Below are 72,089 nucleotides of genomic sequence, written 5' to 3'. Positions count from 1 at the left end.
GAATGCGTCATGTCAATCACATCATTCTTCTAATGATGTGATCCCGTTAATCAAATAAGAACTCTTTTGTTCATGGTTAGGAAACATAACCATCTTCGATTAACGAGCTAGTCAAGTAGAGGCATACTAGTGACACTCTGTTTGCCTATGTATTCACACATGTATTATGTTTTCGGTTAATACAATTTTAGCATGAATAATAAACATTTATCATGATATAAGGAAATAAATAATAACTTTATTATTGCCTCTAGGGCATATTTCCTTCAGTATCCCACTTGCACTAGAGTCAATAATCTAGTTCACATCGCCATGTGATTCAACACTAATAGTTCACATCACCATGTGATTAACACCCATAGTTCACATTGTCATGTGACCTATACCCAAAGGGTTTACTAGAGTCAGTAATCTAGTTCACATCGTTTATGTGATTAACACCCAAAGAGTACTAAGGTGTGATCATGTTTTGCTTGTGAGATAATTTTAGTCAACGGGTCTGTCACATACAGATCCGTAAGTATTTTGCGAATTCTATGTCTACAATGCTCTGCACGGAGCTACTCTAGCTAATTGCTCCCACTTTCAATATGTATCTAGATCGAGACTTAGAGTCATCCAGATCTGTGTCAAAACTTGCATCGACGTAACTTTTTACGACGAACCTTTTTGTCACCTCCATAATTGAGAAATATTTCCTTATTCCACTAAGGATAATTTTGACCGCTGTCCTGTGATCTACTCTTAGATCACTATTGTACTCCCTTGCTTAACACAGTGTCGGGTATACAACAGATCTGGTACACAGCATGGCATACTTTATAGAACCTATGGCTGAGGCATAGGGAATGACTTTCATTCTCTTTCTATCTTCTGTCGTGGTTGGGCTTTTAGTCTTAGTCAATTTCACACCTTGTAACACAGCCAAGAACTCTTTCTTTGACCGTTCCAATTTTTGAACTACTTCGAAATATTGTCAAGGTATGTACTCATTGAAAAAAACTTATCAAGCGTCTTGATCTATCTCTATAGATCTTGATGCTTAATATGTAAGCAGCTTCACCGAGGTCTTTCTTTGAAAAACTTCTTTCAAAACACTCCTTTATGCTTTGCAGAATAATTCTACATTATTTCTGATCAACAATATGTCATTCACATATACTTATCAGAAATGTTGTAGTGCTCCCACTCACTTTTTTGTAAATACAGGCTTCACCGCAAGTCTGTATAAAACTATATGCTTTGATCATCTCATCAAAGCGCATATTCCAACTCCGAGATGCTTGCACCAGTCCATAGATGGATCGCTGGAGCTTGCACATTTTGTTAGCACCTTTAGGATTGACAAAACCTTCTGGTTGTATCATATACAACTCTTCTTTAATAAATCCATTAAGGAATGCAGTTTTGTTTATTCATTTGCCGGATTTCATAAAATGCGGCAATTGCTAACATGATTCGGACAGACTGAAGCATAGATACGAGTGAGAAACTCTCATCGTAGTCAACACCTTGAACTTGTCGAAAACCTTTTGCGACAATTCTAGCTTTGTAGATAGTAACTCTACTATCAACGTCCGTCTTCCTCTTGAAGATCCATTTAATCTCAATGGCTCGCCGATCATTGGGCAAGTCAATCAAAGTCCATACTTTGTTCTCATACATGGATCTCATCTCAGATTTCATGGCCTCAAGCCATTTCGCGGAATCTGGGCTCATCATCGCTTCCTCATAGTTCGTAGGCTCGTCATGGTCAAGTAACATGACCTCCAGAATTGGATTACCGTACCACTCTGGTGCGAATCTCACTCTGTTTTTCCTACGAGGTTCGGTAGTAACTTGATCTGAAGTTACATGATCATCATCATTAGCTTCCTCACTAATCGGTCTAGTAGTCACAGGAACAGATTTCTGTGATGAACTAATTTCCAATAAGGGAGCAGGTATAGCTACCTCATCAAGTTCTACTTTCCTCCCACTCACTTCTTTCGAGAGAAATTCCTTCTCTAGAAAGGATCCATTCAAAGCAACGAATATCTTGCCTTCGGATCTGTGATAGAAGTATCCTATGAAGACGCACTTCTCCGATTTGGGTTTGAGCTTATCAGATTGAAACTTTTTCACATAAGCATTGCAACCTCAAACTTTAAGAAACGACAGCTTAGGTTTCTTGCCAAACCATAGTTCATACGGTGTCGTTTCAACGGATTTAGATGGTGCCCTATTTAACGTGAATGCAGCTGTCTCTAATGCATAACCCCAAAACGATAGTGGTAGATCGGTAAGAGACATCATAGATCGCACCATATCTAATAAAGTACGGTTATGACGTTCGGACACACCATTACATTGTGGTGTTCCAGGTGGCGTGAGTAGTGAAACTATTTCACATTGTTTTTAATTGAAGGCCAAACTCGTAACTCAAATACTCTTCTCTACGATCAGATTGTAGAAACTTTATTTTCTTGTTACGATGATTTTTCACTTCACTCTGAAATTCTTTGAACTTTTCAAATGTTTCAGACTTATGTTTCATCAAGTAGATATACTCATATCTGCTCAAATCATCTGTGAAGATCAGAAAATAATGATACTTGTCGCGAGCCTCAATATTCATCGGACCACATACATCAGTATGTATGATTTCCAACAAATCTGTTGCTCGCTCCATTGTTCCAAAGAACAGAGTCTTAGTCATCTTGCCCATGAGGCATGGTTCGCAAGCATCAACTGATTCATAATCAAGTGATTCCAAAAGCCCATCAGCATTGAGTTTCTTCATGCGCTTTACACCAATATGACCTAAACGGTAGTGCGACAAATAAGTTGCACTATCATTATTAACTTTGCATCTTTTGGTTTCAATATTATGATTATGTGTATCACTACGATCGAGATCCAACGAACTATTTTCATTGGGTGTGTAACCATATAAGGTTTTATTCATGTAAACAGAACAACAATTTATTCTCTTACTTAAATGAATAACCGTATTACAATAAACATGATCAAATCATATTCATGCTCAACGCAAACACCAAATAACACTTATTTAGGTTCAACACTAATCCCGAAATTATAGGGAGTGTGCGATGATGATCATATCAATCTTGGAACCACTTCCAACAGACATTGTCACTTCACCCTTAACTAGTCTCTGTTTATTCTGCAACTCCCGTTTCGAGTTACTAATCTTAGAAATTGAACTAGTATCAAATACCGAGGGGTTGCTATAAACACTAGTAAAGTACACATCAATAACATGTATATCAAATATACTTATGTTCACTTTGCCATCCTTCTTATCCGCCAATCACTTGGGGTAGTTCCGCTTCCAGTGACCAGTCCCTTTGCAGTAGAAGCACTTAGTCTTAGGCTTAGGACCAGACTTGGGCTTCTTCACTTGAGCAGCAACTTGCTTGCTGTTCTTCTTGAAGTTCCCCTTCTTCCATCTGCCCTTTTCTTGAAACTAGTGGTCTTGTCTACCATCAACACTTGATATTTTTCTCGATTTCTACCTTCGTCAATTTCAGCATTACGAAGAGCTTGGGAATCATTTCCATTATCCCTTGCATATTATAGTTCATCACGAAGTTCTACTAACTTGGTGATGGTGACTAGAGAATTCTGTTAATCACTATCTTATCTGGAAGATTAACTCCCACTTGATTCAAGCGATTGTAGTACCCAGACAATCTGAGCACATTCTCACTAGTTGAGGGATTCTCCTCCATCTTTTAGCTATAGAACTTGTTGGAGACTTCATATCTCTCAACTCGGGTATTTGCTTGAAATATTAACTTCAACTCCTGGAACATATCATATGGTCCATGACGTTCAAAACGTCTTTGAAGTCCTGATTCTAAGCCGTTTAAGCATGGTGCACTAAACTATCAAGTAGTCATCATATTGAGCTAGCCAAACGTTCATAACGTCTGCATCTGCTCCTGCAATAGGTTTGTCACCTAGCGGTGCATCAAGGACATAATTCTTCTGTGCAGCAATGAGGATAAACCTTAGATCACGGATCCAATCCGCATCATTGCTACTAACATCTTTCAACACAATTTCCTCTAGGAACATATCAAAAATAAAACAGGGGAGCTAAACGTGAGCTATTGATCTACAACATAGATATGCTAATACTACCAGGACTAAGTTCATGATAAATTAAAGTTCAATTAATCATATTACTTAAGAACTCCCACTTAGACAGACATCCCTCTAATCCTCTAAGTGATCACGTGATCCAAATCAACTAAATCATGTCTGATCATCACGTGAGATGAAGTAGTTTCATTGGTGAACATCACTGTGTTGATCATATCTACTATATGATTCACGCTCGACCTTTCGGTGTCCGTGTTTCGAGGCCATATTTGTATATGCTTGGCTCGTCAAGTATAACCTGAGTATTCTGCGTGTGCAACTGTTTTGCACCCGTTGTATTTGAACGTAGAGCCTATCACACCCGATCATCACGTGGTGTCTCAGCACGAAGAACTTTCGCAATGGTGCATACTCAGGGAGAACACTTCTTGATAATTAGTGAGAGATCATCTTAAAATGCTACCGTCAATCAAAGCAAGATAAGATGCATAAAAGATAAACATCACATGCAATCAATATAAGTGATATGATATGGCCATCATCATCTTGTGCTTGTGATCTCCATCTTCGAAGCACCGTCGTGATCACCATCGTCACCGCCGCGACACCTTGATCACCATCATAGCATCGTTGTCGTCTCACCAATCTTATGCTTCCACGACTATCGCTACCGCTTATTGATAAAGTAAAGCATTACAGCGCAATTGCATTGCATACAATAAAGCGACAACCATATGGCTCCTGCCAGTTGCCGATAACTTGGTTACAAAACATGATCATCTCATACAATAAAATTTAGCATCATGTCTTGACCATATCACATCACAACATGCCCTGCAAAAACAAGTTAGACGTCCTCTACTTTGTTGTTGCAAGTTTTACGTGGCTGCTACGGGCTTAAGTAAGAACCAATCTTACCTACACATCAAAACCACAACGATAGTTTGTCAAGTTGGTGCTGTTTTAACCTTCGCAAGGACCGGGCGTAGCCACACTCGGTTCAACTAAAGTTGGAGAAACTGTCACCCGCTAGCCACCTTTGTGCAAAGCACGTCGGGAGAACCGGTCTCGCGTAAGCGTACGCATAATGTCGGTCCGGGCCGCTTCGTCCAACAATACCGCCGAACCAAAGTATGACATGCTGGTAAGCAGTATGAGTTATATCGCCCACAACTCACTTGGGTTCTACTCGTGCATATAACATCAACACATAAAACCTAGGCTCTGATACCACTGTTGGGGAACGTAGTAATTTCAAAAAAATTCCTACGCACACGCAAGATCATGGTGATGCATAGCAACGAGAGGAGAGTGTGATCTACGTACCTTGTAGACCGACAGCGGAAGCGTTATGACAACGCGGTTGATGTAGTCGTACGTCTTCACGGCCCGACCGATCAAGCACCGAAACTACGGCACCTCCGAATTCTAGCACACGTTCAGCTCGATGATGATCCCCGGACTCCGATCCAGCAAAGTGTCGGGGAAGAGTTCCGTCAGCACGACGGCGTGGTGACGATCTTGATGTTCAACTATCGCAGGGCTTCGCCTAAGCACCACTACAATATTATCGAGGTATATGGTGGAAGGGGGCACCGCACACGGCTAAGAATATGATCACGTGGATCAACTTGTGTGTCTATGGGGTGCCCCTGCCCCCGTATATAAAGGAGTGGAGGAGGGGAGGGCCGGCCCTCTCTATGGCGCGCCCTAGGGGAGTCCTACTCCCACCGGGAGTAGGATTCCCCATTTCCTAGTCCAACTAGGAGTCCTTCCATGTAGTAGGAGTAGGAGACAAGGAAGGGGAAGAGGGAAGAGAAGGAAGGAGGGGGCGCAGCCCCTTCCCCTAGTCCAATTCGGACTAGGCCTTGGGGGGGCGCGCGGCCTACCTCTCCCTCTCCCCTAAAGCCCAATAAGGCCCATATACTTCTTCTCCCGTATTCCCGTAACTCCCCGGTACTCCGAAAAATACCCGAACCACTCGGAACCTTTCCGATGTCCGAATATAGTCGTCCAATATATCGATCTTTACGTCTCGACCATTTCAAGACTCCTCGTAATGTCCCCGATCTCATCCGGGACTCCAAACTCCTTCGGTACATCAAAACTCATAAACTCATAATATAACTGTCATCAAAACCTTAAGCGTGCGAACCCTACGGGTTCGAAAACAATGTAGACATGACCAAGACACGTCTCCGGTCAATAACCAATAGCGGAACCTGGATGCTCATATTGGCTCCTACATATTCTACTAAGATCTTTATCGGTCAGACCGCATAACAACATACGTTGTTCCCTTTGTCATCGGTATGTTACTTGCCCGAGATTCGATCGTCGGTATCTCAATACCTAGTTCAATCTCGTTACCGGCAAGTCTCTTTACTCGTTTCGTAATACATCATCTCGCAACTAACTCATTAGTTGCGATGCTTGCAAGGCTTATGTGATGTGCATTACCGAGAGGGCCCAGAGATACCTCTCCGACAATCGGAGTGACAAATCCTAATCTCGAAATACGCCAACCCAACATGTACCTTTGGAGACACCTGTAGAGCTCCTTTATAATCACCCAGTTACGTTGTGACGTTTGCTAGCACACAAAGTGTTCCTCCGGCAAACGGGAGTTGCATAATCTCATAGTCATAGGAACATGTATAAGTCATGAAGAAAGCAATAGCAACATACTAAACGATCGGGTGCTAAGCTAATGGAATGGGTCATGTCAATCAAATCATTCTTCTAATGATGTGATCCCGTTAATCAAATAACAACTCTTTTGTTCATGGTTAGGAAACATAACCATCTTCGATTAACGAGCTAGTCAAGTAGAGGCATACTAGTGACACTCTGTTTGTCTATGTATTCACACATGTATTATGTTTCCGGTTAATACAATTCTAGCATGAATAATAAACATTTATCATGATATAAGGAAATAAATAATAACTTTATTATTGCCTCTAGGGCATATTTCCTTCAGGAGAATGGGTCGATGGTGATTGAGATGAAAGGACCAAAACAAAGAAGATCTCCCAAGGTTCTTCGGATCCCTTCTTCTCCTATTCTGGACGTGGTGGTGGCGGCTAGGGTTCTCTTCCCCCTAGGTGTCTTCACGGAAGTGTCTTGTATTGATGTGGTGGAGTTGTTGGCACTCCATACGACCGCTCATACGAGTGCTTGCAGTCATATGGAGCGTCGTCTTTTGGTCTGCTGTGCCTGGTGGCTTGGGTCTCTTCATGGAAGTTTCTCCAATTGGCTTGATGTTGGGGAACGTTGCATGGGAAACAAAAAATTTCCTATGATCACCAAGATCGATCTAGTGGATGAACAACTACGAGAGGAGAGATTGCATCTACATACCCCTGTAGATCGCTAAGAAGAAGCGTTAAGAAACGCGGTTGATCTAGTCGAACGTCTTCGCGATCCAATCATGATCCGTCCACGAACTCCCGATCAAGTGCCGAACAAACAACACCTCCGAGTTTAGCACGCGTGCGGCTCGGCGGCGTCCTCTCCTTCTTGATCCAGCAAGCAAGAGAGAGGAGGTAGATGACATCTGAACAAACAGGATGATGTGGTGGTGGTGATGGCAACGGAACTCCGGCAGGGCTTCGCCAAGCGCGTACCGGTGAAACATGAGAGGAGTTAGGACAGGCAATGTGCAAGGGTGAAGGGTTGGCTACCCCCATGCGCCTCCCCCATCTATATATAGGCTAGGGGGCAGGGGAGGGCGTCCAAAACCCATCTATGGCTGGACACAAGGTTGTAATGCCTTTAAACTTGGAGATAACATCTATCTCTAGATTCAACCCTAATTTAGAGATAAGACCTTTATCTCTAGATTTAAACAACATGTGCCTTGGGGAATGGGGCGGCCAGCTAAGTGGGATTTAGCCCCACCCCTCGGTCTATGTGGGACCTTCCTAGGTCGTTCGGCCCCACGGTGGAACCCTGGGAACCTTCCAGAACCTTCTCGGTACAATACCAAAAAAATCCTAACTTTTTCCGAGCCCAAAATATGACTTTCCATATATAAATCTTTACCTCTGGACCATTCCGGAGCTCCTCGTGATGTCCCGGATCTCTGAACAACCTTCGGACTTTCCACTACTAATATCTCAATACTACCCTAGCGCAACCGAGCGTTAAGCGTGTGATCCTACAGGTTTGAGAATCATGTAGACATGACCGAGACACCTCTAAAATCTTTACCTCTGGACCATTCCGGAGCTCCTCGTGATGTCCCGGATCCCATCCGGGACTCTGAACAACCTTCGGACTTTCCACTACTAATATCTCAATATTACCCTAGCGCAACCGAGCGTTAAGCGTGCGATCCTATGGGTTTGAGAATCATGTAGACATGACCAAGACACCTCTACGGTCAATAACCAATTGCGGGATCTGGATGCCCATATTGGTTCCTACACATTGTACGAAGATCTTATCGGTCGAACCTCGATGTCAAGAATTCACTAATCCCGTATGCAGTTACCTTTGTCTATCGATATGTTAGTTGCCCGAGATTCGACCGTCGGTATCTCCATACCCAGTTCAATCTCGTTATTGGCAAGTCTCTTTACTCGTTCTGAAATTCAAGATCCCGTGGCTATCTCATTAGTCACATTGCTTGCAAGCTTCTTGCGATGTTGTTGTTGGGGAACACAGTAATTTCAAAAATTTCCTACGCACACGCAAGATCTATCATGGTGATGCATAGCAACGAGAGGGGAAGAGTGTTGTCCACGTACCCTCATAGACCGTAAGTGGAAGCGTAATGACAACGCGGTTAATGTAGTCGTACGTCTTCACTATCCGACTGATCCTAGTACCGAAAGTACGGCACCTCCGCGATCTGCACACGTTTGGCCCGGTGACGTCCCACGAACTCTCGATCTAGATGAGTGTCGAGGGAGAGCTTAGTTAGCACGACGACGTGATGACGGTGATGATGAAGCTACCGGCGCAGGGCTTCGCCTAAGCACTACGACGATATGACCGAGGTGGATTATGGTGGAGGGGGGCATCGCAAACGGCTAAGGGATCAATGATCAACTTGTGTGTTCTAGGGTGCCCCCTGCCCCCGTATATAAAGGAGCAAGGGGGAGGGCGGCCGGCCCTTGTGGCGCGCCCTGAAAGGAGGAGTCCTCCTCCTAGTAGGAGTAGGACTCCCCTTTACTAGTCCTACTAGGAGAGGGAAAGGAAGGAGGAGAAGGGAGAAGGAAAGGGGGGCGCCGCCCCCCTTCCCTAGTCCAATTCGGACTAGAGGGGGAGGGGCACGCGGCCTGCCCTGGCCGGCTCTCTCTCTCTCCACTAAGTCCCATGTGGCCCATTAGTTCCCCTGGGGGTTCCGGTAACCCTCCGACACTCCGGTTTACTCCGAAATCACCCGGAACACTTTCGGTCTACGAATATAGCCATCCAATATATAAATCTTTATGTCTCGACCATTTCGACACTCCTCGTCATGTCCGTGATCATGTCCGGAACTCTGAACTAGCTTCGGTACATCAAAACACATAAACTCATAATACCGATCGTCACCGAACGTTAAGCGTGAGGACCCTATGGGTTCGAGAACTATGTAGACATGACCGAGACACGTCTCCGGTCAATAACCAATAGCGGAACCTGGATGTTCATATTGGATCCCACATATTCTACAAAGATCTTTATCGGTCAAACCGCATAATGATATACGTTGTTCCCTTTATCATCGGTGGGTTACTTACCCGAGATTCGATCGTCGGTATCTCAATACCTAGTTCAATATCGTTACCGGCAAGTCTCTTTACTCGTTCCATAATGCAACATCCCGTAAATAACTCATTAGTCACATTGCTTACAAGGCTTATAGTGATGTGCATTACCGAGAGGGCCCAGAGATACCTCTCCGATACATGGAGTGACAAATCCTAATCTCGATCTATGCCAAATCAACAAGCACCATCGGAGACACCTGTAGAACATCTTTATAGTCACCCGGTTACGTTGTGATGTTTGATAGCACACTAAGTGTTCCTCCGGTATTCAGGAGTTGCATAATCTCATAGTCATAGGAACATGTATAACATATGAAGAAAGCAATAGCAACAAACTAAACGGTCATCGTGCTAAGCTAATGGATGCGTCAAGTCAATCACATCATTCTCTAACGATGTGATCCCGTTAATCAAATGACAACTCTTTGTCCATACCATCTTTGATTAATGAGCTAGTCAAGTAGAGGCATACTAGTGACACTCGGTTTGTCTATGTATTCACACATGTACTAAGTTTTCGGTTAATATAATTCTAGCATGAATAATAAACATTTATCATGATATAAGAAAATATAAATAACAAATTTATTATTGCCTCAAGGGCATATTTCCTTCAGTCTCCCACTTGCACTACAGCCAATAATCTAGTTCACATCGTCATGTGGTTTCACACCAATAGTTCACATCTTTATGTGATTACTTCACATCTTCATGTGACTAATACCCAAAGGGTTTACTAGATTCAATAATCTAGTTCACATCGCTATGTAATTAATACCCATAGAGTGATCATGTTTTGCTTGTGAGAGAAGTTTATTCTACGTTTCTGCAACATTCAGATCCGTATGTATTTCGCAAATTTCTATATCTATAATACTCTGCACGGAGCTACTCTAGATAATTGCTCCCACTTTCAATATGTATCCAGATCGAGACTTAGAGTCATCTGGATCGATGTAAAAAGTTTGCATCGACGTAACTCTTTATGAAAAACTCTTTTATCACCTCCATAACCGAGAAATATTTCCTTAGTCCTCTAAGGATAATTTTGACCACTGTCCAGTGATCTACTCCTAGATCACTATTATACTCCCATGCCAGAATCATGCTAAGGTATACAATAGGACTGGTACACAACATAGCATACTTCATAGAACCTATGACTAAGGCATAGGGAATGACTTTTCATTCTCTTTCTATTTTCTGTTGTGGTTGGGTTTTGAGTCTTTACTCAACTACACACCTTGCAACATAGGCAAGAACTTCTTCTTTGACTGTTCCACTTTGAACTACGTCAAAATCTTGCCAAGGTATGTACTCACTGAAAAAACTTATCAAGCATCTTGATCTATCTCTATAGATCTTGATGCTCAATGTGTAAGCAACTTCACCGAGGTCTTTCTGTGAAAAATTCTTATTCAAGGATCCTTTTATGCTATCCAGAAATTCAGTATCATTTCCGATCAACAATATGCCATCCACATATAATATCAGAAATGCTACAGAGCTCGCACTCACTTTCTTGTAAATACAAGATTCTCTAAAAGTCTGTATAAAACTATATGCTTTGATCAACTCATCAAAGCGTATATTCCAACTCTGAGATGCGTGCACCAGTCCATAGATGGATCGCTGGAGCTTGCACACTTGGTTAGCACCTTTAGGATTGACAAAACTTTCTTGTTGTATCATATACAACTCTTCTTTAAAAAATCCATTAAGGAATGCAGCTTTGACATCTATTTGCCAGATTTCATAAAATGTGGCAATTGCTAACATGATTCGGACAGACTTAAGCATCGATACGAGTGAGAAAATCTCATCGTAGTCAACACCTTGATCTTGTCGAAAACCTTTTTTCGATCATTTGAGCTTAGTAGATAGTAACACTACTATCAACGTCCGTCTTCCTCTTGAAGATCCATTTATTCTCAATAGCTCGCCGATCATTGGGCAAGTCAATCAAAGTACATACTTTATTCTTTATACATGGATCCCATCTCAGATTTCATGGCCTTAAGCCATTTTGCGGAATCTGGGCTCCTCATCGCATCCTCATAGTTCGTAAGTTCGTCATGGTCTAGTAACATGACTTCCAGAAAGGATTACGGTACCACTCTTGTGCAGACCATACTCTGGTTGTCCTACGAGGTTTGGTAATAACTTGATCTGAAGTTTCATGATCATCATCATTACCTTCCTCACTAATTGGTGTAGAAATCACTAGAACTGATTTCTGTGATGAACTAATTTCCAATTTGGGAGAAGGTACAGTTACCTCATCAAGTTCTACATTCCTCCCACTCACTTCTTTCGACAGAAACTTCTTCTCTAGAAAGGATCCACTCTTAGCAACAAAGATCTTGGCTTTCGGATCTGTGATAGAAGGTGTACCCAACAGTTTCTCTTGGGTATCCTATGAAGATGCACTTTTCCTATTTGGGTTTGAGCTTATCAGGCTGAAACTTTTTCACATAAGCATCACAACCCCAAACTTTAAGAAACGACAGCTTAGGTTTCTAGCCAAACCATAGTTCATATGGTGTCGTCTCAATGGATTAGACGGTGCCCTATTTAACGTGAATGTAGTTTTCTCTAATGCATAACCCCAAAACGATAATGGTAAATCGGTAGGAGACATCATAGATTGCACTATATCCAATAAAGTATGGTTATGACGTTCGGACACACCATTATGATGTGGTGTTCCAGGTGTCATGAATTTGTGAAACTATGCCACATTGTTTTAGTTGAAGACCAAACTCGTAACTCAAATATTTGTCTCCGCGATTAGATCGTAGAAACTTTATTTTTTGTTACAATCATTTTCCACTTCACTCTGAAATTCTTTAAACTTTTCAAATGTTTCAGACTTACATTTCATCAAGTAGATATACCCATATCTGCTCAAATCATTTGCGAAGGTCAGAAAATAATGATACCCGCCGCGAGCCTCAACACTCATTGGACCGCATACTTCAGTATGTATTATTTCCAATAAGTCAGTTGCTCGCTCCATTGTTCCGGAGAACGGAGTCTTAGTCATCTTGCCCATGAGCATGGTTTGCAAGCATCAAGTGATTCATAATCAAGTGATTCCAAAAGCCCATCAGCATGGAGTTTCTTCATGCGCTTTACACCAATATGACCTAAATGGTAGTGCCACAAATAAGTTGCACTATCATTATTAACTTTGCATCTTTTCGCTTCAATATTATGAATATGTGTATCACTACGATCGAGATTCAATAAACCATTTATATTGAGTGTATGACCATAGAAGGTTTTATTCATGTAAATAGAACAACAATTGTTCTTTGACTTAAATGAATAACCATGTTGCAATAAACATGTATGCTCAACGCAAACACCAAACAACATTTATTTTAGGTTCAACACAAATCCCGAAGGTAAAGGGAGTGTGCGATGGTGATCTTATCAACCTTGGAATCACTTCCAACACACATCATCACCTCGCCCTTAACTAGTCTCTTTTTATTTTGCAACTCCCGTTTCGAGTTACTACTCATAGCAACTGAACCAGTATCAAATACCGAGGAGTTTCTATAAACACTAGTAAAGTACACATCAATAACATGTATATCAATATACCTTTGTTCAGTATGCCATCCTTCTTATCCGCCAAGTATCTAGGTCAGTTCCAATTCCAGTGACCATTTCCTTTGTAGTAGAAGTACTCTGTTTCAGGCTTGGGTCTAGCTTTGGGCTTCTTCATGGGAGTGGCAACTTGCTTGTCATTCTTCTTGAAGTTTCCTTTCTTTCCCTTGCCCTTTTACTTGAAACTAGTGGTCTTGTCAACCATCAACACTTGATGCTTTTCTTGATTTCTACCTTCGCTGATTTCAGCATTGCGAAGAGCTTGGGAATTACTTTCGTCATCCCTTGCATATTATAGTTGGGACATTTACATCTATGCCCCTAATTTGCGCCCACTCTCAGATTTACCCCTAATTTCATAGCCTGCTCAAATTTGCCCCTTCGCCGTTAGGTGCACTTACAGAAATACCCTTTTGTGTCGTTACCGTCCGGTCAAAGCAGGTCAAAGCCGGTCAAAGGGCTTTGACCGTCCTGAAAAAAATAGCAAAAAAATTCTAAAAAATCTGAAAATTTGTGGGATCAGAGACACTCAGGTTTGCAAGGTGCGTGAAAAGTTTCATGTTGTTTGTACATTCCAGGAGCTCGTGTCAGAGGAAAAACAATAAATATGTAAGCCTGTGAACAGTAAATTCAAAAAAATAGTAAGAAAATTCGAAAAATATGAAAATTTTTGACATCAAAGAGGCGCGAGTCTGCAAGCTGCGTGCAAATTTTTGTTTTGTTTGGACATTGGAGGGGCTTGTGGAGAAAAAAACAAAATTTGGCTCGGGAAAAAACTTGGGAAAAAATGACTATTTTGTTTTTTCTTGCTAGAGCTCCTCGCATGTCATTTGATCACAAAAACTTGCAAGCACCTTGTGCACCCAAGCCAGTTTGATGCCAAAAAATTTCATTTTTTTTAAATTTTCTTGCTATTTTATTTCAAATTTATTGTTCACAAGCATGCAGATTAACTGTTTTTCCTCGCCACGAGCTCCTGGAATGTCCAAATAGCACGAAAATTTGCACACACCTTGGGCACATGATATCTTCGATCTCACAAAATTTTAGATTTTTTAGATTTTTTTGCTATTTTTTTCAGGACGGTCAAAGCTGTTTGACCAGACGGTAATGGCGCAGAAGGGCATTTCTATAAGGGCACCTAACGGCGGAGGGGCAAATTTGAGCATGCTTTCGAATTAGGGGTATATCTGATTAGGTGGTTCGAGTTAGGGACAGAAATGCAAATGGCCCATTATAGTTCATCATGAAGTTATAGTAACTTGGTGACAGTGACTAGAGAACTCAGTCAATCACTATTTTATCTGGAAGATTAACTCCCACTTGATTCAAGCAATTGCAGTACCCAGACAATCTGAGGACATGCTCACTGGTTGAGCTATTCTCCTCCATCTTGTAGGCAAAGTACTGTCAGAGGTCTCATACCTCTCGACACAAGCATGAGTATGAAATACCAATTTCAACTCTTGGAACATCTCATATGCTCCATGTCGTTCAAAACATTTTTGAAGTCCCAGTTCTAAGCCGTAAAGCATGGTGCACTAAACTATCAAGTAGTCATCATACCGAGCTTGTCAAACGTTCATAATGTCTGCATCTGCTCCTACAATAGTTCTGTCACCTAGTGGTGCATCGAGGACATAATACTTCTGTGCAGCATTGAGGATAATTCTTAGATCACGGAGCTAGTCCGCATCATTGCTACTAACATCTTTCAACTTATTTTCTCTAGGAACATATCAATAATAAACGGGGAGCTACATCGCGAGCTATTGATCTACAACATAGTTATGCAAATACTATCAGGACTAAGTTCATGATAAATTAAAGTTCAATTAATCATATTACTTAAGAACTCCCACTAAGATAGACATCCCTCTAATCATCTAAGTGATCACGTGATCCATATCAACTAAACCATGTCCGATCATCACGTGAGATGGAGTAGTTTTCAATGGTGAACATCACTATGTTGATCATATCTACTATATGATTCACGCTCGACCTTTCGGTCTCAGTGTTCCGAGGCCATATCTGCATATGCTAGGCTCATCAAGTTTAACCCAAGTATTATGCGTGTGCAAAACTGGCTTGCACCCGTTGTATGTGAACATAGAGCTTATCACACCCGATCATCACGTGGTGTCTCGGCACGACGAACTGTCGCAGCGGTGCATACTCAAGGAGAACACTTATACCTTGAAATTTTAGTAAGGGATCATCTCATAATGCTACAGTCGTACTAAGCAAAATAAGATGCATAAAGGATAAACATCACATGCAATCAAAATATGTGACATGATATGGCCATCATAATCTTGTTCCTTTGATCTCCATCTCCAAAGTACCGTCATGATCTCCATCGTTACCGGCATGACACCATGATCTCCATCATCTTGATCTTTATCAACGTGTCGTGACATGATTGTCTCGCCAACTATTGCTATCGCATAGAGATAAAGTAAAGCAATTATATGGCGCTTGCATCTTATGCAATAAAGAGACAACCATAAGGCTCCTGCCAGTTGCCGATAACTTTAACAAAACATGATCATCTCATACAACAATTTATATCTCATCACGTCTTAACCATGTCACATCACAACATGCCCTGTAAAAACAAATTAGACGTCCTCTACTTTGTTGTTGCAAGTTTTACGTGGCTACTACGGGCTGAGCAAGAACCGTTCTTACCTACGCATCAAAAACCACAACGAGGTATAGTGATTGCTTTTTGATCTTCAGAAAGAACCCTGTTCATTGAATCCGATTCAAATAAAGTTGGAGAAATTGACACCCAGCAGCCACCTGTGTACGAAGCACGTCGGTAGAACCAGTCTCGCGTAAACGTACATAATGTCGGTCTAGGACGTTTCATCCAACAATACCACCGAATCAAAAAACATCTAGTGACGGCAAGCAATATGTATATACCCACGCCCACAACTCCTTTGCGTTCTACTCGTGCATATAACATCTACTGATAAACCTGGCTCGGATGCCATTGTTGAGGAACGCAGTAATTTCAAAAAAATTCTACGCACACGCAAGATCTCTCATGGTGATGCATAGCAACGAGAGGGGAAGAGTGTTGTCCACGTACCCTCGTAGACCGTAAGCAGAAGCATTATGACAACGCGGTTGATGTAGTCGTACGTCTTCACGATCTGACCGATCCTAGTACCGAAAGTACGGCACCTCCATGATTTGCACACGTTCGGCCCGGTGACGTCCCACGAACTCTCGATCCAGGTGAGTGTCGAGGGAGAGCTTCGTCAGTATGATGGCGTGATGACGGTGATGATAAAGCTACCGGCGCAGGGCTTCACCTAAGCACTACGACGATATGACCGAGGTGGATTATCGTGGAGGGGGCACCGCACATGACTAAGGGATCAATGATCAACTTGTGTGTTGTAGGGTCCCCCTTCCCCTGTATATAAAGGAGCAAGGGGGAGGCCGGCCGGCCCTTGTGGCGCGCCCTAAGAGGAGGAGTCCTCCTCCTAGTAGGAGTAGGACTCCCCTTTCCTAGTCCTACTAGGAGGGAAAAGGAAGGAGGAGAAGGGAGAAGGAAAGGGGGGCGCCGCCCTCCTTCCCTAGTCCAATTCGGACTAGAGGGGGAGGGGCGCGCGGCCTGCTCTGGCCAGCCCTCTCTCTCCACTAAGGCCCATGTGGCCCATTAGTTCCCCCCGGGGGGGGGGGGTCCGGTAATCCTCCGGCATTCTGGTTTACTCCGAAATCACCCGGAACACTTCTGGTGCCGAATATAGCCGTTCAATATATCAATCTTTATGTCTTGACCATTTAGAGACTCCTTGTCATGTCTGTGATCATATCTGGGACTCCGAACTAGCTTCGGTACATCAAAACACACAAACTCATAATACTGATCGTCACCGAACGTTAAGCGTGTGGACCCTATGGGTTCGAGAACTATGTAGACATGACCGAGACACGTCTCCGGTCAATAACCAATATCGGAACCTGGATGTTTATATTGGCTCCCACATATTCTACGAAGATCTTTATCGGTCAAACCGCGTAACGATATACGTTGTTCCCTTTATCATCGGTGTGTTACTTTCCCAAGATTCAATCGTCGGTATCTCAATACCTAGTTCAATATCGTTACCGGCAAGTCTCTTTACTCGTTCCATAATGCAACATCCCGTAAATAACTCATTAGTCACATTGCTTACAAGGCTTATAGTGATGTGCATTACCGAGAGGGCCCAGAGATACCTCTCCGATACATGGAGTGACAAATCCTAATCTCGATCTATGCCAAATCAACAAGCACCATCGGAGACACCTGTAGAACATCTTTATAGTCACCCGGTTACGTTGTGATGTTTGATAGCACACTAAGTGTTCCTCCGGTATTCAGGAGTTGCATAATCTCATAGTCATAGGAACATGTATAAGATATGAAGAAAGCAATAGCAACAAACTAAACGATCATCGTGCTAAGCTAACAGATGGGTCATGTCAATCACATCATTCTCTAATGATGTGATCCCGTTAATCAAATGACAACTCTTTGTCCATGGCTAGGCAACTTAACCATCTTTGATTAACGAGCTAGTCAACTAGAGGCATACTAGTAACACTCAGTTTGTCTATGTATTCACACATGTACTAAATTTCTGGTTAATACAATTCTAGCATGAATAATAAACATTTATCATGATATAAGGAAATATAAATAACAACTTTATTATTGCCTCTAGGGCATATTTCCTGTAGCTGTATTACCGGGTGGGTCCTGAGATACCTCTCCGTCATACGGAGTGACAAATCCCAGTCTTGATCCATGCCAACTCAACAGACACCCTCGAAGATACCTATAGAGCACATTTATAGTCACCCAGTTATGTTGCGACATTTGGTACACACAAGGTACTCCTCCGGTGTCAGTGAGTTGCATGATCTCATGGTCATAGGAACATATACTTCGACATGCAAAAAAGGCAGCAATATACTTGATACGATCATATGCTACGTTTATAATTTGGGTCTTGTCCATCACATCATTCTCCCAATGATGTGATCCCATTATCAAATGAGAACTCATGTCTATGACTAGGAAACCATAGCCATCTTTGATCAATGAGCTAGTCTGGTAGAGGCTTACTAGGGACATATTGTTGTCTATGTATCCACACATGTATTTGAGTTTCCAATCAATACAGTTTAGCATGGATAATAAACGATTATCATGAACAGGGAAATATGATAATAACTAATTTACTATTGCCTTTAGGGCATATTTTCAACACTTGATTTGTAGTAATCCTCCTTGGTCTCCTTCCAAATATAATATTTCCCGCTAAACATTGGAAAAGTGGATTTCCTTCTCTTTCGAGGAATTAGGGTTAGAAATATCCGAGAAATGACAAAGATCCATTGAAAACCAGATACGAATCACTTGAAAAACATCACAATCTCGAGTCGTCAAGGGCTCCGCCTCATGGCGGATCCAGGGGGTGCCCTGGCACCCCCTCCAATAATACAAAACATTTTATCTTGTACCAGTTAGTCTAATCCTCTGCGTATTGTAGAGTAATAATTATACAATAACATTTTTTATGGTTGTACATGCGATTTCTATTGTGAGTGATAATATTGGCCCCCCGTTTGGTCAAGCACTAGGTCCGCCACTGCTCCACCTCCTCATCCTCATCCATATACATGAGCATCTCATCGACGTCTGCGGCGTGTTCTGCCTCTGCCTCCTGCTGACGATGATGGTTGGCCTGTGCCTCCGATTTTGATCGGAGGGAATCAAGGATCACCTGCAGATCGGCGTCCTAAGCGTCCCCATGGCATCCTTGTCCTCCTCCTCTTCCAAATCCTCCTTCTGATCCACTACGCCCGGAGGTTGCCCCGCGGCGATCCGGGCTTTTAGCCTTTCCTGCATCCTCTCAAGGAGCTACAGCTTGCGCTTCGGCGTTAGATGTGGGTAGGTCCTTACCCGACAACATGGTGGTATGGCTACTAGTGGAGGTGTACGGTGAGTGGAAAGTGGCGTCGGCATCGGAAGGGAGGGGGGAATGTGGACGTGTAGGGTTTCACCTCCGGTGGCCGCCTTAAATAGTCGGCCGATGGCACTACGCGGCTCGCCAGAGCGGCTCCACGTGGTGTCATTAGTCTGACGGAGGAGGTAAGCTTTAGACTATCGGGTTTAGGAGTGCTTTCGTATGGAACCCGGTTGTCAATCCGACGTGGCAGTCATGCCCATGCGTCCCTCAATTCACCCCATATTTGAGCTGAATGTGAGGGGTGCTATTCATCCCGAAAATGCGAGTCATTTGAGGTGCCCGTGTTGGTTGGCTGGTTGGGTTTTTTTAACCGGCCACTGGCGGGGCAGTCTGTCTGGGCGTTTGAGGGTTGCATGGGGTGCGTGACTGTAGATGTCAATTTTTTTTGCGGGAGGCTGTAGATGTCAAATTGTGCTAATGTATCGTCAATGGGTCAAATTGTGCTAATGTACCATGCATAAGGCCAACTCCACCGCACAACCCCAAACGGACATCCAGTTTCGCGGATTTTGTCCCTTTGGGGCGGCAATGGGTTCGCCCATATCTGCGTTTGTCCGTTGGGTTACGGGTGTGCTCAACACGCGGCCGCACCCCAAATCATGCCCGTGGTGGACATGATTAGAAAACAAAAAACTTAAATAAAATGCCTAAAAAGTAAATAAACGTAGTTAAAAAAAACTTAAAACATATTTAGGTGTCACGTCCACAAAACGACCCAGTTTCACGGTCCACTTAAACGGCCCAGTTCCATAATTAACATAAAAACAAAATAAAAAAAGCCGCCCGCGCGCTCCTGCCGCGCCCGTCCATGCCGTGGCCATCGCCGTTGAGGGAGTCCTGGATTAGGGGGTCTCCGGACAGTAGGATTATATCCTTTGGCCGGACTGTTGGACTATGAAGATACAAGATTGAAGACTTCGTCTCGTGTTCAGATGGGACTCTACTTGGCGTGGAAGGCAACCTAGGCAATACGGATATGGATATCTCCTCCTTTGTAACCGACCTTGTGTAACCCTAGCCCCCTCCGGTGTCTAGATAAACCGGAGGGTTTTTAGTCCGTAGGACAACATACAATCATACCATAGGCTAGCCTCTAGGGTTTAGCCTCTCCGATCTCGTGGTAGATCAACTCTTGTACTACTCATATCATCAAGAATAAATCAAGCAGGACGTAGGGTTTTACCTCCATCAAGAGGGCCCGAACCTGGGTAAAATATCGTGTCCCCTGCCTCCTGTTACCATCCGCCTAGACGCACAGTTCGGGACCCCTACCCGAGATCCGCCGGTATTGACACCGACATTGGTGCTTTCATTGAGAGTTCCTCTGTGTCGTCGCCATTAGGCTTGATGACTCCGTCAATCATCGGTAGCGATGCCGTCCAGGGTGAGACTTTCCTCCCCAGACAGATTTTTGTATTCGGCGGCTTTGCACTGCGGGCCTACTCGCTTGGCCATCTGGAGCAGATCGAAAGTTACGCCCCTGGCCATCAGGTCAGGTTTGGAAGCTTAAACTACACGGCCGATATTCGCGGAGACTTGATCTTCGACGGATTCAAGCCCCTGCCGAGTGCGCTACACGGTCTCGATGAGCATGATTTAGCTCTATCGTCGGACAGTGTCCAGGAGATCGCACCGGCTGCTGCTCCGACCCTCAATTCGGAGCCAATCGCGCCGTCCATGGACGGGTGGATAGACCCCGCCATGGAGGCCGTACTCTAAGAGGCGATCAAGCCGAGGAATGACCTTACCCTTCACGGGAGCCGTGACACCAAAGTACTGGATTCATCCCCGGCCACGGACTCCGAACCGCCTGCGCCTGTGCCTATCGAATCCGACTGGGCGCCGATCATGGAGTTTACCTCCGCGGATATCTTTCAGCACTCGCCCTTCGGCGACATACTGAACTCATTAAGGTCTCTCTCCTTGTCAGGAGAGTCCTGGCCGAACCATGTCCGGCAGGATTGGGATGCGGATGACGAAGAAATTCGCCGCCCACCCACCACCCACTTAGTAGCCACTATCGATGATTTAACCGACATGCTCGACTTCGACTCCGAAGACATCGACGGCATGGACGATGATGCAGGAGGCGAACAAGAACCACTGCCCGCAGGGCACTGGACAGCCACCTCATCATATGACATATATATGGTGGACACACCCAAAGAAGGCAATGGCGACGGGACAATAGAGGATGACCCCTCCAAGAAGCAACCCAGGCGCCGACGTCAGCGGCGCCGCTCTAAGTCCCGCCAAGGCAAAAGTGGTGATACCGGCACCGGAGATAATAGCACTCCGGACAGTGTCGAAGACAGCAACAATCCCCTCCAGCAAGATTTAGAGCAGGAGGATGGAGAAACCAGCCCTCCCGAGAGAGCGGTAGATGGAGAGGCGGAGGATGATAATTACATGCCTCCCTCCAAAGACGAGGCAAGCCTCGACGATGAAGAATTCGTCATGCTAGAGGATCCCATCAAACAAGAGCGCTTCAAGCGCCGGCTTTTAGCCATGGCAAATAGCCTTAAGAAAAAGCAACAGCAGCTTCAAGCTGATCAAGATTTGCTAGCTGACAGATGGACCGAAGTCCTTGCGGCCGAGGAATATAAACTCGAACGCCCCTCCAAGAGTTACCCAAAGTGCAGGTTGCTACCCCGACTGGAGGAGGAAGCACCAAAACCTACATCCCCGGCGTATGACGCGGCTGATCGGCCACCACGTGGCCGCGACAGAGAGGCATTCCAGCCAAAAGCTCAGCCCGCACCCCGACGCCATTCGAATAAAAAGGCATGGGGAAATACACCAGACCTGCGAGACGTTTTGGAGGACAAAGCAAAGATGCAAGATCGATCTACAGATCACGAGGCGCGCCACTATGCGAGACGATAATCGTCACGCCGGATACAGTAAAACTAAGTCCGGCTGGGCCGAACACATCGGGCAAGACTCATTTGAGCTGCGTCGCGATATAGCCCAGTACAGAGGCGCTGCACACCCCCTATGCTTCACCGACGAAGTAATGGATCATCAAATCCCAGAGGGTTTCAAACCCATAAATATAGAATCATACGACGACACAACAGATCCTGCGGTATGGATCGAGGATTTCCTCCTGCACATCCACATGGCCCGCGGTGATGACCTACACGCCATCAAATTCCTCCCACTCAAACTCAAAGGACCAGCTCGGCATTGGCTCAACAGCTTGCCAGCAGAGTCCATTGGCTGTTGGGAAGATCTGGAAGCCGCATTCCTCGAAAACTTCCAGGGCACTTATGTGCGACCACCAGATGTCGATGACTTGAGCCATATAATTCAGCAGCTAGAGGAATCGGCCAGGCAATTCTGGACACGGTTCCTAACAAAGAAAAATCAAATCATCGATTATCCGTACGCAGAGGCCCTAGCAGCTTTTAAGCACAACATCTGCGACGAATGGCTCGCCCGGCACCTTGGCCAGGAAAAGCCCAGTACAGAGGAAATCTATGGCAGCCCTCACGACACTCATGACCCGCTTTTGTGCGGGAGAGGACAGCTGGCTGGCTCGCAACAATAACATATCCAAGAACCATGGTACTTCGGATACCAAGGACGGCAACAGCAGGTCACATCGCAACAAACATAAGCACCGCATTAACAGCGACAATACCAAGGATACGACAGTCAATGCCGGATTCAAAGGCTCTAAACCCGGTCAGCGGAAAAAGCCATGCAAAAGAAGCACTCCGGGCCCATCCAGTTTGGAGCGTATACTCGATCGCTCGTGTCAAATACACGACACCCCCGACAAGCCAGCCAACCACAGCAACAGGGATTGTTGGGTGTTCAAGCAGGCCGGCAAGTTAAATGCCGAAAACAAAGATAAGGGGTCACATAGCGATGACGAGGAGGAGCCCCGGCAGCCGAACACCGGAGGACAGAAGAGGTTCCCCCCACAAGTGCGGATGGTGAACATGATATACGCAACCCACATCCCCAAGAGGGAGCGGAAGCGTGCGCTAAGGGACGTATATGCGTTGGAGCCAGTCGCCCCAAAGTTCAACCCATGGTCCCCTTGTCCGATCACCTTCGATCGCAGGGACCTCCCCACTAGTATCCGTCATGGCGGATTCGCCGCACAGGTCCTAGACCCAATAATTAACGGATTCCACCTCACTCGAGTCCTTATGGATGGCGGCAGCAGCCTAAACCTGCTCTACAAGGACACAATGCGCAAAACGGGTATAGACCCCTCAAGGATCAAACCCACAAAAACGACCTTTAAAGGCGTCATACCAGGTGCAGAGGCCCACTGCACAGGCTCAGTCACACTGGAAGTGGTCTTCGGATCTCCGGATAACTTCCGAAGCGAAGAGCTAATCTTCGATATAGTCCCGTTCCGCAGTGGCTATCATGCACTGCTCGGGCGAATCACATTTGCAAGATTCAATGCGGTACCGCATTATGCATACCTCAAGCTCAAGATGCCAGGACCCCGGGGGGTCATCACAGTTAATGGAAACACAGAGTGCTCTCTCCGCACGGAGGAGCACACTGTGGCCCTCGCAGCAGAAGCGCAAAGCAGCCTCTTAAGCCAATCCACTAGTTCGATTAAGGACCTAGACACCTTCAAGCATGCCCGGAGTAATCGGCAACAGGACCGCCTGGCATGTTCCGAGCTCGCATAGCAATGCGGTCCCACCCCGGTCCCAGCCAAACGGCGAAATCTGTGCCACGCATACATAATTACGCATTAAAAATACCATGGGCACAGGTGGGGAGGGGGGCACGACTACGGAACGCCCCAAGACGCGGCTCAACCGCACTAGGGGCTTCCCGCTTTGTTATTTTTCTCTTTCAGGACTTTAATCTGTGGAAACCCTGTCCGGCAGCATGATTGCCGAACAGATGATGCAGCAACCAAGGAGGCAGAAAGCTACGTCGCACCACGGAACTCCCAGGTGGATTACGATAATGAGTGAAATACCTGCTTTAATACTATTCCTCAGCTTGCCCTTGGAGAGGAAATGTCAAATAGTCCTACTTTTTGCTTATCACACTACTTGTATCATTCTGCTCTAACGCACCTTTTTGAATAAACAATGCATAGCACTAAGACTATTATTGCATTCTTCTTATATATATGTTCATTCATGACATCCAGCACCCGTACACTCTGGTATGGCCAATACGCTAGGGGCTTAAAACATACCCCATAATACGGCGTGAGAAGTCCGAACACTTTCGACAGTGCGGCACCCCGAACTTATAGCATTATATGCATCAGCTCCGAATCATGTCTTGGGTCAATAGTTGGGTTTGCCCAGCTCCCATGTTTTGGTACCTTACGTTCTGCTATATCGGCTAAGGTAGCATTGGGAGAACTACTGCGATTGTGCCCCGGTTCTGCTGGGCTAAGCACCTCAGTAGAGAAAGCTAAAACTGACTGTCATGATAAGGCGAGAGACTGGTCGCTGTTCGAGAGGTTTTAAGTCCCTAAAGACTTACCCCGCTTAGAGCGACAAGTCGGCTCTGTCCGGCTTAAGGCGTGTATAGCGCCCCGAATTCGGCCTTCCGAATACTAGGGGCTTCGCCAAAATTTAAATTTATAGAATTCTATGGCTAAGTGAGAGTGATAAAGCATTATAGTCCGATTGCCTTGTTCGTTGTGCTGAGCACCTCCCTCGAAGGACCCAAAAATGGGAACAAGAGTGCTCAGGTTTATCCCGAACACCCCAGCACTCGTGGCATGGGGGCAGAAGCCGACGACTAGCCATCTCTCAGATTTGATAAACAGCCGAACAGAAGGTAATATTTTAAATTCAAACAAGCGTGTCATAGCGCATATGAATAAGTTTTCATCATACAGGATCACACGAGCAAGTTCATTCAAATATTACATCTTTCGCACACTCGTGCGCTACAAGACGGGCACCCTTCAGGACACCCTCATAATACATCTCGGGGTGGCGATGCTCCTTGCCCTGCGGTGGCCCCTCCTTCACCAGCTTCACGGCGTCCATCTTGTCCCAGTGCACCTTCGCACGGGCAAAAGCCCGGCGTTCACCTTTGATGCAGACGGACCGCTTGATGACTTCCAGCCGTGGGCAGGCATCCACAAGCCGCCTCACCAGGCCGAAGTAGCTGTTGGGAAGGGCGTCGCCAGGCCACATCCGGACTATAAAGCCCTTCATGGCCTTTTCGGCCGCCTTGTGTAGCTCGACCAGTTGCTTCAGCTCATCGCTCATAGGCATCAGGTGTTCGGTCCCAGTATACTGAGACCAGAACATCTTCTCCATTCAGCTTCCCTCCTCGGCCTGGTAAAACTTTGCGGCATCCGACACGCTGCGGGGCAAATCTTCGAATGCTCCTGGAGAGTTCCGGACTCGGGTAAGTAACAAGTAATTTACTTTCACATGCTTGCTTTGCATATTGAATGCCTTACCCGCCGCTATCTTCCTCATCGCATCAATCTCCTGGAGGGCCTTTTGGGCTTCAGCCTTGGCATTCTTTGCGCTCTCAAGGGTCGCGGCAAGCTCAGACTCTCGCGTCTTCGAGTCAAGCTCCAATGCCTCGTGCTTCGTCACGAGAGCTTGGAGCTCTTGCTACACCTCGCCCACCCGAGCCTCTTGCTTTTCTCGCTCAGTGCGTTCCCGGGCCGCTTTGTTTTCGGCCTCGGACAGCGCTTGCTTCAGGGTCGCCACTTCGGTCGTGGCCCCTGGCAAATTCATGATGATCCTATCATTTGGCAATGGCATATTTTATTCTCCTCGAGATGTCATTTGGCATATATATCTATAGACTAGGTATTACTTACCTTTGTTCTCCTCGAGCTGTCATTTGGCATATATATCTATAGACTAGGTATTACTTACCTTTGTTCTCCTCGAGCTGCCTCTTAGGAAGGCCGAGCTCCTTCTCGGACCCCTCGAGGTCCTGCTTCAGTGCGGCGACCTCCGCAGTCAGTGCGGCACAGGTCAGCAGCGAAGCCTGCATACGCATACAGACATACTAGTATTAGACTCCTGCAGATATTATTCGATCCTCTATTCGGCTTTTCTTTGTGAACACCAAACAGAGCATCAGGGGCTACTGTCTATGCGGTAATATTTTTCCTATATTTTAAATACTTACCTCAAAGCCTGTTAGAAGGCTGGCACAGGCTTCAGTCAGTCCGCTCTTGGCGGACTGAACCTTCTTGATCACCGCACTCATAATAGAGTGGTGCTCTTCACTACAAAAAAATACACTTCCGTGATGATACGTGTTTGTCACAGTAGGTCGCTTTTTTTGTCATGCATGTACATCCATGACAAATTTATGACAGAATCAAGATAGTCATACCTGTGCTGTCGTAGAAGTGTTCCATGACATTACCAAAATTATCATCACGGAAGTGTCCACTTCCATGACGATAAATCGCGCATCATAGAAGTGCTTTCGTCAAGGGTGACCGACACGTGGCATCCACCGTAACGGAACGCCGTTAAGCTATCGGGTCGGGTTGTGGATCCGATAACCTATTAATAGCCCCGACCAATGGGGATTTTCCACGTGTAAAATTATCATTGGCTAGAGGAAACACGTGTCGGCTCATCGTCGGGACAGATGTCATCCACTCACTGGACAGAAGGCGCCGATGATACACCGACACGTGGCACGACCCAACAAGTTTAAATGGGCCAGCCCAACTAAAGGCCCACAAGATTTTGCGGACCATAATGGGCCGGCCCAGCTAAAGGCCCACGAGATTTTGCGGACCATAATGGGCTGGCCCAGCTAAAGGCCCACAAGATTTTGCGGGCCATAATGGGCTGGCCCAGGTACAGGCCCACAAGATTTTTGTGTGCCATAATAGGCCGGCCCAGGTAAAGGCCCACAAAATTCTTGCGGATCATAATGGACCGGCCCAGCTAAAGGCCCACGAGATTTCGCCGACATTAATGGGCCGGCCCAACTATAGGCCCACAAGATTTTGAGGACCCTAGTAGGCTGGCCCGTTGACTGGCTGCCATGTTTTGGGCCAAATGCCGGCCCATATTTGATACAGTCTATTAATGGTCTGCCACGCTCCGGGCCTAATAGTGGCCTATATGAGATCCGGCCCATTAAAATCCTACCACATTCTGGGTCAAATTACGGCCCGGATCAGGTCTGGCCCTTTAAGAGGTTTTGGGCCTAATTATGGCCCATATAAGATTCGGCCCATCAAGTGGACACTATGTTTTTGGGCCCACTTGCTAAAGGCCCACTTAGTAATTCGGCATGATATTAGTTTTGTCATGTTAAGGGCCCGTTTAACATTTCGGCCCTATATTAATTTCAGCATGTTAAAAGCTCGTCATATAGTTGGGCCTAACTACGGCCCGGTTTGCATCCGGCCTGCTTGCAGCCGATATCTGATTGGGCCAAACAAGGACCGAGACAATTTTCGGCCTGTTAAAAGCCCGTGATTTGATTCGCACAATCATGGACCGGGGTTCATTTCGGGCCGCTGCCGGCCCGTGAGCTGATCAGCACGTTTCAGGCCCAACCTACATCGTGATTGCATGACGGCCCGATTATGTACCGTAATTTTAGGGTTTGGCCGGTTTACTGCGAAGACATGATATATATATATACAGTAAAATAACTGCAGCATCGTGAATAAGAAAAAAATATACTATACAATAAAGAAATCACGGCATATTACATCCACTGGGCATCAAAGTTCGCCACTATGATAATAAAGCACAAGCAGACAGCAGATTACATACACTGGGCATCAAAGATCGCCACCAGTGCAAATAAACACGCCGACAAAATAATATACAAAACCGATAACACTTCAATAGAGTTCAAGAAAGGTTAGCCCTGCCGGGGAGCTGCAGCGCAAGCAGCTGAGCAAGATGATGAGACTGTGCTTGTTCAACACTTATATCTTCCTCACTCTGAAAGATAAACAAGCAGACAGATGACAGGTTTTGCACATAAAAGTATCAGTGCTGACAATTCATCACATTTCTTACTGACGAATAAAGTGACACAGTTTAAATTTGCATTAACACAATATGGTATTGTTCAGGTCAAGACATGGCAGGAAGTGACATTGTGAAGGAGTTGACAGCTTCACGACACCACTGGATTACAGATCAAGAACTCATAAGTATCAATGGTTAGTGTGCTGTTAATTTATACCATTTCAGATTGGCAAATAAAGAAACGGTTTAAATAATAGTAGAATGATATGACATTTTTCATAGTTAAGACATTGCAGAATATGACAGTGTGCTGTAGTGGGTAGGTTCACCACACCACTGGATTACAGATGAAGAACAGAAGCATACATGCAGTGCAAAAGAAGATCACTTGCTCTGTATAGTTTAATTTACATGGTATGAAGAAGGAACTTGGTTGTACAACTGAAAACTTAAATTGAGAAAGGACAAACTTTTGTTTATGAACTACATATAATAAACTTTAAACAAGCAATTTGATGCAAACACCAAAAATAAATAGCTGTTGCAGTCATGCCTAACCAAATATATACAACAATGTTTGAAGGCTTGAGATGGACAAACTTACATTATTGGTGAAGACAGGCTCTATAAAGGCCTTGTCCATGCTGATGGGGGGGGGGGCAATTCAAGAAGTTTACCACAGAATCTTCTTCAAAAGCATTGCCTTTATTCTACATTTTGTTAAGAGTAAATATAGATGTGATAATATACGAAAAAATGGAGAATATTTAAGATAAGATGAAGAGTGATGCTACATAACCAAGTAGCTATAAATGTAAGTGCAGCGATACAGGCAAAAGGTACCGCCAAGAGCAATGCACAGCTAAACTTCTTTAGTACCAACCTTCTGGTAAGAGTAAATATAGATCTGATGTGTAGAAAATGGAGGGCAAAGGAAAATAAGCTGCAGAGTGATGGCACATGAACAACTACCTGTGATTATAAGTACACTGATAAAAGACAGCATGTACTTACAAGAACAATGCAGAGCTAAAAAAACATTGGCATTGGATATATTCTACACTAATGTAACCATTATATAGATCAGATAATTTGGAGCGAACAATTGATAAGCAAGCTATCATGCATACTACTGTCACATAATGAACCAGGTATGTATGCAAGTACAGTGATACAGGACAACAGGTACTAACTAGAGCAAAGCAGCGGGCAGCATATTTGAGATATCCTGTCGTTCTTGTCAAACCAGAATTCTTCTTCGAGCAGATTTCCTGCAAAAAAGATCCGTAAGGCACATGCGGAAAAGTAGAAGTTCAAATTGTCATGTGATTTCATAGACAGTACCTCATCCTGGGAACGAGACCAGTGCATAACAAGGTTTCTCCATTCAATGTCTTCTAAATTTAGCACAGGAAACTTCACCAAGAATTCGTTTATAGGTTTGCCATCAAAGTGTGATTTCCTCAGGTAACACCGATACTGCTACAATGCTTCCTTGAAAAGCACAAGCAAACTTTGCTCGTCATGACTATCCAGATTGACCCTTGCCTAGTTACAACAATGTAATGTAAATCATTCATGTGTTCAATCAGCAGAAAACAGGAAAATAATAACCTTGAATAATAGCACTTACACGTAAGTTGGACAGGAAGATGTGAAAATGGTGTTTGTCTTCACAATAATATTCCCATGATGGGAATACATGCACGTAGTCCCTAACAACATTGAAAGCATTGTCTTTTAAACTGGGAATAAATGGAATGGGGTTCCAATCTGTAGGAATTGGCCGTCTCTGCAGTTGGGATATGTCTTCGGCCAGTGGACTTGCTGTACTTTTTGTAGGAGTAGGATTTTTCTATGGTACATCTAGTGTTATGGCAAATGAAATCGGTATACCTTTTGCTGGAGTGCAGTTCCTGTGTGGTGGGGCTAGTGGTGTGGCCAGTGAAGTATGGGTACAGTCTGCTGGAGTTGGTCCTAAGTTTTGTGTCACTGGTTGTACGTCCAGTATAAGTGGGGTGCTGTCTGATTTCTCCGGCACCACCACGTTTTTCAAGGACTTTGCTGGTGCTCCTTCAGGTTCAGCAATCACCCTCTTCCTTTTTGATGTCTGATGCACAAGAACAACATTTGAGTGGAAAAACATGGTATGATGACAGATGGAATATGTATTGATAATGGATGGCCATGGCATCTCGACATATATGATGAGTAAACTAAGCAGATGGCGGTGCAACAAAGTAGAAGAAATGCAAGACAACATATGCAAGATACCCGCAATCAATAAAACATTGCCAAATTAGAACAGGCACCTTGATGGGTGAACAGGACAGGCCATCTGCCTTTGACTCCTCGAGGTTAGAATAGTCATTAGGATGATATTCTGAACAAGAATCAACAGGTGGGGAGCGTATGAGTTTCATTGCATCCAAAATGGCACTCAATGCCTTGGTGCCAATTTTGTAAGTCATTGCAGTGTTTAGCTTCAAGAGTGGACTGCTGCTAGTGTGACACAAAGTAGCTACACAGATCATAGTGTAGATATAATGGGAAAACCTTAAGCATCAGAGTAAAATCAGCAAAGTGGAACTTGCTGGAATATATGTGCTAGTATTGCCGGTACGGCTAGAAAGGCTTTGGATACCAGCTCTCTTCAAGTGAAGGTGTGGTACTGTTAATATCAATGTAACTCTCAAAGGAGACACAGCTCCCTGCATTTCCTAGCTATTCTTATAGGATTCAAGTGGGCAGGCCACTACAAATCCTATTCCTATATTTACAAGATCCTACGAATCAAAGAGGCTCAAAGTGTCCATCACAACCAACCGTATAGACCTCTACACTACAAATGTCCCTGCTCATCTTCAGTACAAGGAACATACTGTACTACTATCATACTCCCTCCGTTCCAAAATATAAGTCTTGGTAGAGATTTCCACTATGGATCACATACAGATGTATCCAGGTACATTTTAGAGTGTAGATTCACTCATTTTGCTCCATATGTAGTCCATGGTGGAATCTTTACAAAGACTTGTATTTAGGAACGGAGAGAGTGCGTATTAAAGAAGAACGGAAGAGGAACATGGTAAAGAAGAGCAAGCAGATTTTGGATAATAAAATGTTGGTTGTGCAGTGCCCACACATGATGAACCAGAGCGCATTAAGAATGCAACTCCTAGCTGTCTCTCGACCATTTCAGGCGGTTGGATGAAGATCCTACGTCTCCTAAACCTTCTTCTTCCTCGTCTCTGATTCTTCCCATACAGAACACAACATAGGCCGCCGGCCGGACCACCGGCCCCCACCGCCTGTGTTCCTCCGCCACCCCCACCCCCCACCCCCACCCCAACCCCCACCCGCGTCGAGTTTTCTTCGTTCGGCGAGGCCCCACAACCACCCGAGCCCCTTTGATCGCATCGGCGAACTCCGGCACGCTTTGAAAAATCGACTGACCCAATTTTGAAATTTAGTCTACTGTGATTTAACTAGTGTGGAATATAAAAGGGGAAAACCATAAGCATTGCGAGTATGGTGTTGAGCGTGCCATGGCAGATCTGAAGGTGCAAACCGGACAAAGGAAACTTCGCAACCAAGGCAAGAAATCAGAGTAAAGCAGTGGCAATCTATTTTCTTGCTGCGATAAATAAGTTGAGCAGATACGAAAGAGTACCGCCTCTGGTGCGGCGCCGTGTAGGCATCTGCTGAGAATTTGACGATGCTGCGGTAGCGATGGCTGTCGGCGGCGTGGAAGCAGATCTAGGAGGGTAGACGGTGGCGGCGGGGTGTGGTGGACGAGACGATCATAGGAGCGGCGCCGGCAAGGTGGACGACGGCGGGGATGAAGCGAGAGGACGGGATGCAAGGATCCCGGTCCGAAGCCGTGGATGAGAGAGGTCGATCTCTTGTAATGGACGGCTGAGTCGGGGTATCAGCTCGGCATGGTGGAGGAGGACGGTGGTGGATGGGGTGGCGGACGGCGGCGGACGGAGGAGGGTGGGGTGGAGAGGGTGTTTTGGCGCCCACGGAGTACGAATGGGGAAAAGAGAGGTAGAGAGGAAGGGGGAACCATGTATTCAGGGCACGCTTGTCTCAAATGCGAGGAAATTTAAAAACTTAGCCCCGTTTCAAATTTCTACTACATCACAGCAACACTAGTCGGTCGGGGATAGGACGATAATCTCGCATACACCGAATATTTGCCGACGAGAGTTTGTTTTTGGCGCCCACCGTGTATGAATATGAATCGGGGAGGGAGTCGATTTCGGCCGAGGACACACTGTGTTTTGGCGCCCAACGTGTATGAATCCGGGTGAGAGGCGGTTACATCATGTTTGGGTGAAATTACAAACCTACCCCTATCGAAACCTATAGAAATCCAGCATATAGGCTTTGCATGGCAGGGATAGGCAGCAGTGATTTCCATCTCGCAGATTTTGGTTCCGGGCGGTTACTGCGACTTTCCCCGCTTCGTTCAAATTTTGCAGAGTGCATGTTTACCGTGCCAACTCAATTCGAATCCCGTTTGTATTCTATTTTTTTCGGGCAGGATCCATTTTCAATTGGAATTACATTCTATATACATCATTTTTTATATATACTTTCAAAAACACAACACCATTTATACATAAATATGGTTTACAAATGGCATGATCTCAGATTCAAAAGGTTGTATTCATCAATTTGGATTTTCAAATATTTGAAACCACTTTATGACACCATTTATACATAAATATGGTTTACAAATGGCATGATCTCAGATTCAAAAGGTTGTATTCATCAATTTGGATTTTCAAATATTTGAAACCACTTTATGTTGAAATCCAATGTATGCATTCCTCGCTAACTGTCGCCAATTAATGTGTGTTTCATGCGGGTTTTTTTACTTCTCAAACATGTATAATGTGTTTCACACACGCAACATATAGTGTAATTCCGTTTAGACATTAATTGCATATAAACCATGCATTGTTTGTAATCGAAGAATCTATGGATCACCAATATTGATAAACTATATAACATTACACGTGTGCCCAAATTCAAATGAATATGCATGTTTGATACACCAATTTGCGTTATGATATTATCGATGTCGTGATCTCCAGTTTAAATATTTGAATCCCCTTTAATCCACATATTCATCTCATATAGCTATCAGTCATGCTTATATAGGACTATCTCTCTGGACCTATACGCGTTCATCGTCTCTTAGGTATCTCTCGTGCTAGCTGTATGTCGACAATGATCTTTTATCTTCGTAACGCACTGACGGTACTCTCTCCCTCGACCTTCATCACTCTATCTCTCTCTAAGTATATCTCGCTCCCTGCTATGTGTCTCTAACCATGATTCTCTATGTGGAATCTCTTTCTCTCACACAAACACAAAACTTTGTCTCCCGGGGTCTCATTTCTCTCTACTTTTCCCATGTGTGCCACTCGCACACCCCTCATACAGAGATGTCTTTCGCTCCTTAGATATGAGAACCTACGACTCTTCCTCATCAATATCTCTTTCTCACACACAAATACAAACTCTGTCTTCCAGGGTCTCATATTTCTCCATTGTTCTCTTGTATGTCGCTCACACACACCCTCTCTCCCTAGAGATATCTTGCGTTCCCTCGTATGTCTCTCTAGCTATCACTCTCGTTGTGAAATATCTTTCTCTCCCGCAGACACAAAACTCCATCTCTCTGATATCTGTTTGTATGTGACTCACACGCACCCTCTCTCTATCTCTCTCACACCCACACACATAACTCAGCCTTCTGATCCACTCGACTCCTATCTCTAACGCACACTAGCTAGCATCTTTATCTTTCTATTTATCTGTTTCTCCATCAACCTTCTTTTTCGCCCTCACTCTTAATTCCTATCACGCACACTACATATGTTTCTCTCTACATGCAGTCAAGTGCCCTCTCACACACATATATAACTTCACCCTTTGAACCACCCGACGGTCATCTACAACACCCAAACTAGCGGGTGTCCCTCTAGCTAGCATCTCCATCTCTGTATCTATCTATAGTTTCTCCGTCAACATTTCTTTCTCGCATGGAGTCTTGCTTCCTATCGCCCACACTATATATCTCTCTCCATACATATGCATTTATAGGTTGGTCTCTTTTGCACAATCGTTGCGCCTCACTCCCTCTTCTCGCCATAGATGCATGCTCCAGCCCACGCCACTATCTCTTAAAGACAAAAACACATTCTCAATTGGCGGGACTTCTTCCATGCATTCTCACATGCATGCATATTGTCATACCGACCCGTCTCTCCCATGTCGTTGATCTTATGACTTATGTCTTCTTTCTTTTATCTCGATCATGCGCGCGCGCACACACACACATCCCACGTATACATGTATACCTCTCACACATGCACGTTAAAGGTCTCTATGTCTCCATACGTAGTTAATTACCTCAATCCTAACGCCACATCGAATCGTTCTCCTCTTTCGTGCACATAACTTCCGCCTAGGTGGGTAAAACACACACTCACACTTAACAATCTCCTTCTATCTAGCTAACCCCCCCCCCCCCGCTTCTCACTCTTCCCCTATATCCCCGAAACCAATAAGACCATCCCTTAGTTTAATTCCCACCTACATGCACCATCGATATATAGTAGTCTTCCTCGGTGTCTCTCGAACAAACACGTTCTCTTGAAGTCGACTCCTCTCATGCATATAGGCCCTAATGCGTTTTTCGAGGCTAACTTTGACCAAACGTTAGAGCAATAATATATGACATGCAACTTACACAAAGCATACCTTCAATTTTGTATGTCAAAGGAGCTTCCAATAATATAATTTGCATAGTATACATCTCATGTGCTATTAATCTTGTCAATAGTCAAAGGCTGTCTTGAAAAACACATTAGGCCCTATATAGATGGAAGGAGGGAGTAGGTCCCATGCAAAAAATGAGAATAAAATTCAAACATCTGGGCATCATGGCTCGGTCGATAACATCGAGAAACTTGGTTTTAAAATCATGAAACTTGGCATGGTGTCATGTCATGGTACTACCATGCCGTGGTAAAAAAAATTGGCCGAATAGGAACAAATTTTGGTATAAGCTTCTTGCAAATCGGAGCTTCTATCAAGAAGGCTCGTGGTTCTGGGAGGGAACGTGTCACCTTTGTGTGCATAATTCAAATTTAAAATACAAGCACATGTTCCAGTGCACCAAAGTTGGTTGAAAAATCACATGTGTGTCCTCGGGTAAATTTCTAGGTTCCATGCAAGAAATGGGAATGAAATTCAAAATTCTGGGCATTGTGGCTGGGTTGGAAACATTGAGAAACTTAGTTTTTTAATTCCTGTAAATCCAAAACACGCATGAAAATAATGAAACTTGGCTTGGTTCCATGACATGGTACCAACATGCTGTGGTAAATTTGAAGTCCGATTTGTGAAGGCGCACACATTAACAATCAACAAAGTCATTTTGGAAGAAGTGTTGTCACGTTACAATCGGAAACACAAGTATTATTGAAACCGTGGGCGTTCTACTTACTAGTACCATTTACGTGCCGCCACGCGTCCCCTTTTTTATTAGCTAGGAAGCGATGTGCATGGTAGCTATTTAAGTACGAGAGGCGTGCGATCAGACCCCTGCGCGTGCTTATCGGGAGGAGAGCCCTTTGACCTCCATCTGCGGTCCACCTCTCTCCCAAGGTCTCAATTAACGGCGCCCGAGCCTCTGTTTAATGGCATGGCTATGTCTCACTCGACTGAGATTTAAGAGAGAAAAAAGAAAATCTGAAAGCACAGATCTTGATGTAAGATCCGACGGACCTATATAGCATCTACTGCGACTTATAGCAAGACTGATGAATATATAAGGACGATTAAAAAAATTGATCAAAGAAGGGCTTGCCCCTTCCGATTTTCATTACTGAAAACCACCACAATTCACAAGAAGTTCAGCACAACTCCAGCCTAACACGAAGGACTAAAAGCTACCAGATTGAAATCGCAACATCCCAAGAGGCCAACAAAGGCCAAACATCCGCGCTAGAACCCAACATTTCACAACCGACGACACAATCCACATCCTAAACCGATTATTACATCAAAAGAAACCAGGAAACTAGTCTCCGCGGCGAGCGGCAATGAGCTCTTTCGTGTCCTCAAGACGCTGCTAGAGAACATCCACGGATTCCTCCACCATCCTTTGGCGCTCGTTGCGGAGCATGTCATTCTCGTCCATAAGTTTCTTCAACAAGGCACTAGTCTCCTCCTGCAGGTTTGCACTTCGGACGATCTACTCCCTCAGCAGGTCGCGCTCGGCACGGAGCCTCTCATTGCCCTCCCTTAGTTGCCGGATGACGCCGGTAGCCTGTTCAAACAAGGCTACCATGTCGTCCTGCAACCTCGCCGAGTGGGAGATCTGATCCGTCTGGCTATGGACGATCGCATGCATGCGCCTGTAACTGTCGCCGCGTGCATGTGAGAAATTTTCCCAGGCCGCCGCGGCGTGGCGGGAAATTTCTACTGCATTCGTGGCGCGGCGGGACATTTCTACAGCTTCCGCGGCGCGGCCGGACCAGTCTGCTGCATCGACGGTGCGGCGGGACCTCTGTGCTGCTACTTCCGCGCGGCGGGACATGTCGGCTGCTCTCGCAGCGAGGCAGGACATCTCTCATGCTTCCGCTTCCATGCTCGCCTCTCCCTGGTGGCAATCTCTCGACCCAGAACTCACGCTGGCCATGGCAGACGCAAGGGAAGGATGCTGAATGACTTGTTTGTTTTTGTGGATGAGGAGTTGAGGAGGAATGTGCAGTCATCATGGCATACTAGTATTTATAACCGAGTACTAATACGCTCCTAAGTGGGAAACCGTTTAGGTTGTGATCGGTGTGAACATGTTTGCAATTCAATATAGCGTGGAGTAATTTGGAATGTGACGAGACGCAAGCTCAAAATTTATTGACGGTTCTAGTTTCGAAGTGCGGCACTATTCCCGGATGGAGTACTTCTTTTTCTACTCCCTCCTTTCCGGTTTTGTAGGGCTTATCTCAAAATTTTAGTTTTTCCATTTTATAAGGCTCAATTTGGTTGTCCCCAACACATGTTCAGATTCTAAGGTGCATTAAATCATTGCATGCAAGTATTAAGAGAAAATTGACCAATGCATGTACTTTATGCATGCATGCATTGCAATTAATGCATTAAACCTATCTCTCGGGACTTTTCGCACGCACCATCGTGCCACCCACAAAAACTTGTACTCTGAGTTTAGTAGTATGTTATACAGGAAGAGAAGAGGTGCACGCACGCACTCGTCCTCTCACACACGCGTCTATTTTTTCTCGAAAAGGAGGATGATGACCCCCGGCCTCTGCATCTGGGAGTCACACACGCAAATTATTGAAATATATTGGGTGCAGTGCTTTGATGTGTCGCGTCAACTCGTGCATCAACGAGAAGTTTGATTATCCTCTCCCTCGCAGACTTAACTGCACATGCCTTTGGCTGTATGACAGGTTGGCCACACACATGTAGGGCCCACCTATCATACACACAAAGGTAGGAGCGTCCCTCCCTCGTCCATGAGCGTAGTGGCTGGCAAGACTAGGAGAAGCTTTCGCTACACGCTCTCCCTCCCGCACGCGGTGGACATGCAGCAGTTCAGTCGGTGTCAGATGGCCAGAAGCGTACTGTAGTACTCCACCATTAAAGTATCTAGAACTAAAATACGTCTACATACATCTCCTTTTATCCATTTTGATGACAAGTAGTACTTCTTACCCAAAGGAACTTTATATCCAACGGACACAAAATATTCGTTCGACTGTTGGAAATTACTGATCTAATGTCGAAGTAATTACTGCATCGCCACCAAAACCCACCATTTCTTAAGCTAAAGTAGACCAAGGTAATCCGTATATTAGCATATTACTAAGATAAACAGAAGGCAATGTAGAAACATTTAGGACGTGAGCTTGTCAATCTGAATGTGGAGGGACACAAGCTTAGCCCCGGCCAGCAGCTTGGGCGGAACTGTCAAGAAGGTCAGCTCCTGCACGTCGACGTCGCCGGGATCCTTGCTGCTTTTCACCTCCGTTTCCACCTTGACGGTGTTGGTCGTGCCTTTAGGCTCCCCCGGTGGGCCGTTCGCCCACAGCTTGGCCACGTAGTGCGGTAGTGGGGACGCCCCCTCTCTGATGCAGACGACCGACACGGTGATAGGCGCGCTGATGTCGAGCATGCCACCGACCAAGAAAAACGTGTGGCGGTCCTCCTTCGCGAACAGCAAGAGCCGTGGCTCCGACAGTGGCACTTGCAGCTGGAGCACCTTGCCGTATTGGATCCTGTGCACGGGCATGGGATGCGCGATGCTGATGTGGTGGTAGAGCGCCGGCGGCGGGCCTTCGTAGCCGCAGACGGGCACGGGGCATTTGCAAGGCGCGAGCGGACACACGCTCTGGTGATCGGCGAGCTTGTGGTAAGTGACGTAGAGCCCACAACCTTCGTGCGGGAACTCCACCCTCACTGACGAAAGGACGGAGTCCACCCCCGTGTTCTGCACGTCGTAGCCACCGCCGCGCTCGCACTTCTGGCACTGCCGCTGGTTCTCGGGGCGCTCGAAGCGGCAGTCCGCGCAGGCCAGGTGCCCTCCCTTGCACTGCAGAAATCAATTGAACAACACATCAATCAAGAAACATGCACCTTGCTCAATCAACCGAACGGACGAGGTGTATTCGAACCTCATACACTTGAGGCGTCAAGGGGCGGAAGCACAAGGGGCAGTGGAGCACGGTGAGGTCCATCGAGACCTTAGGGGGTGTTTGTTTCCAGGGACTTTTTTGTGTAGGGACTAGAAAAGGTCCCTCTTAGAGACTTTTTTACCAAACGGGAGGGACTTTTTAGGGACTAAACTAGGCATTTGGGACTAAATGAAGAAGACTCTCAAGGAGAGTCTTTTTGGGACTTTTGGGGACTTCTCCAACAATGTCCCTTCATGCACCCATTGGCCCGCCACCCCATGGTGTTGTTTGATTGTTATTTTCTATATACTAGGGGCAACATGGTCATTTAATAACATCTAGGAAGGGACTAGGGACTTTTTAGTCTCTGGAAACAAACAGGGAGGGAATTTTTAGGGACTAGGAACTTTTTAGATGGGACTAGAAAAAGTCCTAGGACTAGAGAACCAAACACCACCTTAGAGAGCTCCATCGTCGGGTCCTGTTCGGTCTGCATGATCTCGCCCTCCTCGTGCACAACCATCTCTCGACTTGGGCCGGGGTATTACAAAGCTTTACCGTCACATATTTTATAGTACTTCAAGGTGCATTAAATCATCACATGCAAGTATCAAAAGGAGAGTCACGGCATGCATGCATGCGTTGTAATTAATGCATCGGTAAACGCAAATTATTGAAATATATCGAGTGCAGTGCTTTGATGTGTCGCGTCAACTCGTACATCAACGAGAAGTTTGATTATCCTCTCCCTCGCGGACTTAATTGCACCTGCCTTTGGTTGTATGACAGGTTGGCCACACACATGTCGGGCCCACCTGTCATACACGCAAAGGCAGGAGCGTCCCTCCCTCGCCCATGAGCGTGGTGGCTGCCAAGACTAGGAGAAGCTTTCGCTACACGCTCTCCCTCCCGCACGCGGTGGACATGCAGCAGTTCAATCGATGTCAGATGGCCAGAAGCGTACTGTAGTACTCCTCCAGTGCAGTAGTACTCCATCATTGTTCGACTTCCCGAAGAGGCGAAGAGCCAAGCACGGCCCGGACGCTCGTGTGGCAGTTTCATGTGTAGAGTAGTCTAGGATAGCGTGTACCATGCCTGTAAGCTTGAAATCATTGGGGTCGGCTCCATGCTATGTGGCCGTCTCGAATTTTAAAAAACAATAGTCTTCTGGACCTACCTGACACCCTGGTGATTGTAGTTTGCACGCTCATCTGGTCAAGACAGGAATATATATCTTAATTTGTTCTTTTTTCGAAAAGGGGGGACTCCCCGGTCTCTGCATCAGAACGATGCATACGGCCACATTTATTTTAATTTGTGGTGGGTAAATGTTAGAGGTTGTAGCAAATATATTGTACACTGCGGGTCTTTCAGCCAAGTTTAGAGGCAAGCATGTGGGGCCAGTGCTATGATGTGTCGCGTCAACTCGTACAACGAGGAGAAGCTTGATTTTACTACACGCTTCTCCCTCACCCATGCGCGCGGTTGCTCGCAAACAAGGACAGGCTTTTACTTAGTAGTACTTCTACAACAAGCTATCCGTACTGCTCGCGGTGGACGGACATGCAGCAGTGGATTCGACACTGTAGAAGCAGTAGTAGTAACATCATTGTTCGTCTTCTCAAAGAGGTGAAGAGCCAAGCGCAAACCGAACGTTGCAGTTGCGAACATTGGAGCACGCATATAGCCAGGCTCTTGCATGAGACAAAATTGCTATGTGAGCCCACTATTGTACTAATACGTACAACTACTTGCTAGTATAGCCCCACCACACCAATCCATCTACTCCCAAGTCTCTGCGCAACACTGCTCACTCCAATCCAAGACCAAGTGACCAGAAGCCACAAGCACCTATGGAGGCAATGGACGCGAGCGCCCGTCGGTTGTGCTAAATCATCCAAGGCGCCGGCCTGCGGCCCCGCACCGCGCAGCGTTTCCATATGGTGCTGGCGACCGCAGGCATCGTTCAAACAGTCATCGCCGCCGAGGGAGGAAACCCACAGCTGCCGGAGGGGCCCGATCCTCTGTCCGTGCCGTTCTCTCTGACATAGCGCCGGCTCGGGAGGTCCTCCGACCCTTCTTCCTCCCTGTTGTATTGTCCGCAGATCCGACCTGCCGCCGCCGACATCCCGGCGACCCTCAGGTATAAGTTCTTCGAAAGCGGCCTTGCTCTACTGCCCTAGCTCCCCACGTGTCTGCATGTGCATCTTTTTCTACTCCCATCAGCTCTTCCAAAGCCACCTAAATTTTTAGTATTATTAGAGGTAAAGCTACTTCATGCATTCGAATCTAGGGCTTTGTTCAAACAACGAAGAAAGGAGGGAAAGTTGTAGCATAAATCTAGGACTTGATTCAAAGAGGAAATAATATGGTGAAAGTAGTAGAGACCGGATACCCAACCGGTCTCTTGGTTGAAAAGGGAAATAATGGGAAAACGCAGTAAACTCTGGATAAGGAACAGATCTATTATTGGTTGGAAAAAGGATAGAAAGTGGCGGCTGGCGGACAAGTCAATAGAGTATGTCCAGGATTAGATTTGTTGCCATCACATAGTAAAATGTCTCCAGGATTAGATTTGCTGCCCTCATATAGTAAAAGGTCTCAGGATTAGATTTTCTGCCCTCACATAGTAAAAGGTCTCAAGAATAGATTTGCTGCCCTCACATAGTAAAAGGTCTCGAGGATTAGATTTGCTGCCCTCACATAGTAAAAGGTCTCTAGGATTAGATTTGCTGCCCTCACATAGTAAAACGTCTCCAGGATTAGCTTTGCTGCCCTCACATAGTACAAGGTCTCCAGGATTAGGTTTGCTGCCCTCACATAGCATGAACAAACTCGGCATCACCACTTTATGCCTCCTTGTAGGTACATTGTTCTGATGCGTCCACTGTCGCATGTCCTTATACCAACCTTTTGTTGTTGTTAATGTAAGGGCGCATGTAAAATGAAGCGATCACACTGTTACCTTGGGGACATGTCTAACCAGTGTTATTGTTAATCTAATGCCTCCAGTGATAAGATGCAATTAAACTGTGTTACAAATGGCACTCCTGCTATTTTCCCCAGTATGATAAGTAAGTTGCTCCTTTACGCTGCTGAGTGTCCTAGTGTCCCACGGTCCCATGCCCTTAAACCAACTCTTTAGCTGTTGTTGATTTACTGTGTCTGGTAAACAAGCAATGCCACCATTAAAGTAATCCCATATTTGAGGAATCTCATTGTTGATCGTAATGCTTCTGGTAACATGAAGCATTGCTGATGTTTTAAAATTTCTACTGTCCTTGCGTGATTGCCATGAATATAATTAAGATGCTTCTTTTCATTTTGTATATGTTTTATATATTCTTATTGACCAGCAACTGTTTACTTTCTATATTTTTGTGCAGATAGGGATATCCATTTCACCTTGTTGCTATTGTGACCTTATGGTGAACTGCACAAAACACTTTTTTTGGAATGAGTGTCTTGTGCAGTTCAACTAAAATGTCATGTGGGCAACATCTCTCAATTTTGGTGGAACTGCACAAAATGGTGATTGGAGTTTCCAAAATCTCCGTCAAGTTATGCTGGTAATCTCGTGCAACATTTTATTAGCCTTTCAAGATGGAGTCGTCACTGTCACCACAATGGCACTTTATTTTAGTGGAACTGCACAAAAGGATAAGAAAATTATAGTTGCACCTTACATGAGTCGGACAGCCAACCTTAATGTTCCTCAATTTTAGTGCAACTACTAAAGAAGAACCTGCCAACTCATAAGAGCAAGTACTTCTGGCTAGCTGAATGATGCAATCTTTGCTTCATTTCAGGTGAACTGCAGAAAAAGGCGCATGAATTGAATCATGGAACTCCAGGCAGACCTCATCCAAGTAGACCTGGAGGTTGAGTTCAAGGAGGCCGCTATTAAAGCGAAATCATGCTCGCCTGTCTCCTTGTTTGTGTTGTGCAAACATGTTGTGCAAATAGGAATACTCAACTACAGATGTTGTGACGGTCAAGAGCATTCGCCAAGTTCTTCAATTGTATGACATGGCTAGTCAAGATGGATTTAATCCCGATATTCACTTTATCAAAAGGGTCTAATGGGCTGGTTCTGAATCTTGCAAGCTGGGAATCAGTGAGATGTGTAGGCATCTTTGTTGTACTTATTATTTGGATCTTATTTATTGGTTCTGAATCTTGCAAGCTGGGAATCAATGAGATGTGTAGGAATCTTTGTTGTACTTATTATTTGGATCTTATTTGTTGGTTCTGAATCTTGCAAGCTGGGAAACACGGCATGATGATGCAGAGGACAACAACCATAAAAAACAGTTCAAACTCGGTAGTATTATCTTTTATGAAAGTGCGACAAATGTGATGATCGTGTGTGTCCTGAGAATAATAATTCTAATTGTTGTGCATGTTGATCCTGTGGCACTGATAGAACGAGCGAATGCGTTGCTTGTTTTAAGTACAAACTTCTATTAAAGCTAATTAAATTTAAGTAAAGTGACCACTAACTCCTGTTATTACAGTACCAATACAGACCCGCTCATGAACCGACGTGTGGCCGAGGGTGCATCTTCTGCCGGGCGTGCAGCGGACGAGGGAGGGGTAGTAACTGTTGTCGCCTGTACACACTCAACTTACTGTTGAATCCAGTTCCCCAAGAGCTGAAAAACGAACTACTGTCGCCGCCTACACACTCGTTCACTCGAAGAGACTCCAATGGCGATCCGAGGGGTGAGCCTGCTGGATATGGACTTCAACAAGGAGTTCCCCTTTGAGTTTGCCGTTCAGTCCTATGGCTGCACCAAGTTGAATGTGATGTACACCAACTATACGGACTCGGTGAAGCTCTGCCTCGCCTCAGTCCTTTGGTTGCACCAGGTTCTGGAGCATTCGCCCGTTTCATCGGCAGCGCCGACTGCACCTTCGCTACGGTGGAGAGAAGGAAGAACGTGACGATTCGGCCATCTGGTGCAACAAGCTTGTCGACATCCAGAAGCAATACAAGATCATCAGCAACGGGAAGGAGAAGGACTCCGTGGTTGACCTCGCTGAGACCATCATCGACCCCTGATACGCCAACATGAAAGAAGATGACCTGAACACGTGGGAGGTACCTCTGAATCTAGCCTACATAACCTACGCGGCCAAGGGCGCATACGCATGCTACGAGATATACATGCAGATCTTGGACATGAGGGCGTGTCTGCTTCCCGTAACCGACGAGTACACGGACAGCCGCAGCGTCATGATCAAGTGTGCCAGGAAGGTTTAGATGTTGTACTTTATCTGTTCATAAGCACCTTTATCATGTGAGTATTTCATGCATTAGCCTATGTGTCGTAATTAATTATCTGTTTTATCCGAAATATTTCTTTTAAGAACCCATTAACCTGATTGCTTTTTTAGTGGCAATTTGCTTATATATGTAAACTAGTTCACTTGTCCGTAAAAAAACTAGTTCACTCGGCTGCCGTGCTTTGAATCTCCTTCCTCCCAACATATTCCCCTCCTCAGGTGGACCCAGCAGGTCTCTGAATTTTCTCCCACTTTCTTTTTCGATGTAAACTGAGTTTTCTCCCAGTACTTTCCCCTAGAACCAACTCAACTGTCCCACGTCTAGCCTAAAAAATAATAATACCCCACGTACTATTAACTCATCAAATTAAAATGATATTTTATTTCATAAGTTGAAAGTTCTTACAAAATGACAATAATAATAGTTTATATATAACTTGGCAAGTTAACTCCTAGTGATTGCGTATATAAGCTTGCAAAGATTTTTCTGACGTGCAATCTTGTGTTTATGTTTTTATAACATTTCTCCGTCTAGCCCAACATGATATTTTCACCCAGCCCAGCAAATCCGCGGCTTTTGAGAAAAATGCAAATGGGATTTAAATGGGCTGCATAGATGCTACATCATTGTTTCACCCAGCCCACCAAATGGACTAAAAAATGGACTGACAGCTGGGTCCACGGCCACAGCCCAGTTTTTTGTGATTTGCCAAGTAAGTCGCTTTGTCAGGCCTGTTGGGCTGCAAATCTTTCAAGACGAGGAAAGCTTTCATTCGGTTGGCCGAGAAAATGGCCCATCAGTAAGGAGAAATGAGCTGTACATTTTTAAAACACATCAAACCGGCAATTAGTTTCAAATATCTTTTTTTCATTTCGAGATTTTAAATTACATTAATTTTTATGTGTGGAGAATTTGTTGGATTTTATATTGATATACATTTATTTTTAAAATCAGTTTGAATGTGAGTCGAAATTTCGGGATTAAAAACACTTCGGACCGCACCGAAATATGCAAAAATTCGTATAATTTTTTAACCGTGTCCACAATATGGGCTGTAATGCTAACAAAAAGAATATGGGCTCCAAAAGAACCTTAAGAATTAGCAAATGGGTTGTATGCTGTTTTCTACAGATTTGAGGCTTTCCTAAAAAAAAGGTTGACGCACAAGCAGTGACTGTTGGATGGCCATCCAACGGTCGTCGTGCTGCTTCAATCTCTGCTCTTCCTGCTCCAGCCACTCAAACAGGCGCCGGCGGGACTGCCTACTCCCTCCTCCCCGCGGCCGGCTCTGCTGCCGCGCAGGCCTCACCACCCCACCGTACTCCCATCACTGGCCTAGCCATCCCTCTGCTCACCCACACCTGCTGTTATTCTCCGGCAATGGCAGACGAACCAGTAAACCCTCGTACAGTCGTACTCCCCTCCGCGTGGGAAACAACTGCTGAGTCTTCCCTTCCTCCGTATCGTTCCCTTCCTATGCCTCGCCGTCGTCCACCGCCCTGGTGCTCTCGGCGCGGCCTGGTCAACGTGGTCAACGACCGACATCCATCTGAAGTGGACTTTACGTGGAGAGGCCGACAGCTGGGTCCACGGCCGCACGCAAGGAAATGCCTCCTTATTACGCATAAAATAATGATTCCTCCACCTGACATCAGGGACCCACCAAAAGGGCCTCTGTATTTCGTGAAAAAAAACGTTACCGCCGCTGACAGCTCGGACCCACCAGCTATATATTCGCACGCAAAGAAGTGCCTCCTTATTATGCACAAAAAAAATGAATACTCCCCCTGTTAGCTGGGACCCAGTATAGTGGCAGGCTGACTTGTGGGCCTACTAAGTTGACGGGGACGGAGGGCTTTGTCAACTTAGTCAATATGCACGATTCTAGCTCCAGTGACCGTACGATGTCCATCCAACGGCCGTAGTGCTTCTTCAACCTCTGGTCTTCTTTCTCCGGCCGCCCAAACCAGCGCCGGTCGTGCCTCGTGCTCCTGCCTCCCGTGGCCGGCTGCGATGCGGCAGAGGCCTCACCGCCCCCTACTACTCCCACCGCTGGCCAGGCCATCCCTCTACTCACCCACACCCCCTGTTATTCTGCGGCGACGGCAGCCTCACACCGCAGCGAACCAGTGAACCCTCGTACTCCTCTACGCGTGGGCATCCACTGCCGCGTCTTCCCCAGCTCCACGTCGTCCCCTTCCTAGGCCTCGCCGTCGTCCACCGCCCTGGTGCTCTCGGCCCGGCGTGGTCAACGTGGTCAAGGAACGGCTTCCATTGGACATGGATTGTACGTGGAGAGGCTGACAGCTGGGTCCACGGCCGCAGCAAGGAAGTGCCTCCTTATTACGTGCAAAATGATTATTCCTCCACCTGACAGCGGGACCCATCGGACGGGCCACCGTATTTCACGAAAAAAACGTTTCCCCTTGACTGCTGGGACCCACCAGCTACATCTTCGCACGCAAGGAAGTGCCTGACAGTCGGGACCCACCTGGTCGAAGCATACGTAGCATTGTCATTCTGGTCGCGAACGTGTACGTACATACTGGTCGATGCAGAGGCGCGCACGTGTCGTAGTAGAGGCGCGCACGTAGCATTTACACGTACGTACAGCGGCCAAGGTGCAAGAAAGAAAATACGGCCACGTATGTGTACATACGGGCGGGGTCTCGAACGCCTACTCGCGCATACGTACGGCCAGGGCTCGTGTACATGGCTGGGTGGGAACAGAGAAACAACGTCGTCGTCGTGTTCATGGGGAGGCAACGGGATGCGACGTGTTCATGGGGAGTCAATGGAATGCATCGTGTTCATCGGGAGGGCTTGGACGGAACAGGCAATGGAAACGAGGCCTAGTGTACCGCAGAACGGAGGAAACGGCCTTGTGTTCGACCGGCCACGTTCGAAACGGGATCCTGTTGATCGGGAGGGGTCTGGCGTACCGCAAAACAGAGGAAACGGACCTCCTACGGTCGAAACGGGGTCCTGTTGATCGGGAGGGGTGTGGCGTACCGCAAAACGGAGGAAACGGACTTGTGTTGGAGCGCCACGGTCGAAACGGGGGTCCTGTTCATCGGGAGGGGTGTGGCGTACCGCAAAACGGGACTCCACGGGATACTGTTCATCTCCACCGTCGACCTCCTCCAGCCTCCACGGGCTCCTGTTCATCCAGCCTCCACCGCGCGCTACTCCACCGGCTACTGTTCAACCACTGCTCCACCGTCTACTGTTCATCCAGCCCTCCACACCACGGGGTCCTGTTCAACCACCCCTCCACGGTCACCCCTCCACCGTCTACTGTTCATCCAGCCCTCCACACCACGGGGTCCTGTTCATCCACCCCTCTGTTGGGGAACGTAGCATAAATTCAAAATTTTCCTACGTGTCACCAAGATCTATCTATGGAGTCATCTAGCAACGAGGGAGGAGTGGATCTACATACCCTTGTAGATCACGCGCGGAAGCGTTCAAGAGAACGGGGTTGATGGAGTCGTACTCGTCGTGATCCAAATCACCGATGATTCTAGCGCCGAACGGACGGCACCTCCGCGTTCAACACACGTACGGAGCAGCGACGTCTCCTCCTTCTTGATCCAGCAAGGGGGAAGGAGAGGTTGATGGAGATCCAGCAGCACGACGGCGTGGTGGTGGAAGTAGCGGGATTCCAACAGGGCTTCGCCAAGCGCTGCGGGAGGAGGGAGATGTGTCATGGGAGGGAGAGGGAGGCGCCAGGGCTTAGGTATGGTTCCCTCCCTTCCCCCCACTATATATAGGGCCAAGGGAGAGGGGGAGGGCGCAGCCTTGCCCCTTCCTCCAAGGAAGGGTGCGGCCAAGGGGGGGAGGAGTCCATCCTCCCCAAGGCACCTCAGAGGTGCCTTCCCCCTTTAGGACTCTCCCCTTTTCCTCTTCTCTTGGCGCATGGGCCTCTTGGGGCTGGTGCCCTTGGCCCATATAGGCCAAGGCGCACCCCCTACAGCCCATGTCGCCCCCCGGGGCAGGTGGCCCCACCCGGTGGACCCCCGGGACCCTTCCGGTGGTCCCGGTACAATACCGGTGACCCCGAAACTTGTCCCGATGGCCGAAATAGCACTTCCTATATATAATTCTTTACCTCCGGACCATTCCGGAACTCCTCGTGACGTCCGGGATCTCATCCGGGACTCCGAACAACATTCGGTTTACCGCATACTAATATCTCTATAACCCTAGCGTCACCGAACCTTAAGTGTGTAGACCCTACGGGTTCGGGAGACATGCAGACATGACCGAGATGACTCTTCGGTCAATAACCAACAGCGGGATCTGGATACCCATGTTGGCTCCAACATGTTCCACGATGATCTCATCGGATGAACCACGATGTCAAGGACTTAATCAATCCCGTGTACAATTCCCTTTGTCCATCGGTACGATACTTGCCCGAGATTCGATCGTCGGTATCCCGATACCTTGTTCAATCTCGTTACCGGCAAGTCTCTTTACTCGTTCCGTAACACATCATCCCGTGATCAACTCCTTGATCACATTGTGCACATTATGATGATGTCCTACCGAGTGGGCCCAGAGATACCTCTCCGTCACACGGAGTGACAAATCCCAGTCTCGATTCGTGCCAACCCAACAGACACTTTCGGAGATACCCGTAGTGTACCTTTATAGCCACCCAGTTACGTTGTGACGTTTGGCACACCCAAAGCACTCCTACGGTATCCGGGAGTTGCACAATCTCATGGTCTAAGGAAATGATACTTAACATTAGAAAAGCTTTAGCATACGAACTACACGATCTAGTGCTATGCTTAGGATTGGGTCTTGTCCATCACATCATTCTCCTAATGATGTGATCCCGTTATCAATGGCATCCAATGTCCATGGTCAGGAAACCGTAACCATCTATTGATCAACGAGCTAGTCAACTAGAGGCTTACTAGGGACATGGTGTTGTCTATGTATCCACACATGTATCTGAGTTTCCTATCAGTACAATTCTAGCATGGATAATAAACGATTATCATGAACAAGGAAATATAATAATAACTTATTTATTATTGCCTCTAGGGCATATTTCCAACAGTCTCCCACTTGCACTAGAGTCAATAATCTAGTTCACATCGATATGTGATTAACACTCAAGGTCACATCCCCATGTGACTAACACCCAAAGAGTTTACTAGAGTCAATCATCTAGTTCACATTTACCATGTGATTAACACTCGATGAGTTCTGGGTTTGATCATGTTATGCTTGTGAGAGAGGTTATAGTCAACGGGTCTGAAACATTCAGATCCGTATGTACTTCGCAAATTTCTATGTTATCTTGTAGATGCAACTACTACGCTACATTTGGAGCCATTCCAAATAACTGTTTTACTTGGAGCTATTCTAAATTGTTGCTCCATTATACGTATCCGGTATCTCTACTCAGAGCTATCCGGATAGGTGTTAAGCTTGCATCGACGTAACCCTTTACGACGAACTCTTTTACCACCTCCATAATCGAGAAAAATTCCTTAGTCCACTAGTTACTAAGGATAACTTTGACCGCTGTCCTGTGATCCATTCTTGGATCACTCTTGTAACCCTTGACTGACTCATGGCAAGGCACACTTCAGGTGCGGTACACAGCATAGCATACTGTAGAGCCTACGTCTTAAGCATAGGGGACGACCTTCGTCCTTTCTCTCTATTTTGCCGTGGTCGAGCTTTAAGTCTTAACTTCATACCTTACAACTCAGGCAAGAACTCCTTCTTTGACTGATCCATCTTGAACACCTTCAAGATCATGTCAAGGTACGTGCTCATTTGAAAGTACTATTAAGCATTTTGATCTATCCTTATAGATCTTGATGCTCAATGTTCAAGTAGCTTAATCCAGGCTTTCCATTGAAAAACACTTTCCAAATAACCCTATATGCTTTCCGGAAATTCTACGTCATTTCTGATCAACAATATGTCAACAACATATACTCATCAGAAATTCTATAGTGCTCCCACTCACTTCTTTGGAAATACAAGTTTCTCATAAACTTTGTATACACCCAAAATCTTTGATCATCTCATCAAAGCATACATTCCAACTCCGAGATGCTTACTCCAGTCCTCAGAAGGATTGCTGGAGCTTTGCATACTTATTAGCATATTTCAGGATTGACAAAACCTTCCGGTTGTATCACATACAACCTTTCCTCAAAAATCGTCGAGGAAACAATGTTTTGATATCCTATCTACAAGATTTCATAAATAATGCAGTAATTGCTAATATAATTCCAACAGACTCTTAGCATCGCTACGAGTGAGAAAGTCTCACCATAGTCAACTCCTTGAACTTGTCGGGAAACTTCTTAATGACAAGTCGAGCTTTCTTAATGGTGACATTTACCATCATTGTCCGTCTTCCTTTTAAATCCATCTGTACTCAACAGCCTCACGACCATCAAGCAGTTCTTCCAAAGTCTACACTTTGTTTTCATACATGGAGCCTCTCTCGGATTTTATGGCCTCGAGCCATTTATCGGAATCCGGGCCCACCATCGCTTCTCCATGGCTCGTAGGTTCATTGTTGTCTAGCAACATGACTTCCAAGACAGGATTACGTACCACTCTGAAGTAGTACGCATCCTTGTCATCCCACGAGGTTTGGTAGTGACTTGATCCGAAGTTTCATGATCACTATCATAAGCTTCCACTTCAATTGGTGTAGGTGCCACAGGAACAACTTCATGTGCCCTGCCACACACTAGTTGAAGAGACGGTTTAATAACCTCATCAAGTCTCCAGCATCCTCCCACTCAATTCTTTCGAGAGAAACTTTTCCTCAAGAAAGGACCCGTTTCTAGAAACAATCACTTTTGCTTCCAGATCTGAAATAGGAGGTATACCCAACTGTTTTGGGTATTCTATGAAGATGCATTTATCCGCTTTGGGTTTGAGCTTATCAGCCTGAAACTTTTTCACATAAGCGTCGCAGTCCCAAACTTTTAAGAAATGACAACTTAGGTTTCTCTAAACCATAGTTCATACGGTGTCATCTCATCGGAATTACGTGGTGCCCTATTTAAAGTGAATGCGGTTGTCTCTAATGCATAACCCATAAACTATTGTGGTAATTCGATAAGAGACATCATGGTATGCATCATATCCAATAGGGTGCAGTTGTGATGTTCGGACACACCATCACACTATGGTGTTCCAGGCTGTATTAGTTGTGAAACAATTTCCACAATGTCTTAATTCTGTGCCAAACTCGTAATTCAGATATTCATCTCTATGATCATATCATAGATCTTTTATCCTTTTGTCACGACGATCTTTCAACTTCACCCTGAAATTACTTGAACCTTTCAATAATTCAGACTCGTGATTCATCAAGTAAATATACTCAACATCTACTCAAATCATCTGTGAAGTAAGAACATAACGATATCCACTACATGCCTCAGCACTCATTGGACTGCACACATCAAAATGTATTACTTCCAACAAGTTGCTTTCTAGTTCCATTTTACTAAAAACGAGGCTTTCAGTCATCTTGCCCATGTGGTATGATTTGCATGTCTCAAGTGATTCAAAATCAAGTGAGTCCAAACGGTCCATTTGCATGGAGTTTCTTCATGTATATACACCAATAGACATGGTTCGCATGCCTCAAACTTTTCAAAAACGAGTGAGCCCAAAGATCCATCAACATGGAGCTTCTTCATGCGTTTTAACCGATATGACTTAAGTGGCAGTGCCACAAGTAGGTGGTACTATCATTACTATCTTTTGGCATGAACATGTGTATCACTACGATCGAGATTCAATAAACCATTCATTTTAGGCGTAAGACCATTGAAGGTATTATTCAAATAAACAGAGTAACCATTATTCTCCTTAAATGAATAACCGTATTGCGATAGACATAATCCAATCATGTCTATGCTCAACGCAAACACCAAATAACAATTATTTAGGTTTTAATACCAATCTCGATGGTAGAGGGAGCGTGCGATGCTTGATCATATCAACCTTGGAAACACTTCCAACACATATCGTCAGCTCACCTTTAGCTAGTCTCCGTTTATTCCGTAGCTTTTATTTCGAGTTACTAACACTTAGCAACCGAACCGGTATCTAATACCCTGGTGCTACTAGGAGTACTAGTAAAGTACTCATTAACACAATGTATATCCAATATACTTCTATCGACTTTGCCAGCCTTCTCATCTACCAAGTATCTAGGGTAATTCTGCTCCAGTGATTGTTCCCCTTATTACAGAAGCACTTAGTCTCGGGTTTGGGTTCAACCTTGCGTTTCTTCACTAGAGCAGCAGCTGATTTGCCGTTTCATGAAGCATCCCTTTTTTCCCTTGCCCTTCTTGAAACTAGTGGTTTCACCAACCATCAACAATTGATGCTACTTCTTGATTTCTACTTTTGTGGTGTCAAACATCGCGAATATCTCAAGGATCATCATATATGTCCCTGATATATTATAGTTCATCACGAAGCTCTAGCAGCTTGGTGGCAATGACTTTGGAGAAACATCACTGTCTCATCTGGAAGATCAACTCCCACTCGATTCAAATGATTGATGTACTCAGACAATCTGAGCACAAGCTCAACAATTGAGCTTTTCTCCCTTAGTTTGCAGGCTAAGAAAATCGTCGGAGGACTTATACCTCTTGACGTGGGCACGAGCCTGAAATTCCAATTTCAGCCCTTGAAACATCTCGTATGTTTCGAGACGTTTCAAAAAACCGTCTTCGGTGCCTCAACTCTAAACCGTTTAACTGAACTATCACGTAGTTATCAAAACGTGTATGTCAGATGTTCGCAACATCCACAGACGACGTTCGAGGTTCAGCACACTGAGCGGTGCATTAAGGACATAAGCCTTCTATGAAGCAATGAGGACAATCCTCGGTTTACGGACCTAGTCCGCATAATTGCTACTATCAACTTTCAACTAAATTTTCTCTAGGAACATATCTAAACAGTAGAACTGAAGCGCGAGCTACGACATAATTTGCAAAGATCTTTTGACTATGTTCAGGATAATTAAGTTCATCTTATGAACTCCCACTCAGATAGACATCCCTCTAGTCATCTAAGTGATTACATGATCCGAGTCAACTAGGCCGTGTCCGATCATCACGTGAGACGGACTAGTCAACATCGGTGAACATCTTCATGTTGATCGTATCTACCATACGACTCATGCTCGACCTTTCGGTCTTCTGTGTTCCGAGGCCATGTCTGTACACATGCTAGGCTCGTCAAGTCAACCTAAGTGTTTCGCGTGTGTAAATCTGTCTTACACCCGTTGTATGTGAACGTTAGAATCTATCACACCCGATCATCACGTGGTGCTTCGAAACAACGAACTGTCGCAACGGTGCACAGTTAGGGGGAACACTTTCTTGAAATTTTAATGAGGGATCATCTTATTTACTACCGTCGTTCTAAGTAAACAAGATGCAAAAACATGATAAACATCACATGCAATCAAATAATAGTGACATGATATGGCCAATATCATATAGCTCCTTTGATCTCCATCTTGGGGCTCCATGATCATCTTGTCACCGGCATGACACCATGATCTCCATCATCATGATCTCCATCATCGTGTCTCCATGAAGTTGTCTCGCCAATCATTACTTCCACTACTACTGCTAACGGTTAGCAATAAAGTAAAGTAATTACATGACGTTTATGTTGACACGCAGGTCATAAATAAATTAAGACAACTCCTATGGCTCCTGCCAGTTGTCATACTCATCGACATGCAAGTCGTGATTCCTATTACAAGAACATGATCAATCTCATACATCACATATATCATTCATCACATCCTTCTGGCCATATCACATCACATAGCATACCCTGCAAAAACAAGTTAGACGTCCTCTAATTGTTGTTTGCATGTTTTACGTGGCTGCTATGGGTTTCTAGCAAGAACGTTTCTTACCTACGCAAAAACCACAACGTGATATGCCAATTGCTATTTACCCTTCATAAGGACCCTTTTCATCGAATCCGATCCGACTAAAGTGGGAGAGACAGACACCCGCACGCCACCTAATGCAACTAGTGCATGTCAGTCGGTGGAACCGGTCTCACGTAAGCATACGTGTAAGGTTGGTCCGGGCCGCTTCATCCCACGATGCCGCTGAATCAAGATAAGACTAGTAACGACAAGCATATTGAAAAAAATCAACGCCCACAACTACTTTGTGTTCTACTCATGCATAGAAACTACGCATAGACCTAGCTCATGATGCCACTGTTGGGGAACGTAGCATAAATTCAAAATTTTCCTACGTGTCACCAAGATCTATCTATGGAGTCATCTAGCAACGAGGGAGGAGTGGATCTACATACCCTTGTAGATCACGCGCGGAAGCGTTCAAGAGAACGGGGTTGATGGAGTCGTACTCGTCGTGATCCAAATCACCGATGATTCTAGCGCCGAACGGACGGCACCTCCGCGTTCAACAGACGTACGGAGCAGCGACGTCTCCTCCTTCTTGATCCAGCAAGGGGGAAGGAGAGGTTGATGGAGATCCAGCAGCACGACGGCGTGGTGGTGGAAGTAGCGGGATTCCAACAGGGCTTCGCCAAGCGCTGCGGGAGGAGGGAGATGTGCCATGGGAGGGAGAGGGAGGCGCCAGGGCTTAGGTATGGTTGCCCTCCCTTCCCCCCACTATATATAGGGCCAAGGGAGAGGGGGAGGGAGCAGCCTTGCCCCTTCCTCCAAGGAAGGGTGCGGCCAAGGGGGGGAGGAGTCCATCCTCCCCAAGGCACCTCGGAGGTGCCTTCCCCCTTTAGGACTCTCCCCTTTTCCTCTTCTCTTGGCGCATGGGCCTCTTGGGGCTGGTGCCCTTGGCCCATATAGGCCAAGGCGCACCCCCTACACCCATGTGGCTCCCCGGGGCAGGTGGCCCCATCCGGTGGACCCCCGGGACCCTTCCGGTGGTCCCGGTACAATACCGGTGACCCCGAAACTTGTCCCGATGGCCGAAATAGCACTTCCTATATATAATTCTTTACCTCCGGACCATTCCGGAACTCCTCGTGACGTCCGGGATCTCATCCGAGACTCCGAACAACATTTGGGTTACCGCATACTAATATCTCTATAACCCTAGCATCACCGAACCTTAAGTGTGTAGACCCTACGGGTTCGGGAGACATGCAGACATGACCGAGATGACTCTTCGGTCAATAACCAACAGCGGGATCTGGATACCCATGTTGGCTCCCACATGTTCCACGATGATCTCATCGGATGAACCACGATGTCAAGGACTTAATCAATCCCGTATACAATTCCCTTTGTCCATCGGTACGATACTTGCCCGAGATTCGATCGTCGGTATCCCGATACCTTGTTCAATCTCATTACCGGCAAGTCTCTTTACTCGTTCTGTAACACATCATCCCGTGATCAACTCCTTGATCACATTGTGCACATTACGATGATGTCCTACCGAGTGGGCCCAGAGATACCTCTCCGTCACACGGAGTGACAAATCCCAGTCTCGATTCGTGCCAACCAACAGACACTTTCAGAGATACCCGTAGTGTACCTTTATAGCCACCCAGTTACGTTGTGACGTTTGGCACACCCAAAGCACTCCTACGGTATCCGGGAGTTGCACAATCTCATGGTCTAAGGAAATGATACTTAACATTAGAAAAGCTTTAGCATACGAACTACACGATCTAGTGCTATGCTTAGGATTGGGTCTTGTCCATCACATCATTCTCCTAATGATGTGATCTCGTTATCAATGACATCCAATGTCCATGGTCAGGAAACCGTAACCATCTATTGATCAACGAGCTAGTCAACTAGAGGCTTACTAGGGACATGGTGTTGTCTATGTATCCACACATGTATCTGAGTTTCCTATCAGTACAATTCTAGCATGGATAATAAACGATTATCATGAACAAGGAAATATAATAATAGCTTATTTATTATTGCCTCTAGGGCATATTTCCAACACCCTCCACGGGCACCCCTCCACTGTCTACTGTTCATCCAGAGGCAACGCCACCGCTCACTGTTCATCCAACCCCCCCCCCCCCCGCAACGCTCACCGTTCATCCCATCGATCGGCTTCAGTTAGCAGCAGTAGCGAAGGAATCGCTCGATCTGGTTCAGTTAACAGCCATCGATCGATCGCTCGGGTTCAGTAACGCGTAGCCTGCAGTGCAATCGCTCGGGTTCAGTTAGAGCCCAACGCCTCGCACACACGCGCGTACGTGTATGAGAGAAACGCGTATCGCTCGGCCCCCGACCTCCCACCGTAACCGGGAACTCCCCGAAATTTTCCTCCCCCTCGCTTCTACCACGGTTTTTTCCGTCATGAATGGCCCAAAGAATGTCATGCAGCTGCGTCTCTGGCCCGCCCAGGACGAAAAGCCCATTTTCTGTCATGATTTTTGTCATAGAAGTAGGAGCCCACCACATCTGTGATGATACCGGGTTTTGTCACAATTATTGTCATAGAAGTGTCATATGTATGACAGAAAAAAAATTCGTTCGGCCTAAAATGTCACGGATGTGTCTTTTTTTTGTAGTGCTTGGACCCTTCGGCCCCCGGTTGGGGCGGCCTTCATTTTCTTATCTCCCCCGGCTGGAGGGGGAGCATCTTCATCTTCCTCCTCATCTTCATGGGAGGAGTGCGTCACAGAGTCATCGGACGATGAGTCCGATACCACCTGGCGCCGGGAACTCTTTCGGGTTCCCTTGGCCTTCTTCTTGGTCTTCTCCGGCACCTTGTAAGGCGCCGGAGTCAGCATCTCCGTCAGGAGAGCGTCCGCATTATCTTCGGGCAGAGGGGCCGGACAGTTAATCTGCCCCGACGTCTCCCCCCAGTCCTGTCAAAGGCATGGGAGCTCAGACCCTGCACATGGTTAAACTATGGGAAATAAATAGCCTACCAGATGTACAGGACTTACCGAATTCGCAGGGCGCTTCGCGCTTAGCCCGCGGTCCTTGGTGAGAAAGGGAGGGACCTCGACACCCTTGAACAGCACCCTCCAAACATCTTTGTGCATCGTGTCGAAGAGCTCGCTTAGAGTCTGGTGCCGGGCCGGGTCGAACTCCCATAAGTTGAAATCCCGTTGTTGGCACGGGAGGATCCGGCGGAAGAGCATGACTTGGACTATGTTGACAAGCTTAAGCTTCTTACTTGTCATGTTCCGTATACACTTCTAGAGTCCGTCCAGCTCCACCGATGAACCCCAGGACAGGCCTTTCTCCTTCCAGGAAGTGAGCCGCATGGGGATTCCGGATTGAAACTTGGGGGCCGCCACCCAGTTGGTGTTGCGCGGTTCGGTGATGTAGAATCACGCCGATTGTCACCCCTTTATGGTCTCCACGAAGGAGCCTTCGAGCCATATAACATTAGGAATCTTGCCCACCATGGCTTCGCCGTATTCCGCTTGTTGGCCGCCCACCACCTTCGGCTTGATATTGAAGGTCTTCAGCCACAACTGAAGTGGGGCCGGATGCAGAGGAAAGCCTCGCACACGACGATGAACGCCAAAATGTTGAGGATGAAATTCGGGGCCAGATCGTGAAAGTCCATCCCGTAGTAGAACATAAGGCCGTGGACGAATGGGTGGAGGGGAAACCCCAGTCCATGGAGGAAGTGATGGAGGAAAACTACGCTCTCGTGAGGTTTCGGGGTAGGGACGATCTGCCCCGCAGCAGGCAGCCGATGCGCGATATCCGCGGCCAAGTATCCGGCTCCGCGTAGCTTTTTTATATGTCCCTCCGTAACGGAGGAAGCCATCCACTTGCCTCCCGCTCCCGACATGTTTGGAGAAGGTTGAGGAGAAGGATGTGGACTTGGGCGTTGGAGCTCGAGTGCGCGAGAATGGATGAGCAAGGAGGAAGAAGGCGTGGGTAGAAGAAGGTTAAACCTTATCCCTTTATAAGGGCGGACAAAACTATGCGCCCCCACTAGCCTGGTAAAACTCGCTTATCCCCCAAGCGTCATAATTGATGGCACGGTTGGGTTACCCACGCCTGTATTGATGAGAATCCCGTAATAAGGGGGACACGATCTCTGCTTTGACAAGACGTGTCAACAAACGGCCTCGCGTTATGTGCGGGGCTGGTTAAAGAAAAACGGTTCGAATAATCACCGGGCCATGGCATGATGTCATGTTGCCAAAACATGTCAGCAGATTAGATTTGTGGAAATATTATTCTCTCTATGGTGGTATGTGGAACTTATTTTGCAGGGTCGGACACTATCCTCGTATTCAAACTCTTCTGTGGTGTATTCGGAGGAGGAACCCGCCTTGCAATGCCGAAGACAATAACTGCACGCCGGACTCATCGTCATTGAAGCCTGGTTCAGGGACTACTGAGGGAGTCCTGGATTAGGGGGTCTCCGGACAGCAGGACTATATCGTTTGGCCGGACTATTGGACTATGAAGATACAAGATTGAAGACTTTGTCTCGTGTCCGGATGGGACTCTACTTGGCGTGGAAGGCAAGCTAAGGCAATATGGATATGGATATCTCCTCCTTTGTAACCGACCTTGTGTAACCCTAGCCCCCTCCGGTGTCTATATAAACCGGAGGGTTTTTAGTCCGTAGGACAACATACAATCATACCATAGGCTAGCCTCTAGTGTTTAGCCTCTCCGATCTCGTGGTAGATCAACTCTTGTACTACTCATATCATCAAGAATAAATCAAGCAGGACGTAGGGTTTTACCTCCATCAAGAGGGCCCGAACCTGGGTAAAACATCGTGTCCCCTGCCTCCTGTTACCATCCGCCTAGACGCACAGTTCGGGACCCTCTACCCGAGATCCGCCGATTTTGACACTGACGGCCGTCTTCAGTGGCCGTCGGTGTCGTCGTCGTCGCTGACGAGGTCGACATAGTCCGGCGGCATCCACAGGTAGGCCAGCGGTCCTTGGTGCACGGGGGTGGCATGGCGGAAGGTGGCAGGTGCCTGCACCACCTCCTCCCACGGCGAGGCATCCCGCTCCGGTGACCGCGGCGGCGTGGGGCACCAGTTCATGCCCCCCACGGCGGCCGCCATCTACTCTGCCGTGCACGACCAGCTCCACCCCTGGCCCACCAGGCCCGGGTGGAATGGGTCCACTGGCGGGTCCTCCATCACCTCCTCCTTCGCCACCATCTCCAGCTCGGGGATGGCGATGCCACCGGCCGCGGAGAGGGCCGTCATCTCCTCGAGGCCCTCCCATTGGTGCTTATCGTGCGTGTGCATGGAGTCATCCATGACACGCGCCATGAGACGGGCCTCCTCTTCCGCTGTCATGCGAGGAGGTGGTGGTGGCGATGGAGATGGCGACGGCAACGGCGTGGGCGTGAGGCCGCGCACCCGCGTACACCCGCGCGCCTGGGGAGCGGCCGCTCGGTGCTCACGTGGCCGCTGCGGCCCCGTCGACATGTCAGCGAAGAGGGCCGCCCGCCGCATGTCGTGCTCATCACGGAACCAAGTGTCCCACAGGACCGAGTCGGGGGCGTACCTCTTGTCGTAGTAGAGGTCGTCCGGGAGCAGGTGGCGGCGGCGCTTGATCTCCTGGCGGCGCGCACGGCCGCTCAGCGGGACCGGCATGATCGGCACGTGGTCGGCCGACAAGTGCCATCTGTTAGAGAGGTGGACGTCCCTCCAGGCTAGCGGCGTCCTCGTCTCCCAATAACGGCGGCATATGTTGGAAATATGCCCTAGAGGCAATAATAAAATGGTTATTATTGTATTTCCTTATTCATGATAATTGTCTATTGTTCATGCTATAATTGTATTAACTGGAAACCGTAATACATGTGTGAATACATAGACCACAACATGTCCCTAGTAAGCCTCTAGTTGACTAGTTCGTTGATCAATAGATGGTTATGGTTTCCTGACCATGGACATTGGATGTCGTTGATAACGGGATCACATCATTAGGAGAATGATGTGATGGACAAGACCCAATCGTAAGCATATCACAAGATCGTGTAGTTCGTTTGCTAGGGCTTTTCTAATGTCAAGTATCATTTCCTTAGACCATGAGATTGTGCAACTCCCGGATACCGTAGGAGTGCTTTGGGTGTATCAAACTTCACAACGTAACTGGGTGACTATAAAGGTGCACTACAGGTATCTCCGAAAGTGTCTGTCGGGTTGGCACAAATCGAGACTGGGATTTGTCACTCCGTATGACGGAGAGGTATCTCTGGGCCCACTCGGTAATGCATCATCATAATGAGCTCAATGTGACTAAGCAGTTAGTCACGGGATCATGCGTTACAGAATGAGTAAAGTGACTTGCCGGTAACGAGATTGAACGAGGTATTGGGATACCGACGATCGAATCTCTGGCAAGTAACATACCGATTGACAAAGGGAATTGAATACGGGATTGATCGAATCCCCGACATCGTGGTTCGTCCGATGAGATCATCGTGGAACATGTGGGAGCCAATATGGGTATCCAGATCCCGCTATTGGTTATTGGCCGGAGAGGTGTCTCCGTCATGTCTGCATGGTTTCCGAACCCGTAGGGTCTACACACTTAAGGTTCGGTGACGCTAGAGTTGTTATGGGAAATAGTATGTGGTTACCGAAGGTAGTTCGGAGTCCCGGATGAGATTCCGGACGTCACGAGGAGTTCCGGGATGGTCCGGCGGTGAAGATCGATATATTGGACGAAGGGTATTGGAGTCCGGAAGTGTTCCGGGGGTACCAGGCTATGGCCAGCATGACCGAAAGGTGTTTTGGGAGCCCGGACAAGTGTTGGAGGGCCTCATGGGCCAAAGGGGAAGGGGCAAACCAGCCCACTAAGGGGTGGTGCGCCCCCCACACCCTTTCCCACGTTACATGGGGAGGTGGGGCGCCTCCACCTGGCTTGCGAGGCAAGCCTCCACCTTCTTGGCTTGGGGGGCAAGTCTCCCTAGGATTTTCCCTAGGGAGATCCAATCTGCCTGGCCGCTGCCCCTAGGGGAAACCCTAGGGCGCCTCCCCCTCTTCCCTTGCCCCTATATATAGTGTAGGGGTGGGAGGGCAGCCGCACCCCTTCCCTGGCGCAGCCCTCCCTCCTTCTACACCTCCTCCTCCTCCATAGTGCTTGGCGAAGCCCTGCAGGAGAACCACGAGCTCCATTGCCACCATGCCGTCGTGCTGCTGGAGTACTCCCTCAATTTCTCCTCTCCCCTTGCTAGATCAAGAAGGAGGGGACGTCCCCGGGCTGTACGTGTGTTGAACGTGGAGGCGCCGTCCGTTCGGCACTAGATCGGATCTTCCGCGATTTGAATCGACGCGAGTACGACTCCATCAATCGCGTTCTTGTAACGCTTCCGCTTAGCGATCTTCAAGGGTATGAAGATGCACTTCCTCTCTCTCGTTGCTAGCATCTCCTAGATAGATCTTGGTGGCACGTAGGAAAATTTTGAATTATTGTTATGTTCCCCAACAGTGGCATCATGAGCTAGGTCTATGCGTAGATTCTATGCACGAGTAGAACACAAAGCAGTTGTGGGCGATGATTTGTTCTATTTGCTTACTGTTACTAGTCTTATCTTCATCTGGCGGCATTGTGGGATGAAATGGCCCGGACCGACCTTACACGTACGCTTACGTGAGACTGGTTCCACCGACTGACGTGCACTTCATGCACAAGGTGGCTGGCGGGTGTCTGTCTCTCCCACTTTATCGGATCGGATTCGATGAAAAGGGTCCTTATGAAGGGTAAATAGCAATTGGCATATCACCGTTGTGGTTTTGCGTAGGTAAGAAACGTTCTTGCTAGAAACCCATAGCAGCCACGTAAAACATGCAACAACAATTAGAGGATGTCTAACTTGTTTTTGCAGGGTTTGCTATGTGATGTGATATGGCCAAAAGGATGTGATGAATGATATATGTGATGTATGAGATTGATCATGTTCTTGTAATAGGAATCACGACTTGCATGTCGATGAGTATGACAACCGGCAGGAGCCATAGAAGTTGTCTTAATTTATTTATGACCTGCGTGTCAATGAAAACGCCATGTAATTACTTTACTTTATTGTTAACCGTTAGCCATAGTAGTAGAAGTAATAGTTGGAGAGGCAACTTCATGAAGACACGATGATGGAGATCATGGTGTCATGCCGGTGACGATGGTGTTCATGCCGCGCCTCGAAGATGGAGATCAAAGGCGCAAGATGATATTGGCCATATCATGTCACTTTATGATTTGCATGTGATGTTTGTCATGTTTTTACATCTTATTTGCTTAGAACGACGGTAGCATAAATAAGATGATCCCTCATTAAAATATAAAGAATTGTGTTCCCCCTAACTGTGCACCGTTGCTAAGGTCCATTGTTCCGAAGCACCACGTGATGATCGGGTGTGATAGGTTCTAACGTTCGCATACAACGGGTGTAAGCCAGATTTACACACGCAATACACTTAGGTTAACTTGACGAGCCTAGCATGTACAGACATGGCCTCGGAACACGAAAGACCGAAAGGTCGAACATGAGTCGTATAGTGGATACGATCAACATGAAGATGTTCACCGATGATGACTAGTCCGTCTCACGTGATGATCGGACATGGCCTAGTTGACTCGGATCATGTATCACTTAGATGACTAGAGGGATGTCTATCTAAGTGGGAGTTCATTAAATAACCAGATGAACTTAACTATCATGAACATAGTCAAAAGGTCTTTGCAAATTATGTCATAGCTTACACTTTAGTTCTACTATTTTATATATGTTCCTAGAGAAAATTTAGTTGAGAGTTGACAGTAGCAATTATGCGGACTAGGTCCGTGAACTGAGGATTTTCCTCATTGCTGCACAGAAGGGCTATGTCCTTAATGCACCGCTCAGTGTGTTGAACCTCGAGCATCGTCTGCAGATGTTGGGAAACATATGACATACACATTTTGATGACTACGTGATAGTTCAGTGCGTAATACTAACGGTTTAGAATTATGGCACCAAAGATGTTTTTGAAACATCGCAGGACATATGAGATGTTCCAAAGACTGGAATTGGAATTTCAGACTAGTGCCACCGTCAATAGGTATGAGACCTCTGACAAGTTTCTTAAGCCTGCAAACTAAGGGAGAAAAGCTCAATCGTTGAGCATGTGCTCAGATTGTCTGAGTACTACAATCGCTTGAATCAAGTGGGAGTTAATCTTCCAGATGAGATAGTGATGGTTCTCCATAGTCACTGCCACCAAGCTATTGGAGCTTCGTGATGAACTATAACACATCAGGGATAGACATGATGATCCTTGAGCAACTCGCGATGTTTGACACCGCGAAAGTAGAAGTCAAGTAGTAGCATCAATTGTTGATGGTTAAACCACTAGTTTCAAGAAGGGCAAGGGAAAGAAGGGATACTTCATGAAACGGCAAATCAGTTGCTGCTCTGGTGAAGAAACCCAAGGTTGAACCCATACCCGAGACTAAGTGCTTCTATAATGAGGGGAACGGTCACTGAAGCAGAACTACCCTAGATACTTGGTAGATGAGAAGGCTGGCAAGGTCGACAGAAGTATTTTGGATATACGTTATATTAATGTGTACTTTACTAGTACTCCTAGTAGCACCAGGGTAAAAAATACCGGTTCGGTTGCTAAGTGTTAGTAACTCGAAATAAAAGGCTGCGGAGACTAGCTAAAGGTGAGATTACGATATGTGTTGGAAGTGTTTCCAAGGTTGATGTGATCAAACATCGCACGCTCCCTCTACCATCGGGATTGGTGTTAAACCTAAATAATTGTTATTTGGTGTTTGCGTTGAGCATAGACATGATTGCATTATGTTTATCGCAATACAGTTATTCATTTAAGGAGAATAATGGTTACTCTGTTTATTTGAATAATACCTTCAATGGTCTTGCACCTAAAATGAATGGTTTATTGAATCTCGATCGTAGTGATACACATGTTCATGCCAAAAGATATAAGATAGTAATGATAGTACCACATACTTGTGGCACTGCCATTTGAGTCATATTGGTATAAAACGCATGAAGAAGCTCCATGTTGATGGATCTTTGGACTTACTCGTTTTTGAAAAGATTGAGCCATGTGAACCATGTCTATTGGTAGATATGCATGAAGAAACTCCATACAGATGGATCGTTTGGACTCATTTGATTTTGAATCACTTGAGACATGCAAACCATACCACATGGGCAAGATGACTGAAAAGCCTCGTTTTCAGTAAGATGGAACAAGAAAGCAACTTGTTGGAAGTAATACATTTTGATGTGTGCAGTCCAATGAGTGCTGAGGCACGCAATGGACATCGTTATGTTCTTACTTCACAGATGATTTGAGTTGATGTTGAGTATATTTACTTGATGAAACACAAATCTGAATTATTGAAAGGTTCAAGTAATTTCAGAGTGAAGTTGAAGATCATCGTGACAAGAGGATAAAATGTCTATGATATGATCATAGGCATGAATATCTGAGTTACGTGTTTGGTACACAACTAAGACATTGTGGAAATTGTTTCACAACTAATGTCGCTTGGAACACCATAGTGTGATGGTGTGTCCGAACATCATAACTGCACCCTATTGGATATGGTGCATACCATGATGTCTCTTATCGAATTACCACTATCATTTATGGGTTAGGCATTAGAGACAACCGCATTCACTTTAAATAGGGCACCACGCAATTCCGTTGAGATGACACCGTATGAACTATGGTTTAGAAAAACCTAAGTTGTCGTTTCTTAAAAGTTTGGGGCTGCGACGCTTATGTGAAAAAGTTTCAGGCTGATAAGCTCGAACCCAAAGAGGATAAATGCATCTTCATAGAATACCCAAAGCAGTTGGGTATACCTCCTATTTCAGATCCGGAAGCAAAAGTGATTGTTTCTAGAAACGGGTCCTTTCTCGAGGAAAAGTTTATCTCAAAAGAATTGAGTGGGAGAATGATGGAGACTTGATGAGGTTATTGAACCGTCACTTCAACTAGTGTGTAGCAGGGCACATGAAGTTGTTACTGTGGCACCTACACCAATTGAAGTGGAAGCTTATGATAGTGATCATGAAACTTCGGATCAAGTCACTACCAAACCTCGTAGGTCGACAAGGATGTGTACTACTTCAGAGTGGTACGTAATCCTGTCTTGGAAGTCATGTTGCTAGACAACAATGAACCTACGAGCTATGGAGAAGCGATGGTGGGCCCGGATTCCGACGAATGGCTCGAGGCCATAAAATCGGAGAGAGGATCCATGTATTAAAAAACAAAGTATAGACTTTGGAAGAACTACTTGATGGTCGTAAGGCTGTTGGGTGCAGATGGATTTTAAAAGGAAGATGGACAATGATGGCAAGTGTCACCATTAAGAAAGCTCGACTTGTCGTTAAGATGTTTTTAGACAAGTTCAAAGAGTTGACTACGATGAGACTTTCTCACTCGAAGCGATGCTAAGAGTCTGTTGGAATTATGTTAGCAGTTACTGCATTATTTATGAAATCTTGCAGATAGGATGTCAAAACATTGTTTCCTCGACAATTTGCTTGAGGAAAGGTTGTATGTGATACAACCAAAAGGTTTTGTCAATCCTGAAAGATGCTAACAAGTATGCAAAGCTCCAGCAACCCTTCTAAGGATTGGAGTAAGCATCTCGGAGTTGGAATGTACGCTTTGATGAGATGATCAAAGATTTTGGGTTTATACAAAGTTTATGAGAAACTTGTATTTTCGAGGAAGTGAGTGGGAGCACTATAGAATTTTTGATGAGTATATGTTGTTAACATATTGTTGATCAGAAATGATGTAGAATTTCTGGAAAGCATACAGGGTTATTTGAAAAGTGTTTTTTGATGGAAAACCTGGATTAAGCTACTTGAACATTGAGCATCAAGATCTATAAGGATATATCAAAAAACGCTTAATAGTACTATCAAATGAATACATACCGTGACAAGATTTTGAAGGAGTTCAAAATAGATCAGCAAAGAAGGAGTTCTTGGCTGTGTTACAAGGTGTGAGTATTGAGTAAGACTCAAGACCTGACCACAGCAGAAGAGAGAGAAAGGACGAAGGTCGTCACCTATGCTTTAGACGTAGGCTCTACAGTATGCTATGCTGTGTACCGCACCTGAAGTGTGCCTTGCCATGAGTCAGTCAAGGGGTACAAGAGTGATCCAGGAATGGATCACATGACAGCGGTCGAACTTATCCTTAGTAACTAGTGGTCTAAGGAATTTTCTCGATTATGGAGGTGGTAAAAGAGTTCGTCGTAAAGGGTTACGTCGATGCAAACTTTGACACTAATCCAGATGACTCTGAGTAGTAAACCGAATTCGTATAGTAGAGCAGTTATTTGGAATAGCTCAAGTAGCGCGTGGTAGCTGCATCTACAAGATGATATAGAGATTTGTAACGCACACATGGATCTGAAAGGTTCAGACCCATTGACTAATAAACCTCTTTCACAAGCGAGATATGAACAAACCCCATGGGTGTTGGATTCATTACAATCACATAGTGATGTGAACTAGATTATTGACTCTAGTGCAAGTGGGAGACTGTTGGAAATATGCCCTAGAGGCAATAATAAAATGGTTATTATTGTATTTCCTTGTTCATGATAATTGTCTATTGTTCATGCTATAATTGTATTAACTGGAAACTGTAATACATGTGTGAATACATAGACCACAACATGTCCCTAGTAAGACTCTAGTTGACTAGCTCGTTGATCAATAGATGGTTATGGTTTCCTGACCATGGACATTGGATGTCGTTGATAACGGGATCACATCATTAGGAGAATGATGTGATGGACAAGACTCAATCCTAAGCATAGCACAAGATCGTGTAGTTCGTTTGCTAGAGCTTTTCTAATGTCAAGTATCATTTCCTTAGACCATGAGATTGTGCAACTCCCGGATACCGTAGGAGTGCTTTGGGTGTATCAAACTTCACAACGTAACTGGGTGACTATAAAGGTGCACTACAGGTATCTCCGAAAGTGTCTGTTGGGTTGGCACGAATCGAGACTGGGATTTGTCACTCCGTATGACGGAGAGGTATCTCTGGGCCCACTCGGTAATGCATCATCATAATGAGCTCAATGTGACTAAGCAGTTAGTCACGGGATCATGCGTTACAGAACGAGTAAAGTGACTCGCCGGTAACGAGATTGAACGAGGTATTGGGATACCGACGATCGAATCTCTGGCAAGTAACATACCGATTGACAAAGGGAATTGAATACGGGATTGATCGAATCCCCGACATCGTGGTTCATCCGATGAGATCATCGTGGAACATGTGGGAGCCAATATGGGTATCCAGATCCCGCTATTGGTTATTGGCCGGAGAGGTGTATCCGTCATGTCTGCATGGTTCCCGAACCCGTAGGGTCTACACACTTAAGGTTCGGTGATGCTAGAGTTGTTATGGGAAATAGTATGTGGTTACCGAAGGTAGTTCGGAGTCCCGGATGAGATTTCGGACGTCACGAGGAGTTCCGGTTGGTCCGGCGGTGAAGATCAATATATTGGACGAAGGGTATTGGAGTCCGGAAGTGTTCCGGGGGTACCAGGCTATGGCCAGCATGACCGAAAGGTGTTTTGGGAGCCCCGACAAGTGTTGGAGGGCCTCATGGGCCAAAGGGGAAGGGGCAAACCAGCCCACTAAGGGGTGGTGCGCCCCCCACACCCTTTCCCACGTTACATGGGGAGGTGGGGCGCCTCCACCTGGCTTGGGAGGCAAGCCTCCACCTGCTTGGCTTGGGGGGCAAGTCTCCCTAGGATTTTCCCTAGGGAGATCCAATATGCCTGGCCGCCGCCCCTAGGTGAAACCCTAGGGCGCCTCCCCCTCTCCCTTTGCCCCTATATATAGTGGAGGGGTGGGAGGGCAGTGACGGTGTCCTGGACTAAGGGGTACTCACCACGTCATCTCCCGATCTGTTAGATTGGGCCGAGGACCCCCATGGCCGTATACTCACGGGCTAGTTCGGACAGCTGCCGCATACATGGAAGATTCTACAAGACTTGGTGATCAAGACAAGGACTCCTCCCCCCCGGCGTATTCGGCTAGGACTCTTGTTATCCTAGGCCTCTGGTGCATTATATAAACCGAGGCCAGGCTAGTCAATAAACATATATACATACAATCATACCATAGGCTAGCTTCTAGGGTTTAGCCTCTCCGATCTCATGGTAGATCAACTCTTGTAATATACATATCATCAAGAATAAATCGAGCAGAACGTAGGGTTTTACCTCCATCAAGAGGGCCCGAACCTGGGTAAAACTTCGTGTTCCCTGCCTCCTATTACCATCGATCCTAGACGCACAGTTCGGGACCCCTACCCGAGATCCGCCGGTTTTGACACCGACATTGGTGCTTTCATTGAGAGTTCCGTTGTGTGATCGGCAAAAGGATCTATGGCTCGTCTACAGGTCAACTGCGATGCCGACATCTTCGTCGTCGGCTCGACTGGTCACCTTGGCTCGACCAAGGACCGTGCTATATCTCCGATCGTCATGTTCGGACGAGGGCCTTCATCAACATCAACTCCGATCTCTATCAAGATCATGGAGGAATCATCCATGGAGCTCGGGGGCTCAACGTCAACATTGCCCTCGGGCGACCATGCTGTTTTTCCGAACAGCAAACTTGTGTCCGCCGCCACCGCCTCCTCAAGTGTCTTTTTAACGATCTCTTTGGTGGAATTGTGCGGAATTGAGTCTACAACAACCTTGGAAAATTTCGTCGAGCTCCGATGGAGGAATCTCTGGCAATCCACGATATACCGGAGCCCTGTCAAATCTGGACGGGAATTTGGATGAGTTTAGGGCGTGGTGTCCAGCTTCTAGCTCGGACGTCCTTTGGAAGATCCAACTGTTGATCGGCTGCGGAATTCCTATATCTACCACCTCTCAAAATTTCAGCTCGATTTGACCGTCCAAACTCTGGGAACCTTCCGATTAGTGCATCACTTTTTGGATCTATTTTCTGCACGAAAACGAATCCGACCCGAGTTCATCTTTTTTATGAACGGGATTTCGGGCATCCCTTTTGATGGAAGTTTTGTATGGGGTATTGTGTTTTGTTCCCGAACACATCCCACTAACTTTAAGATCTTTTGAACATGATCTTCAACATCATGCTGGTGTCAAACCAGTCCGGCAATATTACTCCACGGCTGTCGACCTGCCCTAGACACGTCGTCACTTTAGCCGAGCTCAACTTCTTCGGATCATCATCTCGGCAAGCCGAACAAGAGTCCGGCATTGCGAAGGATAAATCATCATCAACATCGCCGCCCCACGGATTACACGGAGCGGGCATACCGGCATCGCCGCATGGTCGCTTCATCATGCCGGCATCGACCACGTCACAACCTGCATCAACAGGACCGCACTATTGCTTCTTCAAGCTGGTGTCTGATGTCTACTACACAACCTTCTTCTTGTAGACGTTGTTGGGCCTCCAAGTGCAGAGGTTTGTAGGACAGTAGCAAATTTCCCTCAAGTGGATGACCTAAGGTTTATCAATCCGTAGGAGGCGTAGGATGAAGATGGTCTCTCTCAAGCAACCCTGCAACCAAATAACAAAGAGTCTCTTGTGTCCCCAACACACCCAATACAATGGTAAATTGTATAGGTGCACTAGTTCGGCGAAGAGATGGTGATACAAGTGGTATATGGATAGTAGATAAAGGTATTTTTAATCTGAAATAATAAAAATAGCAAGGTAACGAATGATAAAAGTGAGCGTAAATGGTATTGCAATGATAGGAAACAAGGCCTAGGGTTCATACTTTCACTAGTGCAAGTTCTCTCAACAATAATAACATAGATAGATCATATAACGAGCCCTCAACATGCAACAAAGAGTCACTCCGAAGCCACTAATAGCGGAGAACAAACGTAGAGATTATGGTAGGGTACGAAACCACCTCAAAGTTATTCTTTCAAATCAATCCGTTGGGCTATTCATATAAGTGTCACAAACAACCCTGGAGTTTTTACTAGAATAACACCTTAAGATACAAATCAACCAAAACCCTAATGTCACCTAGATACTCCATTGTCACCTCAAGTATCCGTGGGCATGATTATACGATATGCATCACACAATCTCAGATTTATCCAACCAACATAAAAGTACTTCAAATAGTGCCCCAAAGTTTCTACCGGAGAATCAAGAACGTGTGCCAACCCCTATGCATAGGTTCATGGGCGGAACCCGCAAGTTGGTCACCAAAACATACATCAAGTGGCACGTGATATCCCATTGTCACCACAGATAAGCACGGCAAGACATACATCAAGTGTTCATAAAAGACTCAATCCGATAAGATAACTTCAAAGGGGAAACTCAATTCATCACAAGAGAGTAGAGGGGGAGAAGAAACATAAGATCCAACTACAATAGCAAAGCTCGGGATACATCAAGATCGTGCCATAGATGGAACACGAGAGAGAACATGAGAGAGAGAGAGAGATCAAACACATAGCTAGTGGTACATACCCTCAGCCCCAAGGGTGAACTACTCCCTCCTCGTCATGGATAGCGTCGGGATGATGAAGATGGCCACCGGAGATGGATCCCCCCTCCGGCAGGGTACCGGAAAGGGGTTCCGATTGGTTTTTCGTGGTTCTGGAGGCTTGCGGCGGCGGAACTCCCGATCTACCTTCTGTTTTGGAAGTTTTAGGGTACGACGGTATATATGGGTGAAAGGAGTACGTCGGTGGAGCTACGGGGGCCCCACGAGGCAGGGGGGCGCGCCCAGGGGGAGAGGGCGCGCCCCCCACCCTCGTGAGCACCTCCCGTATCTTCTGACGTGGGGTCCAAGTCCATCAGGTGGGTTTCCTTCCAAAAATAACTTCTCCAGTTGATTTCGTTCCGTTTTGACTCCGTCTGGCATTCCTTTTCCTCGAAACACTGAAATAGGCATAAAACAGCAAATCTGGGCTGGGCCTCCGGTTAATAGGTTAGTCCCAAAAATAATATAAAAGTGGAAAATAAAGCCCAATATTGCCTAAAATAGTAGATAATATAGCATGGAGCAATCAAAAATTATAGATACGTTGGAGACGTATCAGTGTCCATCACGCCGACCTACTTCGACTCATCGGCTGACGTCGAGGCTTCGACATCTCGGCTGGACCGGGGGATTCGCCATCTCTTTATCAACCTACTCCGGACACTTCAGCGTCACTAGTCGACCAGCTCCGTCACGTTAGCTGGGCCGAGGGCTTTGCCTCGGCGAGTCAACCTTTACCAGCATTGCCATGTCGTCGTTTTATCGCCCATCAGGCAATGGGTGTGCGGAGCGAGTCCCAATTTTGGGAATCACCTTCCTTTGGATTGCTACAATAAATAAACCAGGTGCTATTAATCCCAGTATTTTTTGCTTGTTTGGGTTCATTTTTCCCAAGGAATTATTACTCTAGTTTGTCCATGATATGTACACAGGTCTATCAAATGGTGACCGCATTAACGACGGTCGCGTGGTGGTTCGATCAGTTTCCGTACACAGTCCCGCGAACGCCGCATCTGGAGCTCGGACCGACCTGTGAATTCAGGCTTTGCCACGCATTTACTACATCACGCCGACGCCCTGCATCGACATTG

The 72,089-nt window shown here is 46.1% G+C and overlaps 1 protein-coding gene across 1 annotated transcript; it reads right to left on the bottom strand.

Annotated features, from left to right (window-relative positions):
* Window positions 1–38,311: 38,311 nt before the first annotated feature.
* LOC125534998 (putative E3 ubiquitin-protein ligase SINA-like 6) lies at window positions 38,312–39,257 on the bottom strand. The gene is made up of 3 exons (XM_087516087.1): window positions 39,195–39,257; window positions 38,456–39,112; window positions 38,312–38,347 (listed from the first exon to the last, which is right to left on the bottom strand). Exons 1-3 carry the CDS (start codon window positions 39,255–39,257, stop codon window positions 38,312–38,314), a joined length of 756 nt encoding a protein of 251 aa, XP_087372213.1.
* Between the last annotated feature and the right edge of the window lie 32,832 nt (window positions 39,258–72,089).

The sequence above is a fragment of the Triticum urartu genome, chromosome 3A (assembly GCF_056163025.1).
Source record: "Triticum urartu cultivar PI428250 chromosome 3A, HENAU_Tu73, whole genome shotgun sequence".
In the NCBI taxonomy this organism is placed as follows: Eukaryota; Viridiplantae; Streptophyta; class Magnoliopsida; order Poales; family Poaceae; genus Triticum; species Triticum urartu.
The sequence above is the reverse complement of the archived record's forward strand: the minus strand, read 5'-3'. Positions and strand labels throughout refer to the sequence as shown.

Bases quoted from the DNA above. Each gene is read 5' to 3' on its own strand.
- LOC125534998 (XM_087516087.1), bottom strand. From the start codon at position 39,257: ATGGACCTCACCGTGCTCCACTGCCCCTTGTGCTTCCGCCCCTTGACG. The intron at 39,113-39,194 runs GTTCGAATACAC...TGATTTCTGCAG, and splicing joins TGACGCCTCAAGTGTATGAG to TGCAAGGGAGGGCACCTGGC. The intron at 38,348-38,455 runs GTGTCCCTCCAC...GGTCTACTTTAG, and splicing joins TGCTGGCCGGGGCTAAGCTT to CTTAAGAAATGGTGGGTTTT.